This window comes from Vigna umbellata, chromosome 2 (genome assembly GCF_029865625.1).
Source record: "Vigna umbellata cultivar VRB3 chromosome 2, Vumbellata_1.0, whole genome shotgun sequence".
Classification (NCBI taxonomy): Eukaryota; Viridiplantae; Streptophyta; class Magnoliopsida; order Fabales; family Fabaceae; genus Vigna; species Vigna umbellata.
Window position 1 is genome coordinate 24,003,804 of NC_142166.1, and position 72,089 is coordinate 24,075,892.

Sequence of the window (72,089 nt, forward strand, 5' to 3'; positions counted from 1 at the left end):
GGGGAGTTGATGGATCAGATTTTTTAAATTTTAATCCAAAACTAATAATGATTTAAGAGTTAAACGCTCTTGTTCTAAAAAAGAAAAATTACACGTTTAGATCAGTTTAGATGATATCATCAGTTAAAACTATTACTTCATCCAACGATGAAATTCTTTCTCAACGTTTGATATCTTTAAAAGAAAAGCTTAATTGTTATAAGTTACCTCAACAGTAGAAAATGAAAAACACATTTTTGTTTTGAGCAAACATTAAATGCTTGACGTTCAAAAATAACAAAAGTGATAAGAGATAAAACATATTTAGTGCATGCATAACCTACTTTAAATGCATCCACATACTTTATTCAAAATATCATAAGTGGACGTTAGAGACAAAAGAGATATTCACGGACTGTTCTTCACTTGAGAAGCAGTGTCTAAAAGAAAGTACAACCTACTTCAAGCAAAGTACTAAAAAAGCAAGAGTATGCTCTAACAAGTTGACTTTAACCAACGGTTGCTGTACATGAAGAAAGATAAGACACAAGAATCAAGACTAAGAGCTTAGTTTAACGATTATTTCTCCAAAGAGCCTTTAAATAGAAGAACACTCAAAGCAAGAATCAAGAGGATAGCATACATTGAAAATATTCATCATGAGAAAAGTGTTAAAAAGAGAAGTACAAAAAAGCTCAAGAAAAAAAAAGAATATCTAAGAAGAAAAAGAAGTCAAGAAATACTCTCGAGTTTCTATGTAAATTTGCTTACTGTTGTAAGAAAGAGAAAAAGAGAGAAAAGACAGAAACACCTGCAAGTGTTTAGATTGTATTGTATTGCACACATATCCTCTCTGCAAGAGTAATAATCTAAACGACTTGTAAGCAATCGTTAATTGCAATTTTGAAGAGAATCAAAACACTTGTTGAACTCAGTCGAGTTAAGAAAATCTAAACAATATTGTCTGGTATCAGGAGTGGTGCGAATCCTCAACTGATCTAGGATAAGGAAAGGTTATTCGTTGATCAGGGATACCAAGAGTGATGGGAATACTTATCCAGTCTAGGGTAACAAGAGGTCATTTGCTAACTGAGGATACCAGGAGTGATGTGAATACTCATCCAGTCTAGGGTAATGGAAAGTTATTCGTTGACTAAGAATACCTAGAGTGGTCAGAATACTCAGTTGTAATCTTGTTGAATATTATAGTGGAACCCTATCTGAATAGAGGAGACTGAACGTAGCTCAATTGCAGTGAACCAGTATAAAAATATCTGTGCAATTATTGTTTACTTCTGTCTAAACGCTTCTCTTACTAAAACTTGCAGTTGCATTTTATTTCTACATACAAGTAACTTCCGCACTAAACGGTTCTCATTTAACTAAGGAAGTTTTTATAAACACTACAATGTATATTCTGAATAACACATAAAAAGGAAACTATCTTTCACAATCGAGTGTTTAAATACTTATTTGGCAAATATAATACTTGACGAAAGTATTATATCAGAAGGGTTGCGAAAAGATTTTTCCATTAACACTATTCAACCCCTCTTTCAGTGTTTTTTCGGTATTTCAAAAGAGAGTTTTATTATCTCATACTTATTCCAAAGAAAAAATTCTTACATCCTCATATTCATACACAACGGGTATAATATTTTTATCATATCTTTATCCTTACCGAATAATAGGTATACCCATATCCATAATCGTACTCACTAATTAATTAATTAAATTTTATAAAAACTTATAATTGTATACATTTCAAGTTATAATATCAAATAAACTTTAGTGAGAACCAAAATATTTATTAAGTTTGCAAATGTTAATGTAACGAAGTTGATAAATTAAGGAATTATAAAAAAAAAGTATTCAAGTTTAAAAATATTTATTTTATATACTAATAAAAGTTATAATACATCACTTGAACAAAATCGTACAAAGAACAAATATTAATAGTAATTGAAATTTAACATTGATATTTCATCTTTTAAAGTTAGATGGTGATACAATGACATTAAATTATTATATTGTAGTAAATAAAATACTTTTATACAATTGTGGTGATAAAATTTCACTTATGATAATAAGTTAAAAAGTAAAAAATAATTATATAAAAATCATCAAAACAATATTCTATATCATAAAAATAAACAGCAAATAAAAATATTAAAAAAATTAAAATGGTCGAATGCGTGTCTTACAAACAATTTGATACATCATTCAACAAAATTGCATAAAGAAAAACAAATGTGTAATTGAGGGTGTGATAAGATGAAATGTATCTTAAAGATCTAAGAAAAACTTTTCAAATATCAAACTAATCGAATTGATAATAGATAATGAAAATTATTTTAGAAAAATAAAAGTTTTTCAAATCATGTAAAAATTAAATTAAGGATCAAAGTGAATAAAAAAGACAATTTTTTTATATTAGCTACTAAAAAAGGGACATTTGAAATTAAGAATAAGATATTTTTATAATAAATAAAACAATAAATAATTTTCTTTTAAAAAGTAGAAATATTTAAATGTGAGATAGAAAAACTATTGAAACATTATTCACTGTAATTGATAATATACCATTTAGACATACCCGTACAAAGTTATGATATAATAGGAAAAGTACCTAGGAGATGTAAGTGTATTTCATGGATATAAAACAAGTCATAATATTGTTATGAAAATATCGTATATGAATCCTTTATTTTGAAATTTAACAATATCGTTTATCGAAATAATGTTCATCGCAAAGACTAAGTGTATCCTATAGTAAATGAACTATCCTAAACGCTATAGTAAACAATATATTATTTAGATTCGATGAACAAATAGTTATTTTGTCTATTGTGTAGTCTCTCTTTATCCGTGAATATCCTATCAAGGACAACATGATTTATTCAAAGTTTTTGTGCCGATCCCGAAAGACATTAAGAGATATCGAGATATTCTAGGAATGTTTCTTTTTTGCTTTTGTTTGATCATCTATACAACAACACATTTTTTCTCTATAGAAGCACAATAACATATGACAATGTACAAAAGGCTACAACAACTTTTTCAAAAGTAACATCTTTTTCGAAGTTATTTATAAATTGAAGACTCCATGAATAAGAGAAGAAACAAATTTATTACAGATACTCTTATGCTGCTAAAACTCTTTTTCTCTTTGTACATTGTTTATCTTTTATAGTACATTTTTGTAATAAGTTTTTTAGATCTATATTGTTTTGATCATATCCTCTCTAAAAGAGTTTTTCATAAGTACTTGTTCGTAAACATACATTTGTTTTTGGATAATCATGAGTGATTCAAGAGTGGTGAAACTTGTTTGGATAAACGATATTTTTTAGCCAGTTGGAATGTTGTAAATCAAGAGTGGTTAAACTCGTTTGTAACTTATTGAAGTTAGTGAACTTTTTAAGAGTGCTTAAAAGAGAATTTGACGTAGCTCAGGTTGAGTGAACTAATATATAACGAGTTTTTATCTCTGTCAATTTTTTACTGTAGTTTGAAAAATCCTCAAGTGCTTAACATTGTCTATAGAACATCTAATCGCTACAAACAGTGTTTGACACTTTTTGTGAAAAAATTTCAAACTCTATTCAAACCCCTCTTTCTAGAGTTTTCTTATTATTTTAAATATTAGAAAAAAGAGGAAAATTTGTATAGTGAAAGAAAAAAGTGGTATATATATATATATATATATATATATATATATATATATATATATATAGGTTATCTAATAAATTATGGCTATTTTAATAATTTAAGAAAAACGATATGAGTATTAGGATGAATATGGGAGTAACGATGGAGCATGTATGTACATATCCATCTCTATCCTCATACCCAATTGTAAAAGTCGGGTATTATTCATATTCATACTTGTAGCAGTCAATGTGGGGATTTACCATCAAAATGAGAATGAGTTCAGATAATACAAATGAGGAAGGGTTTGTTTGTCATCACTAGTTGAACATGGACCTAATAACTTGAGTTGATCGACTCAAATAAGTTCATCTTAATCTCACCTGAGTCTGACTCAGCCCGAACTTCAACCTAAACTTACCAAACTTGGTTTGATCTAGGTCCAAGTTAACTCAACTTGAACGAGGTGCATGCCAACTCGGCTCACGCAACCATTAACATAAAAAGTAGCTTTTAACTTCTGTTATTTTTTACTTTTGACGTAAGAGTGGAGAAAACTTTGGAAAAGTGGATTGACACATGGCATTCTAAGCGTGGAGAATTTTAAGGTTTCCTGTCTACTTTGGAGACAACTTTCTCTATAAATAGAAGTGTCTCCCCCTTGTAAAATACACTTGATGAATTAGAATGTAATGATGCCAAAATGTGTGCAAACATATCTTGTCTCAAGTCAAGGCTAGAACTTCCCATGAGATCCCTTTAGCCACCTTTTTCTAGAGTTGGCCCAACCTCTCTAGAGATCCATCAAACACCTCCATCCCACCATAAATACTAACCAAAATTGTGATCACCACCCCAAAAATTTTAAACACCACCATAACAATAACTTCCGTGCCAAATCCACCTCCACGGCTTCATCTTTGTGCTTTGGCCCAACCTAGCTCAAGGAGGACATTATCAAGGATTGTCTACAACATCTCTAGTTTTGAAGTTTAACAAACAACATTAAATGAAATAGTCTTAGGTAATCAAACATAGAAAAGAGCATAAACACAAAGAACAAATTACAATGATTAAAACACTAAAAGTCAGAGATCACAAAAATACCAAATGTCACGAAGAAAAACTAAAAACAACTTAGAGGTACAAAGTCTAGATTAGGAGTATCTACCAAGGTTATGTTTAAAGCTACATAAGATGTTAAACGATAGAACAAATAAGTCGAAACAATATAGGAGCATAAAAGAAGTCCAGACACAGTAGGCCTAAAAACATACAAATAACAAGTACAAACACCCAAGTAAAACTAACAAAACACTGAACGCAATATGCAAAACATAATACAGTCTTAGCCTAGATGATGACACTTCACTCTTGAGAAGAACACAAAAGAGTCACGCAACTAATCAATACCACAAGAAATAAGAAAGATTAATAAGACAAAGGATAAGATCTTCTAGTGACTTCACGCGTCTTAAGGACTAATGAACAGCGTGAAGTGAAAAGATATGTGACAAAGTATTAGCCTTCTGAAACCCATAACACAAACTGAAAAACTAGTTATAAATAAGACGTTGAGGAAAAAGCCTTGGTAAAACACACCAATACATGAACAGACATACCATTAAACGGTTTCCCTATTTAATGTGTAAACGAGAGTCTTGCGGAATGAATTAGTGTTATACATTGCTAAGCGATAATCAAACGAACTCTCAATATATCTTGATAGATAAAAGTGTCAAAATGATGTTTTTGGAAAGAAAACTAAAAATCTTAAACGGTTATCCAAAAACTTGTAAGAAATTATAATCTTGCTAAACACACTCATGTTATAGCTCGCTAAACAAGCTAAAGGAGCTCTCATCATCAAATGATGCTTTTGGTAAACTTCCATTACTACTACCTTTCATTTTTACTCTATGCATCATTTGAACTATGAAAATATAAATGAATCCCTTCCTTATGACCTTTTATCTTTTTATATAACTATTTAACATCTTAATTAAAACATATAATAAAAATCAAAAATCATATTAACTTGTCCTCAAGATCCTCGCATGTTCAAGATATGATAAGAAAATGTACTATTAAAATTGAGTTTTAACTTGTTCTCGTGTAATTTGACATAAGTATAACTAACACTAGTACAAAAATCATGTACAACGTCAAATATTTTGGACTTTTAATGGCGAATTCAAGAATGATGTCATATCAGGAGATGTTAAATTTACGTCGAATTTAAAAAATTTGATGTTAAATTAACGTCGAATTTTGTTAATATACAACGTTAACTTAACGTCGAATTTTGTCAATATTCGACATTAATCAATTTTTTTGTTTTTTTTAATTAATTATGATATTTGTTTACAACTCTACGAGACCTGAAAAGCAAAAAAAAACAACAAATTTCAATGTTTGGTATTTTATAAAGCATGAAGTATGAATGTGTAGTGTAGTGTCAACATCAAACAATAATAACCAACAACAAACAAGTTCAATCAAACAATAACAACAAACAAGTTCAACTAAACAACAACAAACAAGTTCAACTAAACAACAACAACAACAAACAAGTTCAACAAAAAAAACAACAAACAAGTTCAACAAAAAAAACAACAAACAAGTTCAATAAATAAGTTCTTCAAAACGAAAACGAAAGTTAACCTTCAAAAGGTGGGTTAGTCGGAATAAAGTTTTGTCACATTGAGAGAGAAAGCAGAATGAGCTTATGAAGGACAAGAGCACGAAAATAATCGGTTAAAACAAACAAAAATCATACATAAAGTAATTAATTAACATGCATTGATATCAAATGAAAGAAAGATTACATGTAATGCTCGTCAAATTTCGTTCGAGAAAAGTTTGAGAAGAGAAGAGGGTATCGCGCGCTAAGATAAATTGAATGAATTTTCAATCTTCCGCTCAAATTTTTATTAAATTCACTAACCTTTTTTAGAATTTAAAAGTCATTCGACGTTTTATATTCTTTTACGTCGAATTATAATTCTAAACAACGTTTAATAATTGCATTTATTTACAAAAATATCACCCTTCATTCTTAATGTTAGTTATCCAGTGGTTGGATGTTGAACGCGTGACGTTATATGTTGTTTTTATTTTTGTAATAGTGTAATTATTCTTTACAAGAACATTAAACTGGTTGTTTATATATACCTATATGTAATTATTTATTGGAATTTATGGTAATGGATTAATAAATATTTTTCTTTACTGATAAATAAAAATCTACCATATGAGTTCATCTAAACTATAATTATTTATGGTTTATTAATATCAATCCAAAATATGAACAGAATTTTTTTATAAAATAATATATTTATTGCATTCGTTAATCATGTTCCCTCAAGAAACAAAAATGAAAAGAAAGTTTTTTAGGATACAATAATCACGTTTTAAATAAGTATGAGTAAATAGTAAATATTCAAATGGTTATATTTTGAAAGGGGTTCAGTTAACAATTTTAAAATGTAATTATAGTATGATACTGTGTTTGATTTGGGAACTAATTATAAACAAATCCAAGCTTAATGTCAAATTAACATAAAATATTAAAGTTACACGGGTCAAATAAAATGGGAAGAGGGAAAATTTTGGTTAAGTGAACCTTAACAAATTATGATTTAACTAGTGACTGTGATGTCAAATGTTTGAATTAAGGCGCGTTGAAATTCATTACATGTTATGTTACAGACATTGAATCGGACAAATTTACCGAAAAAAGAAAATATAACATGCATTGAATCTGGCTCGCCCTATCATAATTACAATGCTGTTAGGTCACCAAAATAGGAAACCAACCTTTTAAAACTCATTTTTCCCTCAAGTCTCCCATACCTTCGTAATTACTTTTTCACCCTTAAGCTTTCTTCTTGCACCTCTATGGAAGTATTCGAAATGTCTAAAATGTTCATATTGGACTGTCAAATTCGGAAACGTATTCCAGATTATACATTCAATGTTTTCAAAATCAAAATGCATTTCCAGATTTTTTAATTTCTTAAAGAAATGTATTTCAGATCTCTTAATTCAAAAATGTAATGCAAATTATATAATCAAAATTTCATTTATGGATTTTTTATTCACTTAATCCAGAATGTACATTATGGAGTCGTACAATCAAGAATCAAGTTTTGGATTATGCAGTTTGGATGCATATTTTAGATTATATACTCCATAAAATATGTTTTGAATTGTATAATTTATAATATTTTTTCCATAATACATTTTTAGATTTAAAATTATATTTTAGATTGTAAATTCGTGAATTATTCATAGGTTGGAAATATTATGTATTAAATAATCCATAAATCTATTTTGGAATTTGAAACCGATCTCAAAAATAAATTCCAAATTATTCAATCCTAAAATATATTATGAATTATAATTTATATTATATTCAATCTATAATATATATTTAAATTTTAAATCGCACATAATAAAATTTTAAATTATGTAACTTAAAATGTTTCTAAGCTGTAGATAATTTGGACTTTTTCTACGCTTATGAAGATGTAAAAAAGAGAAAAAAAGAGAGATGGAGGTTCTAAATGAAATATCGTAGGACATTACGTTGATAGCATTATTGGGCCAAAAAATGTCATGATTTAAAGGCCTTGAAAAAAACACTAATACGGTTGTTTTACCCTACACATCCAAAAATCTTTAATTAATGTTTATTTATTAATTTTTTTGTTTGTGGATAGTTTGTGTCAAGCATTGAATAATCGAATTTTCATATCCGATCTCTTCAAATATTTAAATTATATTACTTATTCAATCATTATTATATTAATTTATAATTATTTTAAATTTATGTATAAATTTGTATAAATTTATAATGTAATTATATAATTTTTAATTGTTATAAATTATTTTTTATGAATTTATTAAAATTAATAAAACTATTTTAAAATAAAAAAAACTTAACATATGCATATGGGATATGAAAATCCGATTATACGCGTATCGGATATAGATATCCGATTATTGGTATTCGGATTTACAGATGTTGGGTGTTAGAGGAGAGGAATATTAAAGTGGAAAATTAGTACAGAGGTAGAAGTTATTTTGAGGTTGGGTTTGTTTTTGAAATAATGGATGGTGCTTAATTTCAAAGAAATGAAATGGGGTACATGCATTGGGATCCCTTCTCTCCTACTTAGGATGTTACGAACATTTTTGAAAGAGGGAAGGGTTGTGGTTGCAGTGCGACGGGTATGGCTGCAATGTTAACAGAGGGAAGGAAGCAGGAGAATGGAAATGATATCTGAGAGAATATCAATGCACCACTAACAACGTTGTTGCTGTTGTAATTAAAAAAGAATCTTTAACCATCCTTAATTTTTTTATTTTTTAAATATTAAAAACGTTTAATTACAAGGTAATATGGGCATTTTGTAAAAATTTGGAGGTGCAGTGTGAAAGACTTGGAGGTGCAAGGTGAAACACCCTACTAAAGGTGTCAAATAGGTGAACTCATGGACCAGTCTAAAAAGTATGCAAATAGGTTAAGGCAGTTGCTCCCTACACCACCACATACTACTTCCAGCACCTTTCCATTCCTTTTTTGCCCTCCAGTAAAATTTAATTTTTAAGGTTAATATTTTTTAACTTTTACCTTTTGTTGCGAGTGTGGTGGTGTGAGTGTGTCTCACAGTGTGCGGTGTGCTTGTTGGAAGGTTACAAAGATTAGTGGTGGTGCAAGGAACTCAGCTAGAGATTGATCTTGCTGCTAATGCTTGAAGGTGCATTGGGAAAAGTAGGGAAAGTGTTTCCCAACTGCGTAATAAACCCTAAAAAAAGTATTATCCTAAACGGATGTGAGTATCCGTGAGCAGCGGATGTCAACATCCGTTAAAGCTAAAACGGATGTCGACATCCGTTTGGAGAAACAGTGTGTTTCGAGCGATTTCGTCGGAAGTGAACGACGACGGTGTGTCGGTGGAGGACGAGGCGTCTGCGGTTTCGCGCCAAATGGCGGTGGATGTAGCGGCGCCGGACAGTACCATGAGCTCTTCAAATGTAATGAAGTTTTGCTTCCATGGTTGTGGTTCCGAAACATTAAATAGGCCACGTGTGTTTCGGTATTCTCTCTTTTTAGATTCTTTGATTTCTTAAAAGTTTCGTGTACGCAGGTATTTTTGAACCTTCTATGTTTTGCCACTCTCATGTTCAACACAAACCTTGAATTTTGAATTTCTCTAAAACTTCAAATCTTCCTCACCCCTTTTTCTGGTTTAGATTTGGTTCTTTTCTAAATCATGGGGTACCACAGAAGTGAAGCTCTTGATCACCTTCGCAACTTGGCTTCGAGATTATGCCTCAAAATCCAACTTTTCGGCATAGTTTTAGGAGTTGCAAATCTTGGTATTTAGATTCAGGTTTAAAAGGGGCTATCTTTAATGGGTTCTCTTCATGGTGTTCGATTTCTCAGAGACAAGGGGCACAAGGTGTTGATGGAGTTAATGGTAACTTTCACAATCTCTTTCCTTTGGGGGCTAAGAGATTTTACTGTATTGATCCATATAATGTGCAACATTTCAAGCCGCGGGGACAGGATTTGGGTCTGTTTCATGAGTTTGTAGGAGATGATGATGTAAGGTTGATTGGAGTTGAAGGTGGAGGTTTGGAACTTGATAGTGACAAACATTCTTCAACGTTAATCAAAGGAGAAGTTGGAGTAAAAAGTAAACAAATATAGTTAAAGTAAAAAGGAGTATTTTTGTAATTAAAAAAATTTGGGGAGGTGGAGGGAGTATTTGGTGGTGGTGGAGGGAGGAACTCACATAGGTTAAACTAGACAAAAAAATTATAATCTAAATTGGGGGTTCTTCCTACACCCCACGTTTTTTTCTTCCGCACTCCTAAAATTTTCTAAATCCAAAAATGTCCTTTGACTTTGACAAGGATAAAACCCCAATTTACTCTCTTCTTATTTATTCTCTCCACAACATCCTAGTTACACTCTCATACACCCTACACCCCATAAATTTCTTCTTCCTTTTCGTTCTTCGCCCACACATCATATACCCCATATATTTCTTCTTCCTTCATTCCTTCCACCACTTCTAACCTCCTCCAAATCTTATCCTTTATTTTCTTCATTAGTTCCCACAATGCACCTCTGTTCCATTCCTCCTCTGCCTGTCCATCTCCTCTCTTAAGGTAAGTTCAATTTCTTTTATTTTAAGAATGATGATTTGAAGTGGGTCATCGTAGGGGAAAGTGAGAATTGTAGGTGGGGGAAACATATTTCGAAATCCTATGTTGAACATAGTTAATCTATTTATGAATTTTGATTAAGTTGATTTGATAGAGGAACCAAATTTAGAAATCTGGTTATATGCATTTATGTACCAGGTTTTGATATTTGTTTAAAGTTGAAGTTTGAGTATGCATCAGATTATGAAATTTGGTTAAGGTTGGTGAACACTAGATTATGTAAGGCATTTTAGTTTATTTTTTAGTCATCAATTTTTAAATAAAACGAGTAATCTGGTCCAACCACTTAATGAACCAACCCAACTTAACTCATTTATTAGCAAGTAAAAAAAAATTGAATCCGGCCCAAGCCATCATGGGTTGGCTCACTATCTCACTTAATTACATTTTTTTTTCAAATCTAATTTTCTTTTTGTAATTCAAATCTAAATAAATTTCACTCTAAAATGATGTTAAATTTCAAAGAAAATTCAAAATAAAAAAGTACCAAATAATCCAAATGTAATCCAAAAGTAAGCACAAAAAGCGAACAAATAAGTTTATAAAATTGAATATTTTTGTGTCATTTATCCATTTATAATATTAGAGTCCTGAATAGATATATTCATAATATTTTTCTCTTTTGGAAACATAATTGTCTTTATCCCCATGTACAATGCGATAAAAAAAGTGTTAACTAATAATATTGAAACATAAAGTAATAAATAATTAAATTAAATTAGGTGGATTAGTGAGCAAACCAAGCTCGCCATGGGTTAAACTCGGTTAAGTCGAGTTCTAAGTGGACCGAATGAAAAATTGTCCCGTATATAAAAATAATATTTTTTTCAAACTCAATCTGTCCCGAACTCATGGTGAACCGGATTGGTCCGCGATTCTAACCAATTTTGACAATAATATATATATATATATATATATATATATATATATATATATATATATATATATATATATATATATATATTTATGGAATATAATATTAACATAAGATCTGGAAAGCATTTTTTCTAACTTTAATATTTTAATAAAAAGTGTAAAATTGCCAATGCCAATATGTTATGTTTATAAGTTTTTTTTCTAACTTCAATCTAATTAATTAATATTCATTTAGAAATTAAGAATAAGAAGTAAATTATTTTGTTAACTTTTTCTCATGTAACATATATAAGTTTTTATTCTAAAATTATACACAATTCAATATAATTGATGTATTTTTTTTTAGTTGTTGGGTAATAGATTATGTATGTTGAATCCAAAACTCAACTCAATCAACCAAAGTTTAGTTATTTATTATTTTAATTTTAGTATTTAATTTTTGTAGCTGTAACTTTTTAATTTAATTTAATTTTAAAAGCCTATATAATACATTTTTAAAACAATTCTACAAAACCAATAAAAATTATTGAAATTTAGAAATTTCAACAAAAAAGAAATTTCAAAACATGAGTTAATTTACTCAACCTTATTAAGTTCAGTTTGAATCTATAAAAATTAGAAAAACTCGATCAGACTTAATTTGTATACCTATGAAAATAGTAGTCTAAAGATTGAAAAAACTAAAAACATATATGGTGAGAAGGTAATTTTTTTTTTTGACAGGTGGTGGGAATTTAATTTACTACAATAAAACGACAATGCCATAATTGGCTTGTTGACTGCGAAGCTAGAAGCAGTTGCGCCAACCTCCATGGAGAAGAAGAGGGAGTCTGGTTTATATTAAAATACTCATAAGGTTATGTTTGTCATTTCATATATTTTATGGTGTGCAAGTTGAAATTTGAGGGAGTGCAGGAAGTAATATCCTAAAAGTAATGAAATTAGAGTGTTTCCAACTAAGCCCAATTGAGTACACAGGACATGAAAAATGGGCTGGGCCGGCTTAGTGGAGCGGAAGTGATGCGCTAGGGTTAGAGAAGTAGATAATGGAAGGTGTTTTATGTTTATTTATTTCCAGTGTGAAATGAAAACCCTACTTCTTAAACCCTACTTATAAAGTCCTCCTTAAAACCATCACTTTGTCGCCGTTTACACTCTCTGCTCTCCAAGATGGCTCCTCCAAGAGGTAACTTTTCTGTTATCGATGTATCACTTTACGCATTTCGCTTTAGCACTTGATGGCATCCTGTTTTATGTTGTAGATTGTGTTTTACTCGCCCATTTCCTTGTGTTTTGATGATTTCTTTTATTAGTAGAAGAATGTAATTGTAATACATTTCCTTTTCCTGACAACTGTCTGAATTTCTGCAGGTCGTGGTGGTTCTGGTGGTGGATTTAGGGGTGGTAGGGGAGACAGAGGTAGAGGAAGAGGTGGTGGGGGAAGAGGTGGAGACAGGGGTACGCCCTTCAAAGCCAGAGGTGGAGGCAGAGGTGGTGGTGGCCGTGGAGGCGGCAGGGGTGGTGGCCGTGGCGGTGGCAGAGGTGGAATGAAGGGCGGGAGCAAAGTCGTAGTTCAGCCGCATAGGCATGAAGGAATTTTCATTGCCAAGGGTAAAGAAGACGCACTTGTAACTAAGAATCTTGTTCCTGGCGAAGCTGTTTACAATGAAAAAAGGATTACTGTCCAGGTACTTTTCCTGTTCATTCCTTAAGTAGATTAAGTTTATATAGGTTATTTATGAAGTAATAGCTTTATTTTGCAGAATGAAGATGGTTCCAAAGACGAATATAGAATATGGAATCCTTTTCGTTCAAAGTTGGCTGCTGCCATCCTTGGTGGAGTTGACAACATCTGGATTGTAAGTTTGTCTTTGCAACAAGCTTGCTCTTTTTAGGTGTACTTCAAATATTTAATTAGTTTTGACTTTGGTTCATGAAGAAACCTGGAGCCAGAGTCCTTTACTTAGGAGCTGCTTCTGGGACAACTGTTTCTCACGTGTCTGACGTTGTAGGCCCTGTAAGTATATTATAGAAATGTATAATATCGGATCTGTGGAGTATAATAGCTTACTTGGAGTGTATTGTTCTTTGTGTGTAGTCAGGAGTTGTCTATGCAGTAGAGTTTTCTCATAGAAGTGGTCGTGATTTGGTCAACATGGCAAAAAAACGTACAAATGTTATTCCCATTATTGAAGATGCTAGACATCCAGCTAAATACAGAATGTTGGTTGGAATGGTTGATGTCATTTTTTCTGATGTTGCTCAGCCTGATCAGGTGTGGTTTAATTTCTCTTAATCGTCATATTTACATCATATATGTACTAGTATTTCAAGACATTGATGTACTAATATCAGCAGTGGCATATTATTAATGTTTGTTTGATTTTGATTCATCAGTTGTTCATTTGCCCTTTTAGAAATCTAGGTTAGAATTTGTTTTCCTAGGATCTGAAATGTGGCTATTGCTAGTTTTCTGTAGTGAGGAGTTCACAAGCTAGAATTGGCTTTCCGGGTATTGAATTCTTGTGCTATCTTGCTAAATAAAAAGTACAGTTTGCTAATTGGATATTTTTGTTTTTTTTCTTCTGTTGTTGGGAAATTTATTTGTAAATGATGAGTTACTCGGATTCCCCTTCAAGACATCTTGGATGATGCAGACCGAGATTCTGATGCAAATCAATATCTTTTCTTTTTTATATTGTTTTGTTACTTTATTCTTTTAAGTTGAATGCATTCGGGGTTTAGAGTGTTTGAGCCCGATTCTATCTCCATTTTCAGTGTTCTTAGTATCATTTTGTTTCATATTTTAATTAATTTGAAATTTGAATATATATTATATATATATATATATATATATAATATAATTATAATATCTATAATATTTATAATATATTATACATTACTAAGTTTGTTTGTGTCCAGTTATTAGTATGTGAGACAATCTGTGCATGTGATGAGTTTCTCGGATTCCCCTTCAAGACAGCATGGATGATGCAGATCCGAGTTTCTGATGCACATCAATTTGTTTTATGTTTATTCCATATAGTTTTACTAGTGTTTTTTAATATACAACAGCTTTGGTGAATTCATTTGTTTGAATTTTCCTTATTCAGTACCAATTTTTACTTTTATTTTTTAAAATTTCAGTTTCTTTTATTTTCCCTATGCTTTCAGTTTTAATTTGCGTGTAGTGTTATGATTTTAGTGTGTCTATTCTCTTCTATATTTGCCGGAATGTATTCCATTTGAAGATAAACCTCCTGAAAACAATCAAGTAACTAATTGTTTTGTTAATATTTGTTTATTAATTTTTGGTGGGCATTGCAGGCTAGGATTTTGGGGTTGAATGCTTCGTATTATCTGAAAGCAGGTGGTCATTTTGTTATTTCAATCAAGGTATCTTCAGAGATCCTATCTTGTATTTTCTTGGCTTTTAGGGTTAGGGTGTTTCCAGAATTTAAACTTGGGACTTTCAGGCTTTAAACCCTAAACACAAAGGGGGAATTTTGTGTAGATTAATTGTTCTGACTTGCATGTATCCTGTGTATGTTTAGGCTAACTGCATAGACTCCACAGTACCTGCTGAGGCAGTGTTTGAAAGCGAAGTGAACAAGTTGAAGGCGGATCAATTCAAACCATTCGAACAAGTAACCCTTGAACCATTTGAGAGGGACCATGCCTGTGTGGTTGGAGGATATAGAATGCCCAAGAAGAAAAAAGAAACTGCGTAGTATATTACCTTTTGAGGTATTCACTAGGCTTTTGTACCAATGTTACCTTAATGAATTTTGTTATATTTTTGTTTTGAAATCTTGGTGCTTAAAATTCCCAAGGAAAAATGATTTTGCGAGTACTTTCCAGCTGCCTTTAGCCGTGTTCCAATTTCATTTGATGATATTTATTTATGTTCAGCTTCACTTATGATATTTATGTCCTAAGTATAATTTCATTTTTTTCTCGTGGAAAATCCCAAGTAATTTAATATTAATGTTAGCTGCGAAAGAATATGATTTAAGAAATCACAATCACATGTAAGTTATATTATTTGCAGGCAAAGTGAAAAGTGACATTTTATTTTAGGATAGTAAAAATAAATTGCGTTTTTAAATCAAGTTTAGTATACTTGATTATCATAATCATTAATGGAGGGGATGACTAGTAAATGACATATATTAAGTTGTATAGGAAAAGAGATAAATTATATTTTTGTAATATATTATATATTATTATATTAAAACTGATATATTATTTCAATCATTTATCGACCATTCTTCTTTCATTTACTTGAGTATTTATTAGATTGGGTAATCTCAATAACCTAAACTTGATCAATTTATTTACTTTAAATTTGTATAGAAATAAAATTCAACTATAACCAAACTAATCAAACTTAATGATGTTTAACGGGAATATTGGATTTGTTATGCATAAATATATCATAAGTCTGGACCTAACAATTATTTAAATTTTTATCTTTTAATTTTTTTTTGGGATAAACTAATGTACCTTTTTGTTTACTTAAAATAGAATGGTTAATATGAAACAAAATTGGAATAACATCTAAACATGCAACAATCTAGCAAATATTTTTAGATATAAAAATCAAATATATTTTGAAAATATTTGTTTATTTAGAAGATAATTAGAGGATATTACATTATAATAAAGAAAATTAAAATAACAAAAAAATCTAAAACAAATCACAATCCAATTTCTATATAAAGAAATTTAGAGAAACAAATTAGGGGAGCTTAGGAATCTTTTGGAGGGTTCAAATTTCGTACTTCCTCTCTTCTTTCATGTTCTCCACCATTTCTTCTTCTATTTTTATGTTATTTCTACATTCCATGGAATGTTAAGCCTCTAGGGTTAATTATGCTATAATATCTATAATGCTAACATTATAAATTACATAAACTTAACACCTCCTTACCTCAACTCCTCCATACTTGTTGGCGATGTCATGCATAGGTTGTCCACGAAAGGTCTTGGCTTCAGTGTCGTGATTATATAGTGTAAAATGATTTCAGGGTTCAAGTTCCTGATCTTCGATGCCACTTTCCCAAACATATCAATAAAGGTTAGTAGATTCCTCTTTCTCTCATCTAACATTCAAAAGTGCTAAGGAAGTGAGATGATGGTATCGACTAGTGATCTTCGATGCCACTTTCCCAAACATATTAGTAAAGGTTAGTAGATTCCTCTTTCTCTCATCTAACATTCAAAAGTGCTAACGAAGTGAGATGATGGTATCGACTAGTGAGAAACTGTATCGTAAAGAATGCTACCAATATGCCAAAGCAATCTATGGAGTAGAGGGTAGGTGGGTAAACCACTCTAGGGTGACTCCTTTCAAGGTGGTAGGAAAGGTCTTGCACATAACGATAACATCAGTCAAGTATAGATCGACTTGAGTAATGTACACGACGAAATGCCCATCTAGATTGGTGTTGCCATCATATTGATCCAATGTCAGGGTCTTCCACTACTTAAAGAGTGGGGTATCCATGATACCATCAACAAAGGGGTGTCACCGATTTCATCCTATTGCCAATGAGTTGTTTGTTGCCCTTCCAGTTTTATAATCGCTTTCCCTTCAGCTTCACAGACAACACGGAGGTGAGATGCAACTTTCTGCATTGACGTTGCATTCTCAAGGATTTCCTTCTCCTTCCCCTTGCTAGTTACTCCTTTCAACCTGAACCCTTATTCTGAGTTTGGCGTTCTCTCACCTTAAGACATCCATCTCTTCAACACTTCTTTCTTGAATCAACAAACTCTCGCTGCATTTGCATGTGTTTCTAGCATCGCGACTATGTGAGCCGATGAGAGTCCTAGACCCGCTTCCCTTGCTCTGACCATCCTACTCGTAGTGGATACCATATAACTTTTCTCTTCACAGAATATAAGTCGGCCTCACGATAGGCGTTAATTATTCTTACAAAACAAAATATGCTCTACAAAGACCCCAATTCCAAGCACTCCTAGCTCTAACTAGTCCTTTTTCGATCCAAATGAGAGTTGTGTCTATAAAAGACACTTTCACGCTCAAGTCAACCAAATGCATAAGATCATAGTATATACAATAATTAATGAATATAATAATGCATCTAGTTTACTATGTTATTTATATTATGATTTATGAATTTTTTTTTATCTCGATGAGCCTGATCCATGTAGTTAACTACATTGATTAGGTTTTTGGATTAATCATTGTGTTAATCATACTTTAATCATAGCTTTAAATTAGTCTGAATTAATCATTGTGCTAATCATACTTTAATCATGACTTTAGATTGGTCAACTTAGTCAATGTTGTTTTGTAGAGATTACCTTAACTGACATCTTGTTGGCCATGTCATTACGGTGCAAGTTCATATTATTAGCACTGAATATATCTGGACATATACAATACAAAATTTTAAAAAATTTATAAATTTAATTATTTTTAATTGAATATTTATGAATATATAAAATATTTTTTTTAGATATTATGTTATCCAAACGTTTTTAATCAAAGATGTCACAACTACATTTACTTTTTCAAACTCAATTCATAATTCATTCCTTTTATCTTCTTCGACTTGGCCTTTTCGTTCTTCATCAGTAATTAATTGAAGAATTAAAAAAATAAAAGAAGGAAGACTCAAATTAAATTGACAGTTGAAAACTAAAAGATGAAAGTAATAACCACGTCATTATATTAATAAAAACAAATAATAATCATACACCCAAATAAAAACAAAAACATATTTTATACATTTTAAATAACTTCATGTCAAGTTTTATTATAAACTTTTATATCTGAATTATGTTTACGTATCGCAGTTCATCAATTATTTAAAATCATATAGATTTTTATTAAAAAAAAGAAATGAATATAAATCATGAGACCACACTAAATCCATAAAAAGATCACAGTTCTAAATTATATTTATTATAAAAAAATTTAAAAAAATACATAGAGGTAAAACACTAAAACAATGTTATGTATAAATAATAGATAAATTAGCTACACATAAATTTTGAAGAGTATATGCTTATAGAAATGAAGTATTAATATCATCTTTTTTTAAGATTCTAAAGCACCACAATTTAATCTGAGAAATTCTTATAAATCAAAGTAGAATTACTCTCCAAGACTCTCCTTGGAATATGTTCTTAGTGGGGTCTTAAACAAGATCTTTTGGACAGGTGGCGTGATCTGAGCTGCTTTGAAGTCCTAAATATGTACTCTTGAAGGTTGGAATACGAGGAAAGATCTACTTGCGAAAGACTCACACTTAAGTCAGTAAGAGAGTTTTAGGTTATATGAGAATATAGCAGTGAATATGAGTGTGATGTGTAGAGTGATTGAGTATTTCCTAAAGAATACTAATTGTATTTATAAGATTAACATGGATCGTGGACCTATGTTGAGATATCAAATAATATCATTGAAATAATATTTACCTCAAATAAATAATAATAACAAAGTGATATCTTACCTTAAATTATGACCATAATATCAAATTGAGGAGATTAGTTAGAATTGCCTGAATTGTGAATACTTTTCCAATAAATGTATTATGAGCTATTTCAAGATGAAAAAAACTTAATGAACCTTGTTAGATTATATCCTTTAGTATATTTATTGGATCGAATAGATACAAAGTAGTAATCCAATGGATAAATAATCTTATTTTAAACATTTTAATTAAAAATATTGAATTCATATAATAATTAAAATTTAATTAAGTTCGTAATTTTTAACCGTTTTTGATTGAGTTTGTGAGTGTAAAGTTGAATGACAACCCGTATGAGAGGAAAGAACAGAAAAGGTGCATTCGAAAGAGAAAATTAGTAAAACAAACCTACACATGGGTTAAAATCAAATAAAAAATGTGCATCTTTATGTTTTACTTCTTTTATGAGTAATGAAACTAAAAGTTAATTAAAAATGTTATAAAATATATATTAAAATTTGTAAAAATGTTGAAAAGAAAAGTCATAATCAAAACACTAAAAGCAGTAAAAATATTGGTGTATAATAGAGAATAGCTACAAAATACAGCATCGTTATTAATTACTTGGAGAAATAGGCATTTATGCACGTGAATGTGTGTCACAATTTCTTGTAAAATAACATAATTTTAAATAATAAGAAAAAAGTGAAAATTAAGAGATTATTTTATAGCTGAGGAGTTATCTAATTATTTTTACATAAAGATAATATCATTTTCTATTTTTTCATATAATAAAATTATCTTAATTTAATAAAGATATAAATTTCGTATTGAAAAATTGATACGTTTTTTTATGTAGAGGTGTAGACGATAGAATAATTATGTAATGAAAAGTTTTTCAATCTTTAAAAGTACCGTAACGTATTACATCATGGAAACTACCAACTTAGTTGATATAAGGATATAAAGATTAAAAAAAAGTAAAAAATTTGTATGAGATAAAAGAATTACGAATTAATTATTTATTTATATTTGAAATTTTATAATAAAATTAAAATTTGTTTTTTTTTTCAAATGCACATTAGTTTTAAATTTTAAAAATAAATATTTTTTTTAAATTCTTTTAAGTATCAAAAAGTGTTTAAAATTTAAAATAATTATATTTTTTGATATATTCTAATTTAAATACTAATTAAATTTTTTTTTAACAAACTAAAAAAATCAAACTTTCATTTTTAAAATTTGGTAACAAAAATATATGAAAATTTAAGTTTTTGGAGAGAAAATAACCAATACCAGTTTAACGCCGTGTAAAATCATATTTAATTAAAAAATGAATTACAATAAGAATTTTATTATGAATCAGTGACTATATATTTATTAGAAAAGTAACAATAAGATTATATACTTTTATATTTATTTGATATTTGATATTGATATATGATGTTATATTTATTTAATAAATAATATAAGAGTAAAATAATTATATAAAAATAAATTTTTATATTTTTCTAAAATAGGAGAGAGTAAAAAATAATAAAAAATAGTTTGAAATAAACGTAAAAGTAGTGAGAATGTTAAAGTATGATCACATGCTAAAGAGGTAGTAGTTGGTGAGAGTACCTAGGAGTGGAATAACTTACATTCAGGGACAGCGGGGATCACTAACATTATCAATAGTCTTTTTAGCTTCGAAATCCTAAACTGACAGTGACTTCTTCATGCTCTCTTTATCTAACGTCCATCTATAGGAATCAGTGGGATCAGAACAAACGACAATAACTGCGACAAAGATAGCGGAGATCCTTATCGCCATTATTATAAATAAACAAAATTTCCTTAGTTCAATTAAGACTGTTCTTGCTTAGTCCATGGAGAACACTACTGGGTTGTGTGTGTTATGGGTTATACTATTGTTGGGGTGTGTCATTTCCTCAGAATCTAAGTATATAAGGTATAACACAACGACAACCATTGACCCTGCCAAGATCAACGTTCACTTGGTCCCTCACACTCACGACGATGTTGGCTGGTTGAAGACTATTGATCAGTATTATGTTGGTTCCAACAACTCAATTCAGGTCATTCTCAATCTCACTTCCACACATACATGCTGTCTCTCAGTTACATTCAATGCTTTCATTTTCACTTTTGTGGCAGGGAGCATGCGTTCAGAACGTGCTCGATTCCCTGGTACCCGCATTGTTGGCTGACAAGAATCGCAAGTTCATTTATGTTGAGCAGGTAAGTGTTAGGATATCTCACATTGAGTGGCGATAAAAACAGTGAAGATAAGTGGTGTTTTGTATTTGAGTTACTCCTTTATAAGTTGTTGTTGTTCTTTGCTCGTGTTGTATTACAGGCATTTTTTCAGCGATGGTGGAGAGAACAAAGTGATGATATTCGGAACATAGTCAAGGGGCTGGTCAAATCTGGTCAATTGGAGTTCATGTATTCACTTATCTTATCTTCTATCTCTGTAGGAAGTGTGAATTTGAAAGATTCACAAGCAGACTAATTTTCCACCTTCACACCCTCTGATAACTGAATGAAGCAATTTGTTTGTTCTGATTATAGGAAGTCAATGAAAATTGATCATGATGAATGTTCTTCTGCTTTAATGTATTAATGGCATTCAGTTTCGATGACATTACGTTAAATCCTAAGGTTATGGGTTGCAGAAATGGAGGTTTTTGTATGCATGATGAGGCTGCTACTCATTACATTGACATGATTGATCAGACAACTCTTGGACATCAATTTCTCAAAGAAGAATTTGGAGTGACTCCAAGAATAGGGTGGCAGATTGATCCATTTGGACATTCTGCTGTTCAGGCCTACTTGTTGGGGGCAGAGGTAACGTTAACTTTGCCGGGGAAAATGACATCGAAGTATTTTTACAAACAGATTTTTTTTTTTCTGTACATTGCTAATTTTTTCTTAAGCTGCATAACTCTTGTTGGCATAGGTTGGATTTGACTCTCTATTCTTTGCACGGATTGACTATCAAGACAGAGCAAAGAGAAAAGATGAAAAAACTCTTGAAGTTGTGTGGCGGGGCTCTAAGAGCTTTGGTTCATCATCACAGGTGAGTAACCCAAAGCAGTTTACGTTTATAACTTGTATCGATTCTGCATAGGGCAATAACAACAAAAACCTTGTTTTTCTTCTGTTGGATTCACTTCATTCTCCCCCAGTAGACTTTTACGAACGGATCCTTAAAATTTTTCATGGATACAGATATTTTCTGGTGCGTTCCCTGAGAATTATGAACCTCCCAGTAATTTCTACTACGAAGTAAATGACGATTCTCCCATTGTTCAGGTAAAATCCAAGTCAAATACTGCTGTATGGCCAATTTCCTTTTTGTTTTTTTCCAGGAAGTGTGCTATGTAATTAAACTTCTTTTTCCCTTGAAGGATGATGTCAATTTATTCGACTACAATGTCCCTGAAAGAGTAAACGAGTTTGTCGCAGCAGCAATATCACAGGTACGAAATGTATCTTAAGACGGAATACCGGTTCTTCTCTCTGCAATTTGCTTAGCTTGGTTTAAAATTCACTTTTAAAATGTTTACCGTACATGATTTAAGTGTCCGAAATTCCGAGAAATGAAAATATAGATTCTCCAAATGGAAAATGATTAGAAGTTTGTCCGTTTCACTTAAACTGATTTGATTGAACATTGCTTATAAATTCCTGTTTCAGGCCAATATTACGCGCACAAATCATATCATGTGGACTATGGGGACAGATTTCAAGTACCAATACGCGCAGAGCTGGTTTCGGCAAATGGATAAGTTTATTCACTACGTTAATCAGGTTACTTATCTTCAACTCCTTCCTTAATTGACAATTTTCTTCTGCTTACTTGATTGTTGATGATTCGTTAGGCTGCCTAGTTTTCCATCTGCTCATGAATTTAAATCAAACTAAGCTTATTTCCAATAGGGGTTTCACATACTAATGAGACAACTGACTCATGTTTATTTAGGATGGTCGGGTCCATGCCTTGTACTCAACCCCATCAATATACACCGATGCCAAACATGCTACAAATGAGGCATGGCCAATCAAGACTGATGACTACTTTCCGTGAGTTCCAAAATGCAAAATATACTGTATTTCTTTCAGGAAGAAACTGCAATCGTAACTTATTCCTACAACATGATTTTGAAACTGGTGGCTGCACTGCCAACCCAAAAGCAATGATTTCTTGTTTAGTTGCGTATTAGCGTTCCTTTTCGTTCTTCTAACTTGTTATTTCATCTCTGGATCATCAATATATTAGGTATGCAGATCGTGTGAATGCATATTGGACCGGGTATTTTACAAGCAGGCCTGCTCTCAAAGGTTATGTCAGACTGATAAGTGGATACTACTTGGTAAGGCTTCTCATTATTGTCAATTGAAGCAATTAAGTATTTGATTAAATTTGAGACGGTCTAGGAGGCTAAACTAAGCTCTTTTTTTTTTGTTCTGAAAGTGGTGTGATCAGGAGCATTATAATTTATTCAACCTTAACATCCCATAGGAATATTTTGGAAAGTTATCAAAATTCTAAATTGGCCTCTTATTGGTCTTTATTCTTGAAACAGGCAGCAAGACAGTTGGAGTATTTCAAAGGGAAGAGTGCCTTAGGTCCAAACACTGATTCATTGGCCGAAGCTTTGGCTATTGCTCAGCATCATGATGCAGTATCTGGCACAGAAAAGCAGCACGTTGCTAATGATTATGCTAAACGGCTTTCAATAGGTTATACAGAGGTAATAAAATTGTCTATATATCTGTTCTCTTAGAACTTTATTATTTACAATCTCAAAAATAATTTTTCTTTTCAATGTTTTGTTCAGGCTGAGAAAGTTGTTGCAGAATCACTTGCTTGTTTGACAGAGGGAGCAACCAAAACGGGATGTAAGAACCCACAGATTAAATTTCAACAGGCAAGTAGTGATGTTCTCTGTTCAACAACTGTGAGCTGTTAATTACTAGTCTTCAGATAACATCTTAAGGCACATGGATAATCTTTCTTCTTGATGTTCATTCTTTGTGCACAACGAGAAACTAAGTCAGTAGAGCTAAGTCAAAAGTTTACAATTCATAACCATCACAATGCTTGTTAGCAACTTTTTCAAGATAAAAGCTGTAGTTGGAGCGCAAGGTTGTGTTACTTTTGAAACAGCTGAAAAAATATTAACATGTTTTGAATAATTTGTCTTTTCTGTCTTGTCATTACAGTGTCCACTTCTGAACATAAGTTACTGTCCTGCATCAGAAGTCGATTTCTCCAATGGGAAAAACCTGGTTAGGACTGATGACATCAAATCTGTTGCTTATTAGAACGCAGAATTTTATCGATTAAGATTTTTCTAATACATTGCTTCCTGTAGGAGGTTGTTGTTTACAATCCTCTGGGATGGAAAAGAGAAGATATCATAAGGATTCCCGTGAGTTTCCTATCTATGAGCCTATCTGCTTCATGCATAAGCATTTGTTCAATACTTTATGTGCCAATTGATGCCTTCTAGTTGAAGCATTGTAATTGTAATACATTTTTTCTTGTCCAGCGTAATTATATACCATGCTTATCAACACGAACGAAGAATGTTTTGAACATAGGAAAAATCTCATGGGTCACATTATTTGCCTATCAAATCTGTCTCAGGTTGTCAATGAAAACGTTGGTGTTCTGGATTCCAGCGGGAAACGAGTCCAATCCCAGTTGGTGCCAATACCTGATTTTTTTCATGGTTTAAGAAATTATCACACTATGGCATACTTGGGAGTGTCTCCAACTGTGAAACCCAAATACTGGCTTGCTTTTCCAGCAACTGTTCCCCCACTTGGTTTTAGCACTTACTATGTATCCTATGCCAAAAATGAAGGTTAGTCTTGCTTTGTTATTCTCCTACTGAAAATTGTACTATCATTATTGCAAATACGAGACCAAACTATAAATTCTGCGGGAGACTTTATTCTTTCCTAAAGCAGAAAATTTGCAATTGCATCGCAGCTACTATTTCAGACAGACATGTAGCTCACAAGTCAAAGAATGAAAGTGATATAATTACAGTGGGTCCAGAAAACTTGAAATTAACTTATTCTGTGAAGGAACGGAAACTTACTGAATATATCAACAGCAGAAGCAAGGTTTGTGATTTGGATGTCACATCTCTATTTGTCTGCCAAAATCTTTACTATAATAAGCAAGTGCTTCTAAGGATGTTTATTCCATAAGGTTTACACGGCATGCATTCTAAATTTCTGTTCACAATGAAAAAGGTGGAAGAAGCTCTAGAGCAGGCATATAAATTTTACGCCGGCAAAGGAGTTGATAAAGATGAAACTGTTCCTCAGGTGATAACATTTTTTTTATCCATAGATTTGAATTGATTATGATTAGTTATGTCAAACAATTGATTTAAATGTTGTGAATTGTTGAAAGGCATCTGGAGCATATATTTTTAGACCTGATGGTTCACCATTTCCCATCAATTCCAAGAGGAAGAAGGTGAAGTTATCTACTTAAAAATTTACGTTCAATTAACAATATATATTTAGCGGTAATTGCTAGAACTAAATCTGTTGGTTTTCATTTGAAAAATTTCAGTCTCCTCTCATAGTTTTTCGGGGACCAATTGTGCATGAAGTGCATCAGCAGATTGATTCATGGATATACCAGGTCCTATAACATTACTTTGTTTACATATGTGTATAAAAAAGAAAGAAAGAAAGAAAGAAAGAAAAAGACACATAAAATAAGCAGAGTCAGATGTCACCTACTTTTCTCATATATGTCCTAGGACAGTGACAACAGAAGTAAGTGATCCTTTCCTTTTTTCTTTAATAAAGAAATGATGAGGATTTTCAACTCTTTTTCATTCTTTAAAATACCAATCTGTGTGGTGTAGATCAGTGCAGTGAGTGCATAGTTTAGGTACATCTGAATTTTTTTCCTTATTTAATATCTGACTTATCTATAATTTATTTTTGTTCTAATAAATTTTCTTTAAGTTTTTCAATATATATATATATATATATATATATATATATATATATATATATATATAGTATTTAATAATCATTTTAATCCCATATGAATCTACAAACAGAATATGTACTCATGTGTAGAGTTCTGAATAATACATTGGTGTGAGATGAATAGAATTAAAAATTTTAGACTATTATACTTTTATAATTTGGTAAATATTTTGAAAATAAAAAGAAATATTACTTTTATCTATTTGACCATTAAAAAGTTAATTTTTATTTAAAAAATATATATTTTTCTAAAGGAAATTAGTCATTATAAAAGTAAGTCATACTTTTGTACCAATAGTTTGTTAATATATATATATATATATATATATATATATATATATATATATATATATATATAAAATATAATTTAGAAAGAAAAAAGACAAAGTTTACCACTTTAAAGCGCTTCTAAGAAAGGTTGTACAAGTTTTTTAAAAGAGACTATTCAGCGAATAAATTGACAATGGTGATTGGATTTAACGTTTATAAAATTTATATTTGATTAATTGAGTTCAATCTTAAATTTTTGTTTATTTAATAAGACAAAGTAAATAAAATATTTAAGGAGCTAAATCTAATTAATTTAAAATGACTTAAAATAATTTCCCATTTAATTCTATTATTAGTACATGAAAAATAAGATGATTGTCTAGAAATGGAACAAAGGATGAAAAGTTTGTAAAGTGAGAAAATAAAGCGTAAAAGGAAATAAAGGGGACGTGGATAAGTTATCCACACATCACCCACTTATCCTATGTATCATTGGCAAATGGAAAGGAATCACAGAGAAAAAAAAAAGGTGAGTTTTCATTCTCTTTTATAAAAAGAAAAATTAGACTTTACCACCATCTTGCTTCTTTCAATCATTAATGGTGGTAAGAAAAATGTAACTAACATGTTTTTGTAACACATTCAAGTTATTAAAGAACCGTAATCATAAAGATTCAGAGTTCAATATTTGACCATGGCTTAATTGAACAGACTACTAGACTGTACAAGGGCAAAGAACATGCTGAGGTTGAGTTTATTGTAAGTAATTGTTTTTCCAAATTTCTTGACCAGGATTTTCAAAACTTCATTGTGTAAGAGCCATTAGTCATAATAAAGCTATCTTTACATCAGGTTGGACCTATACCCATTGATGATGGAGTTGGCAAGGAAATTGCAACTGAGATTAAAACAAATTTGGCAAGCAGCAAAACCTTCTATACTGATTCCAATGGACGAGATTTCATTGAGCGTGTAAGTCAAGCAGATTGACCGTTTTTAGTTCTAGCAACGGTTTTCCATATCAAAGCTTAATCTAATAAATTGTTACAAATTTATAATGACTTACATTTACAGGTTCGAGACTACAGAAAAGACTGGCACTTGGAAGTGAATCAACCTGTTGCTGGAAATTATTACCCAGTATGTTATGTTGAACCATGTGTGTTAGAAGATGCTACATTCATTATACACATGAAGACACAGTCCATGAAGTTGTTGATTAATGGAATCTAGTTTCATGTTTCAGATCAACCTTGGGATTTACCTGAAAGATAAAAGGAAAGAGTTTTCTATTTTGGTAGATAGAGCTGTGGGGGGCTCCAGCATCATGGATGGACAATTGGAACTAATGGTTCATAGGTTTGTGATGTTGCTTAAAGCTCAAATCTCCTATCGTTTCATTGCATAATATATTCTCTACAAATCAAACTCCACCATTTCCCTTTTCTCTCATTTGTATAGGAGGTTACTTGAGGATGATTCCAGAGGTGTTGCAGAGGCACTAAATGAAACAGTTTGCATCCGTAATACATGCACAGGGTTAACTGTAAGTTAATCTATATACCCTTTTGTGTTTTGTGAGCCATTCTAGGAGCTTACAAGTTACTAAAGCTACCACATAAGTCAGTTGAAATAAGTTATAAGCTAATATTTTAACAGAAGTAGTTTATATAACTAATTTTACAAATATTTCCATTTAGTTCTTGATGTGTTGGCTAATTATAAGCTGGTTTTACCCTCTTGCTCATTCAAGATATACAATAAATTTTGCAGGTGCTAGGGAAATACTATTTCAGAATTGATCCAGTAGGAGAGGGTGCTAGATGGCGTCGATCATTTGGTCAGGAGATATACTCACCCTTACTTTTAGCCTTCACAGAGGTGATTATAGAATGGTTGTCAGAAAGTGTTTGATAATATTGTGTTCCTAGTGAGCTGAACTCTGTAACTCCCTACTCATGAATATTTCCTTCATTTTTTCACATATTTTCTAGAGTGACGCACATCGGGGAGAATCTCATGTCACAACCTTCTCGGGAATAGATTCCTCATACAACTTACCGGATAACGTTGCAATAATAACCCTCCAGGTGCATATGTCTTTCATTTCATCAAATATTTGTTCAAAAAAGGCTTTTTTTGTTCACTTATAATCTTAAGCCATCTCTGGAACTCATCAGGATCTGGGTGATGAGAAAGTTCTCCTTCGGTTGGCACACTTATACGAGGTATATTCTCTTCAGCTGCTGTCTACTTGGTTATAATGTATTACATCTGAGATGAATTTATCCTTCTTATGTTTCTTTGTTTTCAATTGCTTTTGAGCCTTGTTTTTCAACACACTGAATTCTTTCTCTGTCATATACAAGATTGAGGAGGACAAGCATCTTTCAGTTAAGGCAACTGTAGAACTGAAGAAGGTGTTTTCCTCCAAACAGGTAGAAAAAGATCACGATTAAATATTCCTTTTTTTATATAGCTAGTTTGTTTGTCTAAGGTTCTTCATGTGCCTCAAATTCTGTGTTTCAGATAAAGAAAATAACTGAAGTGAGCTTATCAGCTAACCAAGAAAGAGCAGAAATGGAGAGGAAGAGGTTGGTTTGGCAAGTAAAAGGGTCACCTCGAGAATCTAAGGTGCGGAGGGGAGGACCAGTAAATCCAGAAAATCAAATTGTAGAACTTGCTCCCATGGAAATTCGGACTTTTGTTATCAGTTTTAGGCCTTAAGAGTCCACCAGGTCAATATCTGAAAAATAACTAAGTAAGAAATTGTATCAGATTTTAGACGTTTCTAACATCATGTAAGCCCGAAAAAATAATAAATATGTTTAGCGTTTGTTTCGCTAAAGGTGTATGGACTCCTGCTCATTGCCAATAGTGCATTAGCTCCTATCCTTTTCCTTCGACATCTAACGTATTCTTTTGAACTACTATTTTGCTTTGAGTGATTCTCCCTATACCTCATCTATTTCGTCCTGCACCTCCAATTTTTGTTTAATTTTCATGTTTACTTTACTCAATTCCAATGCCGGCTATCGCACTTCCAACACAGATTGAATATTAGTGCATTTCGAATTGCAGTTCTTTTTTCCTCATTTTTTTTTATCTTTCTTCTTTCAAGAACGCATTAACTTTCAAATTTAGAACATTACTTCTCATACAACTGTCGAATCCCTTTAAACAAATGGCATAGTTCCAAGCATATTAATTACTTTTAGTATGAAAAGTATCTATATTTCTTATGCAGAATTGGAAAATATTCACCTGGGAATAAGCATGATAGGATACTCCGATTTCCATTAACACAAGTGCACTTCCAGTTGTTGGTAGCATTACTTTCAAGAATGTGATGGGTGCAAATATTAATGTTGCTGGGAATTTTTCAAGAATATTTGAATCACCATTCTCAACAATCTGTCTTTCAAATGTGACTTTTTCTCTCAGTTATGCACTATCCACTTCGTGGTTTTATTCTAATGTAATTGGTTTCTCCAAGGAGGTGATTCCTGAGCCATGCCCCGATCTCGAGAGCTTGTATTCCAAGTATTAACCAAACATAATATATCAAACATAGTATAAAAAAACAGCATAATATATCACCAACATAAACATATAACGTATTAAACAAACATAATACAATAACATAAAAATATGATAAAAGTATTAAGCGAAGTTGGAAGTGCGGCACACTCACCCTCAACCGCACTTCGAAGTTCGGTTGAGGGTTGCCGAACTTTGAGGTGCGGCAATGCATAACCAGCGTCTGAATGTCGGTGCATCTTTAACCGCAGTTGCAATGCCGAATAAGGGTGTATAGGCATATTATATACTAACCTCGATGCCTTTCGAATGCACGAATCTCTTTCACCGCCTTTCTCCTCCAAGAATCACACCATACACAGCACAACTACCCCCAAGTTGATCAAAATCACCACTAATATATCATCACTTTCAGAAGGTAAGCACAAATAAGTGAAACAAAAAAAAGTGAAGAAAAGACCACAACCGTAAAAAAAGTGATGGAATAGAAAAAGGGGTGCACATAGGATTTATAAAAAAATGGGGGTTTGGAGTTATTAGACGTTGAAACATCGTTAAATCACATTAAACTTAATTAAAATTTAATAAATGAAGAACAAAATTGTAAAACAGGAGGTGTAGGATGAGATGGGTGAGGTGCAAGGAGCAACACTCTTTTGCTTTTCATTATTTATAATTAATTTAGGCAAACCAAATTCATGTCCCGTTTTACTTATTTTTCCACTACAGTAACACCCAAGTTTTCTTGTAAGTGTGAAACAACATTACGTAATACGCATGAAAATAATACAGTAAGTTAAGCAATAAAATATTAATAAATGTGTTCTCATGAACGTTTAGTTATAATTAAATAAATTATGTAAAAAATAATAAGCAAACGTGTTAGTAATTGTTATAGAAAACTGTGTATCAATACGGTGTAGCTTAATATTTTTTTCTAAAAATTCAATTAAGATGAGAGGAAAATCAATATACAATTAATGTATCTGCGCTACTAAAAAAAATGCTTTTAGCGTATGTTATTTTGGATTTTTGGCATTTGATCCCGCTTTGACGTCATATTGGGTGACATAGTTGGATCCTTCAATAGACGTCAATGGGACGTCAAATCCTTCATCAAACGTCAATAGACGTCGGATCCCCCAACAGACGTCAAAATAGGTTCGATTTTCCCATATCTGACGTCTAAGAGCGCGTAAGTCCATGAAGTAACACCGGAATGAAGATGATGTCGGTTAGTGCACTGACGGATGCCAATAGACGTTAGACGTGCACTAACCGACGTCTACTTTATATATTTTTTTAAAAAAATAATTTATTTTTACAATAAAGTCACACTTGAAAAATAGAAAATGATCCTAGCACATCACAATATAATATATTCTATGCGTTTTAAGTTAACAGGATACTAAACAATCTAAAAACAAATCCAAAACTTAAACTATCAAAACTTAAAATTAAACTAAAGCTACTTAATGTTCAACAATAATAAAAGTCTTCCTAAAGGCACGGGTCCTAAGTCCATCTCTTCAAAAGATAAGTTGTCCACTCTTGTCGTATCTTTTTATTGTCTCATCTGGTATAGGAGATGTATTCTTGAAGTGCTGCAAAATGAAGAAAAATTCATTATGTTTGCATATGCTCAAAGCTAAATTTGATTTGTAATGTATTGAAGTTAAACATCATTACCTCAGTCCAATCATCTGTAATGCCAGCTCGAATGATGGTTTTTTTCCAAGACATGACATAGTAGCCACATTTCCATGAATCTAGCTGCTTGTTACACTAAAATGACAAACTAAATAGTCACACATGTAGATCATACAATAACATAGAAAATGAACAAGAAACTTAAATGACTTACAACCTTTGGATACAAGATTTGAACTAGCTGACCTCGGGGTTTACCCATAACTCTATTTATATTGAAAACACAAGGTAATATTAATATAACTATATTCATCATAAAAATTTAAGGTCAACATGAATTTGAAACATAAAAAGAAAAACACTTACCCTTGAAACATGTTTTTCAAGTCATTTTTCATTCTCTTGTGCAGCAAACAAAACCATATAATTTTGCATTGTCTAAGAATGACGACCATCATTTGCTAGTGAGACCTATCATGAATCATAAATAGTTAGTAAACTAATTAACTAAACTTTAATGAAATTTTACATTTTGCAACCCATACCCATCAATCTATGGCACAAGGTATATGTCTCTATTTGACTCAGTCATCCATGTTTGCAAATAATTTTGTTTGCTTTCAACTGTGTTACCAGAAGGTTGGATGGTCTGATGTTCAACAAATTCGTACATGGAAAACCGACCTTAGTCCACAATGACTATGTTCATGTACCTATGACAACAAAGTTAAGTTGTTGGAAACTAACAATGTAAATATAACTAATATAGAAGACAAAATTGACTATCTTACATGTATCCTAGTTGAAGGATTGAAATATTCAACTATGCATAATGTTGAACAGGAAGATTTTTCAAGTAGACTATCACAGGTTAGATCAGAGCAACTTTCATGTCCTAAGCAATCACAAGACCGTCAAGATGACAATGACATGATTAGGACACAGTGTTGGATCGACGTTGTTGGTTGGGTAAATAACCAATATAACATTGCATTTAAATCTGCCACAACTATTATTGAAGAACTTACCCAAGGATATATCCCTCGATAATTACCGAGGGATATATCCCTCAGTAATTACTGATGGATGTTTCCATCGGTAATTACTAAGACATATATCCTTCGATAATTACTGACGGACCATCCTTCAATAATTATTGACAGTCTATATCTGTCGGTAATTGTTACAGACAGAGTTTTAATCGATATAGGTTGTCAATAATATGTTAAAATAAACAATCATTATTGATGGATTTTGACTGTTTTTGACAGATTTGTGTCGTAGCTAATGCTAGTTTTTTTTTGTAGTGAGAGTAATGATAACCTCATTCCCAGAATTCTCATTCTATGCACAACCTACAACCTCTTAATGTAGTATTTTTTTTCCTTGAAAGTAATTACATTCTCATCATACATATAACAAAGCAATAACACATGTCTTGAATTTATTTCACATACTAACACACATGCTGGGAAACTAAATCCTCCCCTTATGAAATGATAAATTTCTTGTGACCAATCAAATAGTTATTTTTCACATGGTAAGCTACATCACAAGAACCTTCATCGACTCTCATCAGTTAATATCTTTATTTATGTGAGTCCAATATTTATAGAGTAATGATAATCTCATTCTTAGAATCCTCACTCAGTACACAACCTATAACATATTGGGATACAAATTTGAAATAGTATAAAAAGTGTGCATAGTTAATAAGGGGCAAATGCCTTATCATGAAAATGTGAAGAAGCAAAATTGAGAGAACCAAAACTATGTGTTATCCAAATCATTTTCGTAGGATGTCGATTTAGTTGATGCTGAAGTGAGACAAGACCCACGTTTAAAGAAAATTAGTGATGATTTACAAGTCAATCAAATTCGTATGCTCATTATAACTTATAACATGACTACATTACAAAGGGCGTTTGGTTTTGTTAACATCATCAAGCTAGATTCCAAAATTGTTCCATGAATATCACATGTCACCTTTAGGGGCTTTCACACTTATTGAATAGCTCAATTTTTATATTGGATTGACATAAAGAAAACAATAATAGATTTTATGGGAGCTTGTGCAGCTTGTCTAGTAGAATATGTATCAAACATCTTCACCTGAGGGTCTCTTCAACCTTTACCTATTATTGGGACTATAGGGGAAGATGTACGAAAAGTTACACTTTTATGCTAATCAATTAAGGATTAGCTAGGTTTAAGTTGATACAATTTGTTACACATCAATTAGAGATTAACTAAGGCTAAGTTAATACAATTTGCTATCAACTAGGGATTGACAATTTGTTATAATTTTCTATTAATCAACTAGGGGTTAGCTAGAGATAAATGTTGATAATTTGCTACGGATAAACTAGGAAGTAGCTAGAAATAAATTCCTATAATTTGCTACGAATTAGCTATGAAGAAGCTAGAGAATATTACATATTTTATAGGAAATAACTTAGAATTTTCTACAATTGCAAATTAACAAACAACTTTTGTACCTAACTAGCGAGGAAATTAACATGTTCTCTTTAATTCATTAGCGAGTATTTAGAGATGGATTTGCTATGAAAATTGCAAGAAATAGTGAGGGAATAATTTCTCACTGATTAGCTACCTATCATATTTTGCGAGGGATCAACAAGAGTTTAGCTAGCGGTTATTTTGTTGTAAATGCATTACTTTCTTGTAGTATTTGCAGAAGTTGAGGGAGATAAAGGAGGATTCTGGAAAGTACTCGTGGAGGTTGGAGAGAATTTGGTCAAAGATAGAGGTGGTATATTCCCTCCGAAAGAGCTTTAGTGGAGAAGTAAGAATCGAATACTGAAAAGGAAAATGGAAAATTTCACAAAACCAAAATCAAAACAAAAACAACTATAAATTAGAAATTTACTAGGAGGGAGATGAGAGGTTATATAAAATTAAGGAAGGAGAATTAGAGGGAGAGAGGGAGCAATGCCAGAAACACACATGCCAAGTCACATGGACATACATAGCATATACACACTACATTTGTCATATAAGCAAACATTTAATATCGTTTGGTAATTAATAGGACTACATTCATTAATAAAGTTTAAAAATAAAAATATTGAATGTTTACAATAAAAATAAGGTTTAATAGGTTCGGAGGTCCCTATATTTGCGGGTTCGTTTCAGTTGGGTCCTTCAATTTTTAAAGTGATCAATTGGGTCCCTAATTTGATAAATGTGATTCAATAATAGGATCTCCGTTAAATATAGTTAATGTACGTTAACTTTGTTATGAAGTGGAAACTGAGGCATCCAGGTGGCATCCTTTGTGGATTTTTATCATTTTTAGAAATTATTAACCAATGTTTCTCATTAATGTTCTGAAACTGGGAATCACCACCAAGGCAAGAGAAGCAACCAAGAACCAGGGGATTTTGGCTGAAAGTATTTTTTTGTTGTGAGAGTCCATTTTTTTATTGATGGGTAAGACTAATTCCCCAACACCAGAAGCAATGGATTTGGGATCAATGGCGTATTTGAACCAGAGTAAAGACCATGAAGCACCCAATGCCGCCTCCGCAAGGAACACAGATTGAGGGCCTCTGAACTTGACCAGAGTAGGAAGAAGCATTCCTAGAGCTGCACCCAGATACATCCCATAAGTGGTGAGAGAGACGGATCTAGATCTCTCGTGAGGGGGAACCCACTGTGCTAGAACTGTGTGAATGGAAGGGAAAATAAAACCCTGTGCTACACCAACGAGCAAACGAGCAACGACTAAAAGAATAACGCGATTGGGATCGAGAGGAAGAAGTGCACAAGTCAATGACCACAAAAGAAACGAAAGAAGCAGGACCCTCCTCCCCCCGATTCTCTGAGCAGCCCATCCTCCGGGAACTTGAGAACAGGCGTATCCGTAATAGAAGGTGGACAGTATTGTACCTTTGCTCGATTGATTCACCCCAGCACCGTCAGCAGCAACGGTGTAAGCGATGGAAAACCCTACTCGTTCGATGTAGCAAACTGAGGTGCAGATGAAGGTCAAAATAACAATCAAGTACCGCACAGGGAGCTTCATTGCCAACGGGTGTAGGTCAAAATACAATTGATTCAAGATACAAAAAAATGACGAAATCTGAGGGAAGAAGAACAAGAAGAATGATTACCAAGCTCTTGCTTAATCTAATGGCTTTTAAAATATGCCATGGACGCCGCAAATTTCTAAAAATGATAAAAATCCACGAAGGATGCCTGGATGCCTCAGCTTCCACTTCATAACAAAGTTAACGTACGTTAACTACATTTAACGGAGATTCTATTATTGAATCACATTTACCAAATTAGGGACCCAATTGATCACTTTAAAAATTGGAGGACCCAACTGAAACGAACCCGCAAATATAGGGACCTCCGAACCTATTAAACCTAAAAATAAAATCCAATTGTTTAAAAACTAAAAACATATTTAACTCAATATTAAATTAAATATAGATTAATCTATAATTATTCTAACTAAAAGTATAATTAGCAATTAGATTTAAACCCGATTGATTTGAATATGTTATCTCAATATTAAGAAAACAAAGTACATTTTATGTATTGAAAATTATCTTCGTTATTAAAATAAAAATGATAAGAATAGTTATAATTATACTTTTACCTTTTACTTGAAGGAAAGAAGTAATTATGTTCACTTACCATATAAATTTGAATATGGAAAACTGAATTTTAAAATTTAGTAAAGATAAAATCAGGAAAAAAAGAAATAAAAAATAATGATGTGGTATATGTAGCAAAAGGTTGTTTAGCCTAATTTTTTATATATTTTTGAAAGGTGAGACAAAGGCAGGGTGGAATGACCCCTATTGAAGGAAAATATATAAACGGTTAGAGTTGGAAACCAGTTGTTTGAGTGTGACAGGGTGTGACTAGATGGAGAAAGAAACATAAGAGCCAGATGAGCTTTGGAGCCACATGTGCAAATCCCTAACCACAACTTCAAACCTTCAATTGCGCTCTCTAAATAACATTAATCTTGACAAAAACTAAACAAAAAATACCTGTTCCTTCTTTTGTTCTTCTTCTTTCGTCTCTCCAACTATTACAATAGGACTTCTCCTGAAAACAAAATAACAAGACAGAAGAACGACAAAATAAAAAAAAAGACAAGAATATTCATATTAATCCTTATTATTTTCCGGAAATGGATTTCTCAAAACTCAATGACTCGCCCATGTTCCGGCAACAGGTTCTGTTCTGTTTGTTCTTTCACCCTTACAGTATCTATCACAAGATTCTTGAAAAAAAATATACATATTAAAGAACAATGTTGGTGTTGTGTTGATACGTTCCTGTTACGCAATGTTGTTTATTTGCATGGTTTATTCATTCGTTGATTTTTAGAAGGGTCAATATATATTTGTCCTTTTTATATACGTGGTTATGGTTAGTATGGTGGTGCATGTTCTTGAAATGAATGGGTGTTGATATTATGCAGCTTCAGTGCATGGAAGAGAGTGCAGAATCGTTACGCTCGAGATGTTTCAAGTTCTACAAAGGATCTCGAAAGTACACGTGGGTTTTCCATACCATTGTTTTTGTTAATTTTTTTATGTATGTGTTACTAATTGAATACGTAGTAATCGTAGGATATTTCTCTCCTAAGAAAGCCCATACTTGATGATACTTCAATATAAATACAAGAAATGTCAAAACCTCTTTTATACCTGAACTTGTTCATCTTTAGGGCATGTTGGAACTTTAAATCTGGAATGATTTTTGTCAAACCTCAAGTCTCAGACAGCAAGATAGTTCTGAATATATAATAACTCCAGAAACTTTTGTATATGTCTTGTGCACTTGTATAAATTAGTTTAATTAATGATCAGTATTTTGTAAGTATATGAATTTTTGTGTCAAGTAATTACTATTATATTTATGATAAACAGGGAAGGGATTGGAGATGCATATGATGGAGATATTGCATTTGCAAGCGCCCTTGAAAATTTTGGAGGAGGGCATAATGATCCTCTATTTGTAACTTTGGGAGGTAAGTCTTGTTGATATCTCTTTCCTCCTGTAACGTTTTCTTTATAAAGTAAGCTTCTAAGTAAACCTATATAGATATGCTTGCTGCTTGTATTTTTTGAGGTTATTTCTTGAGTTATAAACTGGCCCTGATGAGCTAGCATGAAAATTTAGGTTGAGAATAACAAGTCATTTATTGTTACTGGATGTGTATACACAGCATGATATCTCTATATTATGCTTTCTTTGAATATACAATGACAAAATATTTTATTTCATATCAGGACCAGTTATGACCAAATTTGCTATTGCATTTAGAGAAATGGGTACACATAAGGAAGTTCTTCGGTCACAGGTAATGATTTTTCCATTGTTGCCACGAGTGGTGAAACTTTGGTTTTCTCGCACACATCATTATAAGAGTTTCTGAGCTTCTGTTATGTGTTTAATGAGTTAACAGTTTCTTCTGGTTCATATTTTTTATCTATGCCTTTTTTAAAATTTGCTTAGACTAGATAATATAGTTGAAAAATTCCCTTTTCTTAAGATTTTATAGTACAGAAAGAGTTGTTATAATTGTGAATGCTAAACTGACTCTACTTCTAATGTGGCTTTCTTAGGCGGAGCACATGCTAAATGACCGCTTACTGAACATGCTAAACGTGGATATCCTAGATGTCAAGGTACTTATTGAGTACAAGAAATTTTTAAATGTTTTAAATATAATTATTACTGTGGAGAATGTTAATATTTTATTGGTTCACTAAGAAAAATTAATTACTTGAAAATAATGAAATTGTGACTATGATGGAATAACTTCGTTATAATAATGTTAGTAGTTTGACGCTGTTAAAAGAATAGTTGATGGAGTAGAAAAAAAAATGTGAAAATAATAGAATGTGAAAGTAATAGTTAGAAGAAGTGTATTTTGTAGTTGTTTTAGTCCTGGTAGTTGTTGTCCTATATCACATGGTAAGTATTTATAAACTCATATATTTTTCTAGAAAGCATTTATGTGGAATGTTCTAGATTTTTACCTATGTAAAATATTCTTGATTTTCTTCTTCATATATCTTAGGTTTTTTTACAATATTCTAGAATTTGTATTAAATTTTCATATATTTAAGATTTTCTATATTCTTCTAGAATTTGCATTACACTTTAGTACTCTTACTTGATTCAAATTTAGTAACTCCAAGCATTGTGCGTAGTAGCTTAAATCTTGGTCTTGGTAACGCCTTCGTAAAAATATCTCCAATTTGGTCTTCATTTGGATAGTACTCGAGTCAAATTTGTTTAGTTGTCCCTTCATCTCGAATGAAGTGGTATTTAATGGCTATGTGTTTTGTTCTTTGATGATGGACTGGATTTTTTGTTATTGCTATTGTTGATTTGTTGTCACAATACATAATAGTCGGTCCATCTTATGACTCACCCATTTCTTCAAGCATATTTCGTAGTCATATTGCTTGACTCATGGTTTTAGCAATTGCTACATACTCTGCTTCTGTTGTTGATAGTGCCATACTTGCTTGCTTCTTTGATGACCAAGATAAAATACCTTATCCTGGTGAAAAAACGTATCTTGACATACTTTTTACGTCATCCATTGATCATGCCTGATCACTATCTGTGTAACCAATCATCCTTGAGTTAATAATGATTTTGTACCATATACCGAACTCCTTTGTGCCTTGTAGATATCTTAAAATTCTTTTTCCTATCCCATAATGAATCTGACTTTGATTTTGCATGAATAGAAGACTTGTAGCAATCACAATGTCTCATGTGGTTATGAAATACAGGATACTTCCAATCAAACTCCTATAGCGTGATGCATATGCTTCTTGTGTTGCATCATATTTTTGTAGCTTCTCGTTACCACTAACAGAGTAGTGACAGATTTATAATTATTCATCTTGAACTTCTTTAGTAGAGCTTCAATATATGTTCTTTTTGTTGTTTCACCTATATAACAAGGAAATAGTTCATCTAGTCAAGGTCGGTAATCTTAAATGTCTTCATCATGTCTTCGTTAAATTCTTTCATCATCTATATATTGTTTCCTATATAGATAAGATCATCGACATATAAGGAGACAATGAGATGATACTGACCTTGTGTCTTAATATATAGTGTCTGTTCACTCTTGCTCCTATTGAATCCTTGATCGATGAAGTATTGATCAATCTTGTTATAATATCATGCTCGAAGAGCTTGCTTTAGGTTGTATAAGGCTTTTTTAGTCTTAGTACTTTTCCTTCATTGCCTTTGTTAATGAAGCCTTGTGGTTGTTCAACATAAATCTCTTCTTCGAGCACTCCATTTATAAATGTTAATTTGACATCCAATTGATAGATGTTTCATCCTTTTTGTGCTGCAAGAGCTATTAAAACTCTAATTGTATCTAAGCAAGCAAATGAAGCAAATGTCACATTGTAGTCGATTCCTGGTTGCTATGAGTAGCCTTTAACAACCAATCTTGCTTTGTGCTTTTATATGGTTCCATCATAATTGAGCTTTATTTTATATAACAATTTCACTCCAATGATATTTTTTCCATGAAAGCAATGTATGAGCTCCCAAGTGTTATTCTTCTCAATCATTCTAATCTCTTCTTCCATACCCTAGACTCATTCTTCTTACTTTGATGCTTTTTCATAATAGTTAAGCTTAATCATGACCATATTTCAAGTTTCGTATATATCTACCAAAGATCTTACTCTTCTAGGGTTGGATTCAGGTGAAGAATCTTGCTTTTGTTGTTGTAGAGGTGGACAAAGCACACCCAAATCTTCTACCTCTTATTGAATTTCTTCTTGAGACTGTTGCACTGAAACTAAAATGTTTCTTTTAAAAACTTTTTCTCCTTCCCAATTTCAAGAAGCATTTTCATCAACTTTAACATCTTGACTAATGATGAGTTTTTTTATTTTTAGGTTGTAGACTCGATAGCCTTTTGACTGTGTGTTATATCCTAAGAATATTCCTCGTATAGTCTTGTCTTCAAGGTTGTGCCTCCTTTGATAAGGAACATGTATGTAGCAGATAGATCCAAATACTTGGAGGTGTTTAGTTGATGATCTTCCACTCCAAGCTTCAATAGGAATCTTGTCTTAGACTTTCTTAGTTGGACATATATTTAGAATGAAAATTGCAGTGTAAACTATTTCAGCCCAAAAAAGTGTTAGGCATACTTTTCTCTTTTAGCATTGATCTTGCCATCTCCATGATTGTGCGATTCTTTCTCTCTGACACATCATTTTGTTGTGGAGTATATGTGACTGTAATTTGTCGTTCTATGCCTTCATCTTCGTAGAATTTGTCAAACTCGTGTGATGTGTACTCCTTGTCACAATCACTTATAAGTACTTTTATTTGTTTTCCAGTTTGCTTCTCAATAAGGGCCTTGAATTTCTTGAATACTCCGAAGACTTCTGACTTTGCCTTTAAGAAATAGACCCATGTCATTCTAGAGAAGTCATTAATAAAGAGGATGAAATACCTATTCTTGTGATGTGAAGGCGTCCTTATTGGTCCACAGACATCAATATGAATCAATTCCAATAAGTCTTTTTCTCTTCATGCTTTGTTTGTCGAGAATTGTAATTGGTGTTGTTTGTCGAGGAGACATCCTTCACATGATTCATTATTCTCCTTCAAGTACGGAAGATCTCTTATCATGTTTTTTTATATATAAAAGCTTTAAGGAATGTGTGTTGAAGTGATCAAATCTCCTATGCCAAAGGCATGAGTCATCAACTTCTACCTTCATGCAATATTAGTTCTAGGTTTGAAGCTTATATGAAAGCTTCTATATCTCTTCTCCACTTTTACTAGGCCAATTTTTATCCTTCTACTATCATAATGTTTGCATGTATCTTTCTCAAAGTGAAGAGCATATCCATTCTCCATCATTTAGCCAATACTTAAAAGATTCTCTTTAAGATTGGGAACTAGTAAAACGTCCTTGATGAATTTTGTACCTTTGTTTGTCTCCACCATGATAGTTCATTTGCCTCGAGACTCCACTGTGCTGTCATTTCTTAGTCGAACTTTGACATTGACAAATTTATCAATGTCTTTAAAGATGCTTTGATATTTCGCTATGTGATTGCTGCATCCACTATCTAAGTACCAACTTCCTTCACCACTAGGAGATTATTGATTGACGTAGAATAAGAGTTTTTCCTAATTATGTTCTTTCGTAAAGTTTTCTTGATGCTTATTTTTAGTACGACAATACTTCTCTACATGAAAAAATTTCTTGCAGTATTGACAATATAGTTTTCCAAGACGCCAACAATCTTTATCCAAGTGACTTGTCTTTTTACAGTTGTCAGATGGAGAATATTTTCCTTGACAAGTCATAAAGGAGCTTCTAGAATTTTCTTTATTTCTAGAAATTTCTCATGTACTTTTATTTCCTTTATATTCCTTATTCTAAGACCGTAACTTTAGTTTTAATTGAAAGACATTTTCGATTGAGTCTTCTTCCCGCCTTTTCAATCCTTGTTCATAAGCTTCAAGAGAGCCCATTAGTTGTGTTACTAACAGTGTAGCCAAATCTTGTGTTTATTCAATCGTAGTTGTGATTGCATTATATTTTTGGGAAATAGAAATTAAAATTTTCTCAACGATATTTTTGTCAAGAATATTTTCTCCATAGACTCTCATTTGACTAACCGTTTCTTTTATTCTAGAATAGTAGTCTTTAATGATCTCAAATTATTTCATTCTTATTAATTTAAACTCTTGTGTTAGAGAATGAAGTTTAACATTGCGTATCTCATCACTTCTTTAAAAGTCCTCTTATATTATTTCCAAGCTTGCTTTGCACGTGTGGCACCAATTATTCTTGGAAAAATTGTGTCATCTAGTGCTTGTTGAAGAGCAAATAAATCCCTTGAATCCTTTTGCTTATTTCCTTCAACTCCTTCTTCTAAGTTGTAGTAAGAGTAGAGGTGTCTTTTAGAATAGTGAATCCTTCTTCTATAATGTCTCATAAATCTTGAGAGCGAAAGAATGTCTTCATTTTGGTACTCCAAAAATCATAATTTTCTCCTGCGAAAATAGGTATTGGAATTGGTCATGTTTGATTGGTAGTAGTCATGGGTTGAGAAAATATTTTGGAAGTAATATAGAATGGAGTTATAGTTTTGTTTGAGGTAGTTGAAAAAATTTATCTACGCCCAGTAGATGACCAAACTTAGCTTTGATACCACTGCTAGTATTTTAAGGTTGTGAAAGAAATAGTTGATGAGGTAGAACAAATGTGAAAATAGTAGAATGTGAAAGAAGTGTATTTTGTAGTTGTCTTAGTTGTGGTAAATGTTGTCTTACATGAAATGATAGAATACATGAGTATTTATAGACTCAGATATTTTTAAAAAGTACTAGTCACAATTTATATAGAATATTCTAGATTTTTTTTATATAGAATTTTTTTATTTTCTTCTTCCTATCTTAGATTTTTCTACACTATTTTAGAATTTATATTACATTTTCTATCTTTAAGAATTCGCCTTACACTTTAATAAGGACTATATACAAGGAAAAACTTAAAACAAGGAACACTGAATTAAAAGCTACCTCTGAAGATGGAACTCAGTTTTAAAATTTGACAACCTTCAAAAAGGATAATGCTTCTGAGAGTTGATTTTCTTATGTTCAGCCAAACATTTTTTTCCTTCAAACGACTTTTTTCATCGTCGATGTTTTATCTGTTGCTTGCAGGAAGCTCGAAGGCGATTTGAGAAAGCTTCCATTGTACATGATCAGGTGCTTCTAAATAGCTTTAAAAAAATTGCACAATGTAATGTTTTTTGCTTCCATGTTTTCCCTACCCTTCTAGTGAATGTACAAGTCATGTCATGATCAACACAAGTTTTTCCTTGGGAAGAAGAAATTCATGGCGTTTTTAAAACAAATTAGATAACACAATCTGTTAAAAGTTCATTGACCTCTGACTCTTGATCATAACACAAATACAACGTTGATTTTATTCAACAGGCACGTGAGAAGTTTATGTCACTGAGAAAAAGCACTAAGATTGATGTTGCCACTGTCGTAGAAGAGGTGGGTCATGTAGCTTTTTTTTGGCATTTTCATTCATGAATATTGTCTTAGCTTATCATGGGTTACCATTATTTTTTCAATCTAATTTGGTAGAGAGACATTCCAGGAATTGCACAATGCAAGAACCTCCTTTGAGGAATCTCGTTTCAATCTGGTAATCTTAGTTGAGCAAGATATGCTGCTTTTGAATATTATGGAATGAATAAATAAAGTTCTTACCACATTTCATCTTGTTTTCTAGGTTAGTGCTCTTCATAATGTTGAGGCCAAGAAGAGGTTTGAATTTTTGGAGGCTGTCACTGGTGTTATGGATGCTCATCTTCGATATTATCGACAGGTATATGACGCAGTTATATATGGCATTGGCGTTTTCAATATGAAATATTGCACTTGTAAAGTTTCTAAAATTTCTTTCCCTTTTGCAGGGATATCAGTTATTACATGAGCTGGAGCCTTTCATTGTCGAGGTTTTTCTATTTACTCTAAACTTATCTTGTAACTTTAGGAAACACACTTTCTAAGTGATTTTTATATAGCATAACATTTACCTGGAGTTGCTTCAACTTTAAATCGAATCAGAAACTTAAAAAGAATCACTTTTCCATGTAATTTTATTAACATGTAGGTAATTTTCTTTGATTATATGAAGGCTAGTAAGATACATTCAAAATGCTAAGTATAGTAGTGTAAGTGACACATTGAGCAGAATTGTGGATTTAAAAATATTATTAGCATTCCTGATTTATTATGAATGGAATATTTATCTGATATTTTGCAGGTTTTGGCTTATACACAAAAGGCAAGAGAAAGTTACAATGAAGAGCAGATTCGTCTTTGTGAAAGAATGCTGGAGTACAAAAAACATGTTCATCAAGAAAGCATGATGTCCTTGACTGGCCCTTACATTTCTCCCACTAGAGATGGGAATCCAGTGCATCCTTTTTCAAGGATATCCAATAAAGTGGCAGATGCTATAACAGAGTCTGCCGAAAATGGAAAGGTATCTATCTAAGCTCATGATAATGTCTCACTCAGAAAAAACTACAAAACAAATTCCAAATGACATGAATGGATTTTGAATCCCATCTGCACTACTTTTAGATTCAAATCATTCGACAAGGGTATCTCTCTAAACGATCATCAAGTTTGAGGGGTGACTGGAAGAGAAGGTTCTTTGTTCTTGATAGTCGTGGAATGCTTTACTACTTTCGTAAACCATGGAATGGATTACATGTAAGTATCCAACTAAAACCAAGGCACATACCCTCTAACTAACTAGCCAGGTGATAATGCTGATTTTAATATCATGATCTTAATCAGTGTAGCAATCAATCATCCCTACACAGAAATTGTGCCACCGATAATAGTGCTGGAATTTTGAGTCGCCTTCTTTCTTCACATTACCATGGAGTCATGCCTGATGACAAATGTGTAGCACGTCACACAGTGAACCTGCTCACATCAACAATCAAGTCTGATGCTGAACAATCGGATTTAAGATTCTGCTTCAGGATTATTTCACCTTCAAAGAGTTACACATTGCAGGTATGCATTTCCCAACATTTACTCACCTCTACTTTTGCTTTTTATCTTCTCACCACACCCAACATCATGCAGGCAGAAAATGCTGTGGATCAGATGGATTGGATGGAAAAGATAACTGGTGTAATTGCCTCCTTATTGAGTGTACAGACACTGGTACGTCATATTTCTTTTCTTTTTGCCTTTTCTTTACACACTCATTCAATCACAGATATTAAGGAATGTCTTGCCTGAGTATTCCTAAACCATTTTTTAACAAGTCTTGTAATTGCATCCACTGATGCCAGTATTAATCGTGAATGTGTGACAGTCTGATGTGTCAGAAAATGGTAACGGTCACTCTGCCAACAAGCTTCTTTTGTTAAAAGGTTGTCCAGATGATGATCTAGCATTGAATGGGGATTCTATGTCATCCGAAGACTTGCAGAAGAATAAGCAAAGTACAAAATGTGAAAAGCCAATTGATATTCTTAGGAAAGTTGGTGGCAATGACAAATGTGCTGATTGCGGCAAACCTGATCCAGATTGGGCATCCTTAAACCTTGGCATCCTCATATGCATTGAATGTTCCGGTGTCCATCGGAATCTTGGAGTACATTTATCAAAAGTAAGTAATTGAAGATCATGCTACAGTGTAATGAACTCTGAGTTGATCATGTTTTTGTCTTTTCTTGTTGGTTAAAAACTGAAGGAACTATTTAGTGAAATTTCTGTACAGTACTTAAAAAGGGTTTTTGTTTTCAATCCTTAAAAGTAAGGTGAGTCAACTTTCTTTTTTTTTGATAGGTAAGATCACTGACCCTTGATGTAAAAGTATGGGATTCAGCTGTCTTGAGCATGCTTCAGTCACTGGGGAATCTCTTTGCAAACTCAGTTTGGGAAGAACTGTTGCAACCATCATGTTCTTCACAAACAGATGAGAATCCTGATGGGTGAGTTTTTCTAAGATTGATGGGATTAAGTGTTTAAACTTTCACTAACATACATCTTACAATATGTAGATCATCGAAGCCGCAGAAAAAGTTATTTCATGCAAGAAAACCATCACATGATGATCCTATTTCACTAAAGGAGAGGTTCATTCATGCAAAGGTAATAATAAGCTAGAAAGACTAATGAACCTTTTATGCACCTAAGGGAATGAATATCCATGGCGTTTGATGTTTATACATAAGATAACTTTGATAAAAAACTTGTGTTGAAGTATGTCTGGGAGAGAGAAGTTGATGCATGGTTTGTGTTTTTGCAGTATGATGCAAAAGTGTTTGTTTGCCGGGTAAAGAACAACGATCTCCTTTCACAACAGGTGGCAGAAAGCATCAATGCCAATGACAAGAGAGCAGTGTACCGACACATTGTGAAATCAGATGTGAATGTCAATGCTATTAGTCGTGAACAAGGTAGAACTTCTTATCCCCAGCCAATTTAAAAAGCAGATGAAAGCCCTATTTGAGTAATAATGCATTGTTGTTCAGGCTTTTCTTGCAACATGGCTTCTTCAACTAACGATCCAAACACATCATACGAAAACTCAACTCAAACAGAGGAGGACGTACAAGATGGTTCTAGTGTCCTTCACCTGGCATGCCGAAATTGTGATGTTGCAATGGTAGAGCTACTCCTACAGTATGGGGCAGACGTAAATGCTAGTGATTCTAAAGGAAAGACACCACTACATTACTGCACTATGATGGGGAAGCATGCAACTGCAAAAGTGCTTATTACAAGGTAATTGTTTTGAAACACGTCTGAAGGGAATTGGATAGACATATTTAAAATTGGTGTTAAAAAATTTAGTGAAAGAAGTTAGCAATTATTTCAGGGGGGCGAATCCACTTGCCGTAGACAAAGAAGGCAACACTCCTTTTAAGCTTGCACCTGAACCTGACCCTGTTGACAAAGATACTGTTCCTCTAAACCAGGAAACGACACCCCCTCAAAACTCACCAGAAAAATGATTCACGCACACCTTGTGTGTTAATATGAGACTGAAGAGATAAAAAGATACAAGAGAGAGATAGATGATTCGATGTAACAGGAAAGCTTCAAACAAATGAAAAGTATCAATTAGGTGATTCATCAATTTTGTTTACAGCAATGTATTTATTCAAGTTTGAACATTGATTAACTGTGCGGACAAGATATACACAACGTCCAACTGTGGAAGTTATATATAGTTAACTCATGGAACACGAACATTGGGCCAAGTAGAAAGACTAAAGGATGTTTTTAGTTGTCGATCGAAAATGTTGAAAGAGAGAAACATAGAGAAATGTTCTATTATTCAGTGAGTGATACAAGAGAGAGAGGAAAATAAATAGAGTTCATGCATGTATCTCATTGATTTTTACTATTTAAATACTTTTACTTTTATTACGGATCATGGTTCCTTGTTTGTCGTGTTGGGACGAAGTGGTAAAATTATGAAGGATAAATAAATAAAAACTGAGAAAAGAAATTATGTATGTCAGAGTGTATTCTGGTGTACAGTAAGATACATTTCTTTTCTTTCATCACATGGCATCCAAAACAAGTGACAGCTAGGGTTGAATACAATTCACACACATGTTATTAACAAATAAATATATAAAAAAAAAATACAAGAGCTGAAGACACAGCGTTTGAAGAAAAATAAAGTAAAAATACTAGTACATTGAAGAAGTAACTTTAGTTAAGATATCACAATTAAACTATTTAATTGCAAATAAAGAACAATATATATTTAACAAAATATATTACTGCATAACATAAGTGATTTACCAAGCCGCAATGGGCTTAACTAAAACCATACACTAACAACCATACACTAACAAACTATATATGACATGTATATACTAATATTTTACTTCAATAATAATAATAATAATAATAATAATAATAATAATAATAATATTTATTTTTTCACAGTATTTGACGAAATCTTTTTTCAGCTTCAATAAAATATTTGTAGAATGTTTTAATAAAATAATAATAATAATAATAATAATTTTTTATTGAAAATAAAAAATCATATGAAATTTTATTCTTAAAAAACATTTTGATATAAAGAAAAATTTCTTAAATTTCGCCTCTTAGATGATAACACGTAGAACAATATGTTTTTTAAAATTAAACTTAGAAAAGAAAAGGACATATATATATAAAATTGTAATTTTATATTTAAATTAATATAACGGGCAGTATATACTAATAAAAATACATTTGAATTTATTATCTATTAATAAAATATATAGTATACGTTATACACGAATTTATTAAGAACAATAACGTGCGGTATACATTGATAACAATGTTTTTCTTATAATAATAATAACATTATTATTAGTATTTATTATTATTATTATATTCCAATTGAAAGATTAAAAAGTTAAAATTCTAACATTACGAAATTCTAAAGATTACTCAAGGGGTAAAGCAAATTCATGAAAAACAAACAAGGTCCATATCATTTCTTCTCTTTTATAATTCAATAAAGGTTTAATAGCCTATTTTGTTTCCAGTTTCGCTCGAATATGTCAAATTAGTCTATCATTTAAAAGTGCGTTAATTGTGTCCTCACTTGATAGAATTTGCGTCAATAAAGTCCCTTCCGTTGAATCCGTACAAACGATGTTAATTTTTTTTTTCTCTCTTCTACTTTTCTGTGCAACATAGGTTTTTGTCAGTATTAGCGTTGAAGCCGAAGAAGCTGCAGTTCGATCTGGACCAGGTGGGGGTGCAGTACATGGGCATCATATCCACTCCCCCTCCATGACCTCTCTCTCCCTCTCCATTCGCCTCCTCTTCGCCGCCACCAACCCCAACAAGGTTGGCATCCGATACGGCCAGTCCAGCTTCACCGTCATGTACCGCAGGATCCCCCTTGACAAAGCCATCGTCCCCAGTTTCTTCCAACAACCCCAAGTCACTACCAGGTCATCACCATCATCGTTGTCGATCGCGTCAATCTCTTCCAGGCCGACGCCGCCGACTTGATTCGCGACGCCTCCCTCAACAACCGCGTGGTCCTTCGCGTCATGAACTTCGATTCCCCTGGCGTTCAGGTAACACACCCTGTCCCTTCTTCAATTTTTCTCTTTCCCAATTTAGGTACCTCACATTTTCACTCTTAAACCCTCATTTTCTTCGCAATTTCCTTTTTCTTTTTCTTTTCAAGTAAAATCGAGGGTTATTATGCTTCTTTTGTCATCTCTACCATGGTAGAGATTGAGAGAGTTAGTGAGAATGATGTGTCGAATGCTCCAGGGTAAGAATCTGCTCTTTCTCGAGTTTATAGCAATTGATTCTAGCCCTTTTGTAATTGGATCCAAATCCTAGAGCTTTTCTCTGCTGGGTACCTTGATTCTAGGTTTAGGTGGGGAAATGATGGGAAATTAGGGCCTGGGTATGGAATTTTTCATCATTTCTAATGAAAAATTGTTCATTGTTGTGTGCATACGTTGTTAAATTTTCACTTTGAGCTTGTTTGGTCATCTGGGTAGGTGGTTTGTATGTCATCTCATACCCAATTAATTGTAATTATGTAAATCATATGGTTGTGTTGATGTAAAAATTGTATAAACTATGGATTAGGCTTAGGTGAAAGCCTCGATCTTTGGTTTTCATTGCCTTAATCAACATTAGAAATGTCTTTTGCTGGTGTCACCATCCTTAGCCTTATTCCAAGGGAACTGTTATTGTCTTCAAATGAATACCATACTCCAGTGCACTTGTCATTAGATCATGAGTTTATTTTCATATTTCTCTCCCATTCTGGATCCTTGACTCTGATGCGTGTCCTTCCATACGATACCATTGAGTCGTTGAAACTCAAAATCAAAAAGGTCAATGGGCTTCCTTCATTGACAAACAAACAAAAGTTGGTTTGTGATGGACGAGAGCTAGCGCGGAGCAATTCCCTGTTAAAGGACTATGGGTTACGGAAGGAAATGTTTTGCATTTGGTGATTAGGTTGTTGGATCGCCAGACCATTAGTGTGAGAACCTCTTCTGGAAAAGACTTTACCTTTCAGGTGGAGAAATGCAGGGATGTTAGATAAGTGAAGCAACAGATTGCAAAAAAGGAGAAGCGCTTTGTTGATCCTGAACAACAAGAGGTTGTGTGTAACGGGGAGTTGCTTGAGGATTAGATGTATGTACTAAATTGAGTTAGGTGTCAGTTGCATCAGTAATAATGCTGCAAACACGGACAAAAACTTGCGTTGCACACAAAAAAGTAAAAGAGAAAGAAAAAAATTTAATGCCATTTGTAGGGATTTAATTGACGCAAATTTTATCAAGTAAGGACGCAATTGACGCACTATTTAAAGGATGGACTAATTTGACATATTCGACCGAAACTGAAGACAAAATAGGCTATTAAACCTTTAATAAAAGAAGTATAAAATGGGTCATTTAGTCAATCCCTTGGTAGCCTTAACGAGGATCAAAATGTCGTTCTCCTAGGGTACAACAATAACAATAGTTTGTTTCACTTCCAACGATAACTTTCTCCCACCCCTCACATCCTTAACGAGGATCCTCTATCTTTTTTTTTAAACTAGGCAAAGGAAGAAGGTTTATAAGTCCATGATTTATAAAGTAGTATGTATTCTTTTATATAATATATCTCTTGCATATTTTATATTTTAAAAAAATTTAAAATTTTTATAGTGATATCATAATAATTGTTTTTATAGGAAAATTTCTTAAAGTAACCTAAAGCTAATATCTTTAGCCAGAACGAATAAACATACTTATACATATTTAAAGTAGTTACATTTACGTGAAGTCATGAAGGAAAATGACAAATGATTTATTGTTGGGAAATCTTATCATGATTCAAATTAAAATACGGGTGCTTATCTATGCACCTCTCTATTTTTTTATCTTTAAAATTTTAATTCTCTCATTTTCATTAAGAATTGATCGTTTGAAAATTGATTAAGAATTTTATAGATTTTAAAAATATTAAAATTTTATTTGGTTTTCGAAGGATGAGGTCTTAACTAAATTTTAAAAGTCGATTTAATAAGATTCTTTATTTTTTTTATTTTAGTTTTTTTTTCTTTTTTTATTTAATAATAATAATATTTTTTAATATTAAAATAAATAACATTTTTTAATTTTATTTTTTAATTTAAAATAAATAGTAGCATTTTATTATCTAGGTAATCTTAGACACCTTATCTTGGTGACACTACGTCTTCAATATCACTTGTTTTTATAGTTTTCTTTATGGTTAAATATGTTTTTCGTCCCTTAAGTATCACACGATTTTGGGTTTAGTCCCTACTCGAAACTTTGATGGTTTTTAGTCCTCATAGTTTTGAAACTCTTACTATTAGTCCTTAAAATTGGACGGCATTAACTTTTAGTAGATGTGGCAAACGGTGAGGTCATGTCTTATGCCAGCTTGCCTCTTCACTCTCTGCCACGTTGCTTGTGCTTGAGAACTTCGTTCGTCTTCTCCGGCAGAGCAAAACCTAGCCTCCATCGGACCAGCCGCCGTGCCGGACCTTCCGCTCAGTCCAAGGCGTCGTCGGCAACACCAATAGCCACCGAGGCCATTGCCGGCTGCGGCATCGATTTCTCCCTCCTTGCCTTTTCTCCGCGCGGGAGAGAGAAGCTCTCTCGTTCCTCCGCCAATCGCCGCCTGAGAGAACCCAGACAAAACCAGAATTACCTGACACTATTACCCGACCTGCAGACATCTTCATAGTATTCAGAATTACATCTGCATATGCCCTCTTCAAAGCCACCATTTCCTGCACAACCAAATATACTGTTACTGGAAGAACCACAATTATCAAAACTCAATCACATAAACATAAACACACAAAAAACCAAACTTTCCTTGTCTTCTCTAATCAGAATTTGAATTTTAAATCTATGTTATACTGAAATTCAATAAAAACTTTTAGCTCCCTAATTTTCAGCATTATCATAGTACGCAACAAACAAGGTCACCCAAGAGTTGAAGTCCCTAACACGCATTTTGTCAAACATGTGGCATGCATTTTCCAATAGGCCACAAGACACAAACATAATGAGAATCCGATTGAGGAAAGGCAAGGGGGGTTTCATGTCGCTCTTGGAGATGTAGGTGTACAGCTCAATGGCAGTTTCTGGGTCACCGAAAACAATGCACTCTTTTATCAATGAGGTATAGATGTCAACGGGTCTAGGAAAAGGTAGATCGTCCATCAAGTGCAATATGTCTGAGGTTGTAGCCTCTTTTCTTTTCTTTTTCTTTGGCTCCTTCATGGTGAAAGTAGTTGTTTGAGGAATGAGGAGACGCGGAAAAGTGTGAATGGGGTAGCGCAGCAGCGGTGGTAGAAGCTCGAGTTGATGGCTGGGAGAAGGCAAACTACTTAGGTTGTTGTTCTTCAGATCAAGGTTTTGGTCGAAGAATAGGTGGTGGGTTGTTATTGTTGGTACAGGTGCAGTGATGTGTACCATTCTTCAAGTGATGAATGTTTCATCCCCCTTCCACCCCAAATTAGGGTTTGCCAGATTGAAGAAAAGCAACGTGGCAGAGAGTGAAGAGGAACCCTGGCATAAGACGTGGTCTCGCCGTTTGCCACATCTACTAAAAGTTAACGTCGTCCAATTTTAAGGACTAATAGTAAGAGTTTCAAAACTATGAGGACTAAAAACCATCAAAGTTTCGAGTAGGGACTAAACCCAAAATCGTGTGATACTTAAGGGACGAAAAACATATTTAACCCTTTTCTTTATTATATAAAATTGTGTACGACATTTCCAAAAAAAAGAAACCCAAAGATGAAGGAAACGTAGAACAAACATTTGTGAAAATGAAAAAAAATTGTTTACTTCATCATGTAATAAATTAATACAAAACAGAGAATGACCTTCAATGAGGTGGTTTATAGCTTCCAATACATTAAATTTCACCTTCTTATCTCGTATATTTGTTGTCAATAATCTTGTATGCACATGTATCTTAGTACGTACTATCATCATGAACGATCTTCCCTAGATAATAGTGATTGAACTCATTCCTTCATCATCCTTCTTGTCCAAGATGTAGAAATTTGTAGGACAAATTAACTTGTGCACACATACAAGCACGTCTACAAGTACATCTATAGGGTTAACTATGCTACAATTGACCAATTGAACGACCACACCGATAGTCTTGAAAGGTTCTAGAGATAGAGAAGTAAAAACTGCTAAAGTCATTACACTTATAGAAGTTCCTAAGTCTAACATGGCACTATCACACAAGGACCAAAAAACATACCTGGAACCTTGCATTTTCGTTGTATTTGAATAGGTCTCTTAATCAAGCTAGACACAATTCTTCCCAAAGTCACAACCTCATTATCCCTAACACACATTCTGTTTATGCAAAGTTCTTTGAAAACCTTGGCGTATTTTGGGATTATTTTTACAACATCTAATAAAAGGATGTTTATCTCCACGTTTTTCTTTATCCAATGGCCCATTGCCCGTTTGACGAATTCAAGCCTTCATCGAATTATTCAATTAAGGCATGTTCTCTATCTCATTTCTTAATTCCAAGAATCTCTCTACGAATGACAACCACTCAGGATGTAGGGAAGTATTTCTCAATGAAAAAGTTTTTTCATAATTTCTTCATTGTTGATTCTTGTTGAGAGATAGTTGTTGAATTATCTTTTTGGTCAGACAAAAAGGCAACAAACTCAATTCTCCACTAATGTAGGCTAGTGGTAACCAAGGTCTAATCTTAAAACTCAATGCATGTTAAGTTCAGAAAGTGTATAATTAATCCTATGTATGAAATTAACAACAAGACAAGGTGGGGAAAGAAAAAAAATAGAAATTAAAAAGAAAAGAAAATATAATTCAAATCCATGATAAATGAAAAAAAAATACAATGAATGAAAAAGAATGCATAAAATATAAAGTGCAACCTTATATCATGATTAAATAACCTTTAAAGCATCTATGAATAGATTTAAAAAATTAAAACATATTATAAAGATAAGAGTGTATAACTTAAGTGATGTCTACTAAAGTATTATATTTAAGGGTGTTGCTCCCTCCACCACCACCCCTTGCTCCCTCCACCTCCCTCTTCCTCTTTTACCCCTCACTCCATCTCTATTCCTATTTTATCCTTGAGTAAACAAGATCCATTCTCGTGGATGCGGTCCTATGCAGATCCTCACAAGGCAACATGCTGAAAAAGCGCGTCTAGCTTCTCCCCGAGCTTTTGTAACTTTTTGTCACCGCTAATTGAACAATCTGAAAAAAAAAGCACAAAATCACCGAGGTTGGTTCCCAATTCGAACTGCGTCAACTCATCCATAACCTCTCTGAATTTCCTAGCCTCTTCGGCGTTAGTCCCATCGTGTTCTTCCACGTTGTAATAACGTTTCCCACACACCATTCTCATCACAGTGTTGAACGTTAGGTATGCAAACAATGGTCTTAGTTCCACTTTCGTGAAATCTTTATTGGAAGCATCAACAAGTTATGTAACAGCCTGATGATCTCGTCTTTTTGAATTCTCAAAAAGGAATTAAGGCAGTGATTGGAGAGGATCTCCAAGGTGTTGATGCGGTGTAGGTTGCGTCAATGATCACCGTAAGACGAGCGTTAATCAAACGTAGAAGATATGTCTTCCCTGGCTTCCCTATTGATTAATTACTAAGAAAATTAAGTTTGAATTATTAAAGCACTCTAGTGTACCATTACTGGAGCAATTGTAGAGTGGTCCAGGAAGTCCGTTCATGGTGTAGGCATCAGAGACATTTGGACCACCCCCTGTGTGAAGAACTTGTGTATGTTGGTATTAAAGATAATTTTATTATTTAAAACTTCACAAGTTTCTGAAAATTCAGAATATTACAATGCTCACAACACTCTGGATTACTAGAAGAGAATACAAATTCTCACTACAAAGAACACTCACAACCTTTCAGTACAAATTCACAATACGCAACCTTTCTCTCAATTTCTCTCCTTTACGGTGCGCACGACACAAACACTTATTTTCTCTTTCTTCCACACACTCTCACTTAGTTTTCTTCTCTGCACCGTGCCATTCCCTTGCATATTCCTTGCCTTTTTATAGTTGAAGAATACCACAACATCCAAAGAAGAAAACGATGCATGGTCCAATTCTTAATTACTTTCGGTGGTGCCATCATCTCTTCCTTCTATTATTATATTTCTTTCGGTGCATTTGTCTTTTCTCCCTCCAATTATTTTCTTTCTTTCGGTAGATATTATCTTAAAGCAGACAAATTACTTTTAGTGATTTTAATAACAACACACTTAGAAAACTTAGATATTTGTAGAGCCCACGATTTAAAGTTTATCTAACAGTGCAATCACTACATGACGGAGACGGATATCGACATCCGTTTGTCCTTCAACGAATATTGATATCTGTGTACGGATGTTGATATGGATTAACATGTTTTAAAAAGTAAACAAGATTAATTTTGTAATTAAAAAAAATTATTGAAAGTTTCCCTAGGTAGAGGGAGCAAAAGTGGTGGTGGAGGGAGCAACACCTTGTATTTAAAACCAAAGCCTATCAAAACTTAGAAAGACGTCACCTTGTAACTATAACTTCATTCCTATATTTCCATTAAATCTGAACTTGGAACCGATAATTGTTCATCACTTTAGTGCTACTCAAGCATCAACTTAACGTTCAAGGAAAAATTAAAAGCTTAGTTGGACCGGGTCACTGTGCTAAGGCCCAAATCGAGTGGAGTCAGGCTCATGTATCAGAGGAGCCCATTAATATAAACATATTCCCTCCATCCGGTTTCCCTCCTCGAAAACAAATCGACGATGGAAAGCGCGGACACGAACAGCGAAGTGGAAAATGACGCAGAAATGAAGCTCTTGAGAGACAAATTCAGGCTCTCTGCAATCGCCATCACCGAATCTCAAGGTTCAATTCTTCTTCTTCTTCTTCTCACGAATGTCATTTTTTCATTCGTTTGAGATTCGAGTTCTTAATTATCATGCACGGCAATTCAATTATGCAGCAAAACATAACGGCATGACAGTTTCAAAAGTCGTAGTCACTTGCATCGCGGACTTAGCCTTCAAGTATACAGGTAACAAACATCACTGTCGTTTCGCTGCACATTCCTTTTCTGCCAGCACCTTGTTAGAATGAACTTAAACAGCACCGTCTATGATAATCGTGTGATTACAACGTGTATGACATAATGTCCCTTACGAGTGTATCAATATAGCAGTGCATATATCTTTTGTTTATATTTATCGGTTGCACAGATTGTTTTAGGTTTTATTATATGCGAGTGTTGAGTATAAATAATGAAATTGAAGGAAACTGTTATGTGAGCAGAGGGCGTGGCTAAGGATCTTCGTCTGTTTGCTCAACATGCGAATCGTAAATCTGTAAATATGGAAGATGTGATACTCTGTGGTTAGTTTCATAACCTTTGAATATTTTTCAAGAGAACGAAAATGAGTTTTGTTTATATCTGTTTAATTTTGTGTATTTTGGTATAAAGCACATAGGAATGAACATCTATCTGGCTTGTTGAGGACGTTCTCCAATGATTTAAAAGCCAAAGATCCTCAATCTGAAAGGAAACGAAAGAAAGAGACCAAAAAGAACGACAAATGAACCCTTAGCGCTTATGCCTGATGCACATATATGGTCCGTCCTGTAAACATACTTGGTACCGTTGGAAAAATTTATGTATTTTTTCTTTCCTATCTATGTTTTTGGACTTCGTTAACTAGAGCTGAAAACTATTGGTCCACTTTTACCATTTATGCGTGCCCTCAAACTTAATACCAGACACTATGAAGTGTGTAATTGAGTTATATAATTTTAGGGTAAATTTTATATGTAGTTTCTCCTAGCATACTATTTTAAGAAATATGAAAAAAGTTTGTTGAGAGATGTCCGTTTACTAGAGCAGATTTCGTCTGATTAGTGTTGTTGACCAGCATAATGCTAGGGCGAGTTACCAAACTGAACTGGTTTGGCATAGTGATGATACTATCTAATGGTTGGTTATTTTGTAAAAGTGGTATTTACTGAAGGTACATGCAAACATATGGCAAGAGATGTTAGAACTGATTGTTTAAAAATAAGGGTAAAAAAGGATAGTTCCTGGAAAACAGGGTGTCATGCTGAAACTTAAAAAGCAAGGGGCACCATGTAAATATCTCATCTGATCTTAGAGGAGTGGTTGTTCATAATAAATTCTAAACTTTTAAGTAGGCAACAACAAAACATTGAAATACTCAATATTCTTTCTTAAGTTTTTGGAAATCATTCTATAGACTTTAGTTAGAAAGAACCAAATCAAAATAGATTCAATATCAATCTTTATTTTAATTTATGTCAATTTTCAACCTCTCAAATCCAATTTCCCAACTTCTCATATTTTCTACGCCTCAAAAGTTTATCCAAATATGAGCAATTTTAAATTTCATATTTTTTCGTATAGATTTTCCATTATTCAATCACTACTATTTAATTGCACCATATGGCACTTTAAAATTGATACTAATTGGAGACAATCTAGTGAAAATGATCAATAAACAAAACATGGGTGTTTATGAATTTCAAATTCCACTATTTTACACTCAAATTAGGTTACATAATTTTATCCTAAAAAAGAAGAGTTATAAAAAATAATAAAAGGTTGTTTCAAACTAGAGTCAATTATCATATTCTAAATATGCTTTAGAGTTTGATGAATTTTTAGGTTAAGAGGGAGTGCATTTATAAATTATTTTCGTTTGGAATTTTTACTAATGTGAAATTTTTTAACATGTTACCTCCACAAATTCCCCCTGCACTCTCACAAAGAAACGTCCACTTTTATTCTTTTTGGATTATATATTTTCGAAGTTAAAAAATCAGATTGTATAATCTGAGGTTATTTGACTTCTGAATTATAGTTATATAATTCGAAAGTCATTTTTACTTTTATACATCGAAAGTCATTTTTACTTTAATAATCCGAAAGTCTTTTTTAAGGAGAAAACTGACTTCTTGATTATATAATATGAAATTGTTTTTAGCTTCTTGCGTTATTCGAAAGTTATTTTAATTTCCGGTACAGGAGAAATTTATAAAATATCTTTAAAAAATATTGTAGTTGATAGTTAATTCCTTTTGCTCCTAGAAATGAGAATTACAAAATAGACTAGCTTAACTCATTTATGTTTTGTTCACTTGAATGAATGTGAGGAAGAGTGATTGAGTGGATTTGAGAGGATTTAAAAATAAATTTTGTTGTTGTTTATTTGAGTAAATTTAGAGTTAAGTGAGAAAGAATTTGGAAGTAAATTTTTTTAATCTATCAAATGAATCAAATCCTACACTAATTCTCACAAACGTTGTTTCCAAATTCACTCTCATTTATCTTCAAATTCACTCTCATTTACCTCCAAATTCACTCAAACAAAAAATTTATCTTCAAATCAATTCAATGACTCTCCTCCAAATTCATTCAAGTGAACAAAGGGTTAAGTATTCTACCTCTGATATGCCATAATTAGCATGGGCTAAAAACATTGGATTGTTCCGCAAGAAAGCAAATTGACATATAGCTCACCAGGTTTGACATTTTTTCTTTTAAAATTACATTATTAAAAACATATATAATCACCTAAACATTTTTAGGCCTAAAGAGATTATCAACGTCTCTTATTGGATGAATTAAGAAAATTATTATTTTAGTATTAAGTTAAAACATATAATTGAAGTTTAATTTTTAAAGATTTGTAATTTAAATCATAATTAGATTGTTATATCTTTGAATGCTTAGTTTTTTTAACGTAATGATGTTTTTGTTTGAATCCCAAACTATTTTAATCTCAAATTTTAAAAATGAATAAATATAGTTTTTTTAATTTCATTTTGTTATATATTTTTTATTTGTTAAACGCGCTTTCGAGTTGACATTGGAGCAGAAACTATGTCAAATAATGTTAACAATTCAAATGCTAATACGAAACATGTTTGACACATCGAAATAATTTAAAGTATTTGAGTTCAAAGAACTATATTCATTCATTTTTTAAATTTAGAGACTAAATGTATTCAAGTTTTAGACTAAGATGAATTCCATTTTCGTGTCAAAATTCTAAGACTAAAAAGCCTATTTAACCCTTAATACAATTCTAGTCTTTTAAATTATAGATTCTTTTACTTTAATTTTAACAAATCAATTTTAATATTTTACACGTTTAATATAAATTTTAAAAAATTTAAATCCATACTAAATTACCTAATATATGATTTGTAAGAGATGTCAATTTGTCTTTAGGTATGTGGGTCACTTCTAACTCACTATTAATTAGTCCTCATATTTATTGGTCCATCAAATAAGTTGATTGAAAAAATCTTTTATTAAAATGAATTTGATCATACTATAAGATTTTAATTAACTCTTAAATATTTTACAAAATAGCATGAATCTTTAAAATATTTTAAATCACAAATTGGATCTCCAAATATTTTACATAGATCCCTAACCCAACATGTCGACTAGGCTAAACCAAACCAAATTAGGTTAAACCAAATTTAACATTGTCTCAATTTGATTCAACCTTAAGTGAAGTTGACTCTACTTGGCCAGAGTTGGGCCCAACCTATCTTAGCTAGAGTTAGGTCTAGCTCAACTTGACCATAGTTGGACTTGACCATCATGGTCAGAGTATTTGGCATGACTCGACTCAATTTGAGGTGGACTTGACTTAACTTTAGCCTAAGTTGGGCCTTGTTCGACTTGGCAAAGTTGGAATCAACCCAAGTTAAGATTGACCCATCTCAGCTAAATTTAGGCCTAGTTCGACTCAGCCATAGTTGGGTTGTCCTTCTTGACTAGAGTTAGGCTTGACCTAACTCAGTCAAAGGTTTAATACTTGACTCGACATATCATGAATTGTATCTAACTCAACTTAGCATGAATTGGACCTGACTCAACTTAGTTTGAGCAAGGGCTTGACTTGACTCGACCAGAGTTGGGTCTATCCCGTCTTAGTTAAAGTTGGATCAAATTTGACACGACAATAGCTGGGCTTGACCCATCTTATCTAGAGTTGGGCTTGTCTTGACTCAGTCAAAGGTAGACCTAATATGACTTGGATAGGGGTGAGCTTGACATGACTTAACCAAAAGTGAACTTAACTCAACTTATCATGCATTTGACCTGACTTAACTCGGTCAGAGTTGGACCAATTCGACTTGACCATAGTTGAACTAGACATAATTATGTTAGAGTAGGACCTAGTCCAACTATATTAGAGTTAGGTATTTGGCTCATGTTGTGTCGACTCAACTTAGCTTATATTTGGCCCAACTCGACTAAGCCCGTGTTAGGCCTAATTTGATTTTGTCTTAAGTGAGCTTGATATGTCTCGGTCTGAGAGAAGCCTAACTTTACATGAGCCAAGACAGAGTCGATCGGGTTGAAATAAATATGAACCAACTTAGTTAGAAGTATGTCCAATCCAACTTAGTATATAATATTTGCAGTTTTATTATAGGATTAGAAGTTATAAACAGGATGAGTTTCCTTTAACTAAATTTTTTTTGTATACTAAGGTTGAAGAGAAACACTAAACAAAACACCAAAATTTCCTATATTATTTTAATAATTCAAAATTGTATTCAAAATTTAAAATTGTAAAATTTAAAATATATTTATATTTTATATTATATAATGTAAAATATATTTTTTATTTTTTATTTTAAAATATATAATTCAAAATATGAAATATCGTATTTTGGACTGTGTATTAAAAAATAAAAAAACTTACGAAAGGTGCAAATCGAAATTATGGAGGTACAGGAAAATATGACCCAAGATGTGAGATAGGGAGGGAGAGTGAGTTTTGAGTGGCAGTTGAGCAATGAAGAAGAAATTATAGATAAAACTGGACACACAAACTTTTTGTCTAAGCTCCCCTACCCTCCATATTTTATTGGGTGTTGCTCCCTCCACCCCCACACATCTCTTCCTCCACCTCCCCTTTACTATTTTGCCCCTTCCTCCACCTTTCCTTTACTATTTTGCCCCTCAGTAAAATTTTATTTTTAAAATTGTTGTTTTTTAATTTTATTCATTTATAACATATTTCACTGATAACCTACGTAGTTTCTTGTATGAGTAAAATATTTTTCTACAAAGCTTGGTGATCGTGAAAAGAATTATCAAACAATCTTCTTCTTGTTCTCGGTGCAGTACGTGGTGCAGTGCGTTTATGGTGTAGTGTCCTTGTCGTGGTTCCTCTCCAGGTACGTAGTCATAATCCTTCCAATAATCCTAAACCCTAAATCCTTCCCATACTTCCAATAATCCTTTTAATATCCAAGCCTATAATCCTTGCATGAGCCGCAAAACGTAGTAAAATAAAAACGAAACGTAAAAGAAACACTGCCTATGGACGGATGACATCCTTCAACGGATGTCAACATCCGTTTAAGGCAAAACGGATGTCGACATCCGTTTAAGGCAAAACGGATGTCGACATCCGTTTAAGGCAAAACGGATGTCGACATCCGTTTTGCCTTCAACGGATGTTGACATCCGTTGAAGGATGTCATCCGTCCAGCAGTGTTCCTTTTACGTTTCGTTTTTATTTTATTTGTTTATTTTATTTACAGTAATTTATATTTAAATTTATAATTTTAAATGTTATATATGGTTAGTTTTTAAACGTAATAATTTTGTTAAAATATGAATTTGTTATAGGTGGAGAAGAAGCTTAACGGAAGAGAGAAAGGTAAACGAAAATGGAAGAGAGGAAGAGGTGCAGAGGGAAGTAAATCAGAAGTTTTAAATAAATTAAAATATTAAAATAATAAAAATAAAAAATTTTAACTTTTGAGGATATAATTGTCATTTTAGAAGGATATAATTGGCATTTTAGAAAATTGGGGAAGTGGAGGAAGAGACGTGTGGGGGTGGAGGGAGTAACACCCTATTTTATTTCACACTACAAGTCTTCACTCTTCAAGCCCATGATAAGTCCACTTCTACTTTTACTATCTTCACCCCTTCTTAAAAACATTTATAAAATATATAATTAAGTAATTTAAAATTAAATATAATATAAGTATAATTATCACTTATAAATTATTTGGTACACTTATTTATTATATTAAAAAAACACAAGTCCTTCCTCTCATTATTATGACTTTCAAGTTGTTTTAAAATTCAAGTCTAAGCACTTTCTTTTGTAAAGGTAATAAGTTAGATGTTAAAACAAGTAAAAACAAAAAGGCTACATATCAGTGATGTAAAATGATTTATAATCTAATGGTTTAAACTCTCGTTTCGTCTTCGTATTTGCGTGTCAATTTCAAGTGGATCCTCGTTTTTTTTTCGATCTCAATCGGGTCCATAAACTTGTAAAAATGAGCCAATTAAGCCCTCTTCGTTAAGTTTTCATTGATGTTGCCTAACTGTGATGACGTGGTGCACACATATGTATGACGTTGAATTTTTTATTTAATTTGTTATTAAGTTTGTACAATTGTCCAAAAGTCACCTCATAGCCCTTGGTGAAAAACCTTGCACCAATCAACTTCTTGTTACAGTTTGACGGGTTGAAGTTCTTACCTCTCTCACACTCACCTTTCCCGCAACACATTCGACAGCAAGAACATCACACTACTCTACCAGTTTCAAAAGAAATCAAATTATACCCATTTATACTACCGACAATAAAATAATCATTAAGAAAATAAAAGGAAAATGACAAGGAAAAAGAAAGAAGAAATTTGTTTGTTTCTAATCCCTTAATAACCCCAACAAATCTTTCAAATTGAATGATGAATTCACTCATGGAGTTCTCCTGCTTTGCTTCAGAGCCAACAACGATTCAAAAGGCTCTCCCACAGAAACCGATTGTGTTCATGAAAACAACCCTAGATTGGCTTGGATTGTACATTTCCCACCACTGCAACCATGATAAGGCAGGGTGAGGTCGAGGCGGTGAGGTCGAGGCAACGGGGTCGAGGTAGCAGAGTCGAGGCGGCGGGGTCGAGGCGGCGAGGACGAGGCGACGAGGCGGCAAGGCGTCGAGGTGGCGAGGCGGCGAGGACTCTATTGAGGCAGCAAGGCGGCGAGGACTCTGTGGAGGCAGTGAGGCGTCTACCTGACAACATCGACTTCTTCGACGACGCCTACATTGTCATCAACAACGACGCCGCCCCCCACATGCGCCTCACCAACCCCTCCCTTTCTTCCTCTGTTCTCCTCCGCGTCCCCAGTATAACTTCTTCCAACGGTGGCCATTCGCTGTAGGTTGTGAGTATCTATTCGTGGAAGCTTACATTGAAGAAAGTTTCAAATGGGTTGCAACGTGGGTGACGTTTGTGGTGCTGTTGTCACAGGTTGTCTGTTTCCTTTTGTTGTTGTTGGTTTATTTCAGGAGTGGAAGCAAGTGAGAGGTTAACGAAAATGGGCGTTACAGTGAATTTAGTGACATATTTAACTGGTACCATGCATTTGGGCAGCGCTAATTCTGCCAACACGGTCACTAACTTCATGGGAACCTCTTTCATGCTCTGTTTTGCACGGATCAGTTCGATGAATCAGACAAAAGGGAGAAAAATCAAATGATAAAATTCTTCAACTGGTTTGTGTTGGGGACTCTGACAGCAGTTACCATTCTGGTGTACATTCAAGATCACATAGGGAGGTCTTGGGGTTATGGGATAAGTGTGTGTGCTATTCTAGTGGCACTTACGGTGTTCTTGTCTGGTACAAGGAGGTATCGGTTAAAGAAACTGGTGGGGAGTCCCCTGACCAGATTGCGATGGTATTGGTGGCAGCTTGGAGGAAGACGTAGATGGAATTGCCCTCTGATGCGGCCGGGCTCGCTCAAGAGGTGATTGATGGAGGAACGAGAGAGCTTCTCTCTCACGCGTGAAGAGAAGAAGGAGAAGGGAGGAAATAATTACATTTGGTGCCATGTCAAACACTTTTTATTTAAATAGCAAATTCCACGTAATATAATATTTATACATCAGAAAAAAAATATATAATATTTCTTTTATATATAATATTTATACATCAACAATTTATATATAATATTTATATATAATGTGTGCACCATGTCATCACAGTTAAACGACGTCAGTGAAAACTTAACGGAGAGGACTTGATTGACTCAATTTTACAAGTTTATGGACCCAATTGAGATCGAAAAAAAAAACGATGTCCCACTTGAGATTGACCAACAAATACGATGACCAAATGAGGGTTTAAACCTAATCTAATTGTCTAAAAACTTTTCCTTTAAAGTTATCCCAGTGTAGTTTGATTTTTCTTACGTATTTATTTATTTTTTATACTTTTGGTTTCAATTCCTCTTTTTCTGTATTATTTTATGCATTTTAAATTTTTTAAGCTTTCAGTCTTTAGATTTTTTTTAAAAAAAAAGAGATTAAAATTAAAAGGACTGATATTTCATAAATTAGAAAAAAAATATGTAAATATATTAATAAAAAATATAATATGCGCAAAATTTATTATTTATCAGCTATTCATGAATTCTGTATTTTCCATCTCATTTTTACATAAATATAGTAATTTCACTAATACTATACTGTATTTAACTTTGTTTATATTAAAAATAGGTTTAAACCCTCATTTGGTCCTCGTATTTGTATCAATCTCAAGTGGGTCATCGTATTTTTTTCGGTCTCAATCGGGTCCATCAACTTGTTAAAATGAGCCAATTAAGCCCTCTTCGTTAATTTATAAGTAACGCTGTCTGCACATGCTGAAGTGTAATTTTTTTTAGATCTCGTGGCATGCTGAGGTGTATTAAATTTTTTTGAATGGCTTATTTGTGCAATCAAGCATGGGACTCCTCCTCGCCCACCGGCCACCACGCCGCGCAATCTAGAGTCGCCATCAAGACAATGTTGTGGCTGTCGTACGACCGAGCATTATCATCGGAGCACCGTGAGGGGTTGCTGCTCCTCACCTACACTGGCACCACCACCAACAACCATCACTCACAAATTCAATTAAACCTAACAGTTTCAAGCTCACAAATGGGAACACAAAATCAAAATCCCAATTCAACTCCAACTTCCAAAAATGTGATAAAAAACCTGCATAGAAAATCCAATGAACCATCCCAGAAATCCCAATTTCAAGACCGCAATACACTAATAGGAAATCCCAAGAGAACCCAATCAAAAATCAGAGAAAGATGGAGAGGAAAGGAAGCTCGCCCTTGCGCCATTGTCAAGAACAGATTGGAACCCTAGTAAGATAAGAAATCAAGAAAATTGAAAAAGAATGGGAAACAATCATAACAGTAAAATGGTGCTCTTCTACTACCCACTTCACTATAGTCACAGTAGTGCTCCCACTGCAGAAGCAATCCACATAGAGTTCATTTTATCCTCTGTGAAGGAATCCTTCTCAAATTCTACATTATCAGATTTTACATTCCCTTTGAAGCAAGTTTTACCATGCGGACCATGCCCATAAAAAAACACCACAAAAGATCATATCTTCAGACATGAAATCCTATACATATACAGATCCAAAACATGATCAGAGAGCATTCATCGCCGGTGGGGTAGATGAATGCGAAGATCTTCCCGGAGGGGTAGATGTTCCAGGTGGGGATAACATTCATCACCAACGAAGTAGCAGTCTGGCCGGAGTATATCAGCGGCGTCGGTGCAGATGCAGAGTCGAACCTCGTATGACCCAGTTTGAAACCACACACCTCTTTCCCTCAACTCATCCATCTCCGCCGTGAAAACCAGAACCTTGAGAAAGGAAAAGGCTCAAAAGGAAAGACGAAGACGGTGAAGAATGATGAAGACTCTGAAAAAACATATCCCTAATGCAAATTCAGGAAAAAAATCCCTAATTTCCTACCACATCAAAGACTATTTTTTTAAATATAAATATCCACGTAATTTAATCCTTATAACTGAGCTATTAATATGTGCACCATATCATCAGAGTTAGACGACGTTACTGATAAATTAACGGAGAGGGCTTAATTGGCTCATTTTAACAAGTTTATGGACCCGATTGAGACAAAAAAAAACACGATGACCCACTTGAGATTGACACACAAATACGAAGACCAAATGAGGGTTTAAACCTTAAAAATACCAGTATCTAAAATATTAATGTCTTAATATAACCTAAGTGATGTTCTGATGCTACTTATATTAATTATTTATATGTTATACTTTTTTTTATGATTAATAACTGTATAGTATGGATCGGTCAATCGATCAAGGTCACAATATTTTGAGTTAATATTAAATGTTGATAAATTATGTTGGTTAGTAAAATTATACAAAGCCTAAAAGCAAAAAAGAGAAGCTAGATCATACAAATTCAACATAACCTTTGTTGATATGACCATTAATGTAATTATTTTTTATTTCAAAAGTTTCATCATAATTTCAAATATAAAGATTTCTCATAAATCGATTAGTTATTAATGTGATGGATCGACGTCTAGTGCAACTATCTATTCCAAAAACATATCAACGCAAATAAGCACAATAGTTGTATTAAGGTATGCTTGGACAATAATTAAGTTATTGATAAGTAAAAATTCATTACAAGTAGTATAAACAAAAGGTTTAAGTAAGGTAATTGATTACATTTATTATTACATTTAATACCTTACACTTGGACACTTGCTAAATTAAGCATTAAAGTGTTTTCTGTATCATGGAAATGTTTCTAAACAAATGAAAGACCTTGAAGATTGAGCTAACAAAAGATAGAAATAACAAACTAATACAACCAAGAATTAAGAATACTCGACCAAGTATAAAGAATAGAAAATTTTGAATAATCATTTTAAGCATTTACACCTTATCTAATTAATTTCCTTTTTCATATGCAAAATTTCAAATTTAAATCTTTAAAATTTGAATTTTGTTTCCATTAAAAAAATATATTATAAGAAATAAAATAATACTTTAATATAACATGACAAAAATGTATGTTTTGGCACTGATATTTTAAAAATAATATTTAAGAATATTTGGAATCATTTATTAATTTATTTTTTTATAAAATATAAAATTATAAGATTATGAGATTATAAAATTATAAAATAATTTAAAAATAATACGTAATGATATGTAAGTAACATGACAAAGACAAGATAAAAGCTATATTACGTAATTAATCGAAAAATTATCCAACAAATATTCAATTAGAATAATATTTTAGAATTGTAGACTACACAAATTTAATAGAACCTTAACTAAAAGGTACAAACTTAAAACTAAATGAATTTATTATTATCTTTTAATTATTTTATATATAACTAGTGAAAACACACGTATTAGACACATGTGTTTTTACTTTTTGTTATGATAATTTATTATTATTACTAGTGAAAACACATATTGAGAAATGTGTGCTTATATTTTTTAAATATTTATTATAAATAAAGTATAACATTCATTTGTATAATATATTTTAAAAAAAGAACATATTAATTTTCTTTAAAAAGTATAATATACCTTTCAATGAGTTTTATTAATTTCATATGAAACATATCATACATAACTTTTTCAATTTTAAAGAATTGAAAAAAAGTAATGTAATGTATGTATGACACATTAATAATATATAACGTATTGTAAAATATTAAATAAATAATCATAATCTCACACGTGTGATACTGCTCCTTAAACTATTTTATTTTATTTATTTATTTATTATTATGTTAACAAATATCAAATTTTACTTATATTAAAATTGTGTCATATTCTTATATTTTTAAGATATTTTATATTTTTATCAAAATTAAATATCTATTTATAGAATTGTATAGTGATTTTACCATATCAAAACAAATTATATTTAAAACTTTTACTAATAAAATTTTATTATGGTTTTGTTATACTAGTATTCAAAAAAGGTTCCAAAACTCTGATATTTAAAAATCTTTTAGAATTTACTTGTCTATTCTTTAAAATTAAAGTGAGCTTTCAAAATTTAGTAAAAGCATATTATTTATTATTTACTATTTATTTTTATTAGGCTTAAATACTAATTTAGTAATTGAAGGTGTAATTGAATAGTATGATTATATAATTTATTTTATATATTAAATCTCTATTGTTAATATTTGTTAAACATATTTTCAATATAAATTATTAAATATCTCACCTTACCCCATAGCTAATAATTATTAAATATCTCACCTTACCCCATATATTTGTTAATTATTAATATTTGTTAATAATTGTTAAACATCTTTTCAAATATCTCACCTTACCCCATATATAATAATATTTGTTATTAAAACAGCGAAATTATTAAATAAATTGCATACATAATAAAATAGTTTATTATGGTAACACATATTAATAAATTATGACCTTCATTATTAAAATTACTTTATTATTAAATAATATTATCAATATTAATATTGTCCTAAATAATATTACCAATATTAAAACTACAAAATAAAATTATTAAAACTTTTAAATTATTAAATAATATTTAATATAAAATAAAATTGTTAAATTGTTATCTAATGTATGAAACTGTCTATAACGTTAATATTTAAAATTAATATAAAATTATATTAGAAATGGAAAAATATGAATAATAAATGTGTACATAAAAGAGGGTATAGTTTTAAAAATTATAACGTTCATTATTTAAATTACTTTATTGTTAAATAATTGAGAACTTGAAAATTAGAAATTAGAAAGCTGATAGGTGTACGATTTTTCTTTAATCACCAGTATAAATAACTGAACACTCTGGTTCATTAGCTCAATCCTTCTATCTTTCTCTAAAACTCAGATCTTCAAAGTTTTTTGCCTTCTCTCTTCCATTTCTCTTCACTGAGCCATTGGATCTCTGATCAGGTGGCGCCCAAACATCCGCAATGTAGAGGGCTTCACAACTGACCGATTCATTTCGGATCCTAGGCTGGTAAGTCCTTACATGCAGTTCTCCGTTGTTCTTAAACTGGGACATGCATTCTTGCTGGTAGCATGTGCCTTGTGCTTTCTCCTTTTTCCTTTTATACTCAATCCTAGCTCTAAGAGTTGTTTCCATCATCGTTTCGGTGGTTGTAGGGCACTGTTTAGGTTCTTCGCCAAGTAGGGGACTGTGGAAGCGGTGTTGTGAGCGGGGCTGTTCAACTCCAAGGTAAGGGGAGCTAGGTCTTTCTCAATTTTTTTTTATGAAATGTGTAGATGTGCTGAACTTTGTATGACCATGCTGTTTGGGTTGAGTTTATGTTTTAAAAAGACTTTCTGTATGACTTGAACTGCATGCTGGAAATTGTGACTGTAGATTTGGTTGGGCTGAGGTGATATTTGAAATATGATATGTTTAAGGTATGAGTTCTATTAAATGAGGGTTCACATGGAAGGTAAGAGAGTATACACTATGTTGAGTAAACTATTAGGGTTTTAGGTCACTTTGAGAGGAAGTGAGGTAGTGATTTTGAGCATTGGAGGTCGAGTGCAATTGGGCTGTTTGGGTAGCTCAAATAGGTCAATTTTGACTTGTTAGGAACATCAAACTGGTCTAAAACGAGTTACAAGTGGTAAAATTGAATTTGGGTCACCAAGTTGTTGATTTTGGTGTTCTAGAGTAGAAATTGATTCTAAATCACTTTAGAATTGTAGTAGGAACGTTTATAATCATCTAGACTAGTTTAATTAGGTGTAAAACATGAATTAGAGATGTTAGAAATTTGAGAAAAGGCCTAGAAATGGTAAGGGTTTGTGTGAGTGCATAATTCTGCAGAATTCGCGTTTTGCAAATGATGCAGAGTCGCTATGTGATGTCTCGCATAGCGAGTCCTTGCAGAGGGTGCTTTCTGTTTGAATCATTCGCTGTGCGAGCTGGTGTGATGTGCGAATGACTAGAGGGTGCTGCTCTCTGTCTGGTGATTCGCATAGCAAATCTTGTCAATATACGACTGGTGATGGTCTGGAACTGCTATTATTTAATTCAAAAGGCGAGATTGGGCGTATAACGAGGCTTTGGGAGGGGTAGTCTCTGTCTAGGCTCTCGCATAGTGACCTGGGTGCGCTATGCGAGAGATTTAAGGCTTGGTACCTTTGTGAGTTAATTCGCCCTGCGAGTAGTGTGCGCTGTGCGAAAAGCTCTCAGTCTCGCTGTGCGAAGCGGTGCGCTGTGCGAGACGTTCATGGTTTTATTCTCTATCTCCTCTTTTGTATTGTTTCACATAGAGTTGAATGTTGTATGGTTTGTGAAGCATGTGTTGGAGCATATTGTATTGTATGATGGGATTCAATCATGTTGTATATTGTTAAGGTGAAATTGTATGAATATAAGAGTTATGAATGATGTTTAAAGTGGAAAGTGTGGTTATTGGACGTAATTCCATGATCTTCAAGGAAAGGATCCATGGTGGTGCCCTTGGTGTGTTTTAAAATGATTTGCATGGAAGCTCAGTCTTGGGGGTTATCCTGAAACTACAATGGTTCATCATTCTCAAGTAGAGAGGATTGAACCATGTCGTGAGTAGTAGCAGGAGGTCTTAGTCTTGGAGGCTTCCAATATTCTCCAAGGCACGGTACAGACTAACCTCGTGAGTGTGGTAGGGTGAAACCCATTGACAATGACTTTGCAAAGCAGTAGAAGCCACCACGAGTGCATGACCCCATAGCTCGACAATCATTCTAAGTCCGGACGAGTCAAATTCAAAGTGTAACAAGTTATGTTTGTGTAGTGTAGTATATCTGTCTTTAATTGCATATTGTGTGTGATTGTTATAACATGATTTTGTATACCTAGGTCACCCTTGCTTCTGTGTTTGTGTCTTGCTTGTGTGTGCTTTTCTTTTGCAATGATAATCCACTTGGAGAGTAGAGGTAGATGAGGTACCCCTGGAGCAGGCCTTGGATGGTGATGATGCTGCAAATTAGTTTGTTTAGGATTTCTTAGTTAAGTTATATTATTTTGAAATACTCTGTTATGAAGAAAGTTTTAAATTATGGCTTCTTTTGGATGACTGTAATCTTAACAACTTATCTACAAGTCTACTCCTAACTGTTCTGATATATTATATCTGATGACGACAATATTATGTATTTTCTATATAATCTGGGACGTTACAAATAATATTATCAATATTAATATTTTCATAAATAATATTACCAATATTATAATAAAAAATAAAATTATTGAAACTTTTGATTACTAAATAATATTTAATAAAAATAAAATTATTAACCCAATTATAAGTGTATGCAATATGGAGAAAATGTGCAATAACCTAGGAAATAGAATATTAGAGTTGGTAGGTATTTTAAAATAATGAGACCGATTATTTTATCTTAAAATAATTACATAATATAAATATAATTTTCTAAACTCGTCTCATTACTTAAAACACTATTTATCTCTCTAAATCTCTTTCTCTTTGTTTCCTCTCAAATCTTTCTAAGATTTATCATCCCTTGATCATCTGTTTGATGATAAAAAATTCCTAGGAGATCACAACTGAGTTATCTCTTCACCTAGCTGATCAATTTCTCTCAGAGTAAATAAGTTTCGACACCTTTTTCTTCTTTTGTTCCTAATCTGCTTTGGAAGAAGCAGGTGTCATAGCATGTTTAATCTTCCTTCTTCTACTCGTTCTTGGTTAATACAAGGTTATAAGGACTTCGTCCCCTTCCAATTTGGTGTTTCGTAGGTTTGTCTAAAAATTTCATGCATTTCAAGAAATCGGTGATGTTGAGATTGTTGATAGGGGGAACATAAGTTTAGCTTACCCCACAATCTCAGTGATATCTGCGTTTTTGATGATGAAAACA

The 72,089-nt window shown here is 32.7% G+C and overlaps 4 protein-coding genes, 2 non-coding genes and 1 pseudogene across 6 annotated transcripts; 6 read left to right on the forward strand and 1 right to left on the reverse strand.

Moving 5' to 3' along the window:
- The first annotated feature begins 12,805 nt into the window (after positions 1 to 12,805).
- Positions 12,806 to 15,601, forward strand: LOC124836436 (rRNA 2'-O-methyltransferase fibrillarin 1-like). Its single transcript, XM_047311598.2, has 7 exons — positions 12,806 to 12,934; positions 13,120 to 13,436; positions 13,512 to 13,607; positions 13,688 to 13,765; positions 13,847 to 14,023; positions 15,076 to 15,144; positions 15,303 to 15,601. The coding sequence occupies exons 1-7, from the start codon at positions 12,919 to 12,921 to the stop codon at positions 15,477 to 15,479; spliced, it is 930 nt and encodes a 309-aa protein (XP_047167554.1). The 5' UTR covers positions 12,806 to 12,918; the 3' UTR covers positions 15,480 to 15,601.
- Positions 14,353 to 14,422, forward strand: LOC124836438 (small nucleolar RNA snoR60). The gene has a single exon (XR_007028644.1). It is a non-coding gene; the product is annotated as a small nucleolar RNA snoR60 (small nucleolar RNA).
- Positions 14,693 to 14,763, forward strand: LOC124836437 (small nucleolar RNA snoR60). The gene has a single exon (XR_007028643.1). It is a non-coding gene; the product is annotated as a small nucleolar RNA snoR60 (small nucleolar RNA).
- Positions 15,602 to 20,965: 5,364 nt separating the features above from the next.
- On the forward strand, positions 20,966 to 29,410 carry LOC124836430 (putative alpha-mannosidase At5g13980). Its single transcript, XM_047311591.2, has 29 exons — positions 20,966 to 21,274; positions 21,354 to 21,437; positions 21,556 to 21,644; positions 21,875 to 22,049; positions 22,162 to 22,281; positions 22,434 to 22,517; positions 22,613 to 22,684; positions 22,902 to 23,015; positions 23,188 to 23,288; positions 23,485 to 23,578; positions 23,792 to 23,959; positions 24,047 to 24,136; positions 24,432 to 24,497; positions 24,584 to 24,640; positions 24,859 to 25,078; positions 25,207 to 25,343; positions 25,476 to 25,550; positions 25,639 to 25,704; positions 25,804 to 25,875; positions 27,216 to 27,263; positions 27,357 to 27,476; positions 27,579 to 27,644; positions 27,751 to 27,863; positions 27,966 to 28,050; positions 28,278 to 28,385; positions 28,499 to 28,594; positions 28,685 to 28,732; positions 28,874 to 28,942; positions 29,034 to 29,410. Exons 1-29 carry the CDS (start codon positions 21,065 to 21,067, stop codon positions 29,229 to 29,231), a joined length of 3,045 nt encoding a protein of 1,014 aa, XP_047167547.2. The 5' UTR covers positions 20,966 to 21,064; the 3' UTR covers positions 29,232 to 29,410.
- Positions 29,411 to 35,013: 5,603 nt separating this feature from the next.
- LOC124836432 (putative anion transporter 5 pseudogene) lies at positions 35,014 to 35,875 on the reverse strand (annotated as a pseudogene).
- A 992-nt stretch (positions 35,876 to 36,867) lies between these two features.
- On the forward strand, positions 36,868 to 47,520 carry LOC124836435 (ADP-ribosylation factor GTPase-activating protein AGD1-like). The gene is made up of 20 exons (XM_088107913.1): positions 36,868 to 36,912; positions 37,162 to 37,238; positions 37,613 to 37,713; positions 37,976 to 38,046; positions 38,312 to 38,374; positions 43,428 to 43,472; positions 43,704 to 43,769; positions 43,876 to 43,923; positions 44,011 to 44,106; positions 44,195 to 44,236; positions 44,548 to 44,769; positions 44,871 to 45,002; positions 45,090 to 45,314; positions 45,387 to 45,467; positions 45,622 to 45,918; positions 46,098 to 46,243; positions 46,313 to 46,403; positions 46,561 to 46,711; positions 46,787 to 47,039; positions 47,134 to 47,520. Exons 1-20 carry the CDS (start codon positions 36,868 to 36,870, stop codon positions 47,267 to 47,269), a joined length of 2,388 nt encoding a protein of 795 aa, XP_087964039.1. The 3' UTR covers positions 47,270 to 47,520.
- An 8,532-nt stretch (positions 47,521 to 56,052) lies between these two features.
- On the forward strand, positions 56,053 to 57,198 carry LOC148203660 (Histone superfamily protein). The gene is made up of 4 exons (XM_088107986.1): positions 56,053 to 56,210; positions 56,308 to 56,379; positions 56,634 to 56,714; positions 56,803 to 57,198. Exons 1-4 carry the CDS (start codon positions 56,108 to 56,110, stop codon positions 56,916 to 56,918), a joined length of 372 nt encoding a protein of 123 aa, XP_087964112.1. The 5' UTR covers positions 56,053 to 56,107; the 3' UTR covers positions 56,919 to 57,198.
- Positions 57,199 to 72,089: the final 14,891 nt, after the last annotated feature.

Coding starts and splice junctions, on each gene's coding strand:
- LOC124836436 (XM_047311598.2), top strand. Junction 13,766..13,846: donor TGTCTGACGTTGTAGGCCCT/GTAAGTATATTA, acceptor CTTTGTGTGTAG/TCAGGAGTTGTCTATGCAGT. Junction 15,145..15,302: donor ATTTTGTTATTTCAATCAAG/GTATCTTCAGAG, acceptor GTGTATGTTTAG/GCTAACTGCATAGACTCCAC.
- LOC124836430 (XM_047311591.2), top strand. CDS start 21,065: ATGGAGAACACTACTGGGTTGTGTGTGTTATGGGTTATACTATTGTTG. Junction 22,518..22,612: donor ACGATTCTCCCATTGTTCAG/GTAAAATCCAAG, acceptor TTTCCCTTGAAG/GATGATGTCAATTTATTCGA. Junction 24,137..24,431: donor CACAGATTAAATTTCAACAG/GCAAGTAGTGAT, acceptor TTGTCATTACAG/TGTCCACTTCTGAACATAAG.
- LOC124836435 (XM_088107913.1), top strand. CDS start 36,868: ATGGATTTCTCAAAACTCAATGACTCGCCCATGTTCCGGCAACAG. Junction 36,913..37,161: donor CGCCCATGTTCCGGCAACAG/GTTCTGTTCTGT, acceptor GATATTATGCAG/CTTCAGTGCATGGAAGAGAG. Junction 44,107..44,194: donor ATCTTCGATATTATCGACAG/GTATATGACGCA, acceptor TCCCTTTTGCAG/GGATATCAGTTATTACATGA.
- LOC148203660 (XM_088107986.1), top strand. CDS start 56,108: ATGGAAAGCGCGGACACGAACAGCGAAGTGGAAAATGACGCAGAAATG. Junction 56,211..56,307: donor CGCCATCACCGAATCTCAAG/GTTCAATTCTTC, acceptor TCAATTATGCAG/CAAAACATAACGGCATGACA. Junction 56,380..56,633: donor CTTAGCCTTCAAGTATACAG/GTAACAAACATC, acceptor TTATGTGAGCAG/AGGGCGTGGCTAAGGATCTT.